Here is a 72,089-nt window from a genome sequence, read left to right as displayed (position 1 = left end):
TTACTTCTAACATTGAGTATCTTTGTGGATGATTCAGTATTTCCTAGGTCTTATTTATAAAATGGTATCAGCAATAGGCCCTTTCCTGCTTGCCAAGGTTATTAGAAAGGTCATTGGGAGGAGGCATTACACATTCTAACAATCATTGCATACTTAGGTTTGATGTCCACATACCTGAGGTTGATTCTTGCTTACTGGCAGCAGGCTTTGAACAGATTCCTGACTACTCTGGCCATCAGTTTTCACATCTTTAAAAATGAGGTGAAGACTTCTCTATCATAATTTTGTGGAGGAATAAAATGAAATAGACATTAAATTGAGTGTGTAACGCAGTGCCTGGCACATAGGAAACATTCAGAGGTGCAGCCTCCCACTCTTCACACATCACTGTCCTGGTGTATCTGGTTTTCCTTAACTAGACTTCGACTTCCCCACAGATTTGGTTTGTTGAAGTGAAAAATTGACTCATAGGAAATGAACTGAGTGTTCATTTATATGCTTCCAGTTCATTTCAAAAGCAGAAGAAAACATGATGCTGGCCCTTGAGGAGCTTTTACTATCCAGAGAAAAACAAGAAGGTGAGCTAACATGTCGAGCATGTAACATGTGCTAAGAACTTTGCGTGAATTCTTTCATTTAATCCTATGGCATCTCTATAACACACATGCTATCACGAAGCTCATTTTACACTTGCAGATACATAGGCGCCAAGATCACAAATCTGCTAAGTGACAGCTGACCTTCAGAACTCTTCCCACCTGGAGCTAGGTGCACATACTTGCCACCTTTTATGTCCTCATACTCTGATCCCACATCATTTCTTCCGGGGTCCACTCTAGCAAGGAACTGTGTTTCACAGTTTTCTTACGGAATTTTTTCTAACCATGTGTATTTGTTTGCCTGGGCCGCCATAACAAAGTACCACAGACTGGTGGCGTGAACAGCAGAAATTTATTCCCTCGTAGTCCTGGAGGCTGAAGTCCAAGATCAAAGTGTTGGCAGGTTTAGTTTCTCCTGAGGCCTCTCTCCTTGGCTTGTAGATGGCTGTCTTCTTGCTGTGTCCTCACATGGTCCTCCTTCAGTCTGAGTTCTCTGTGCCCTAATCTCCTCTTCTTACAAGGACACCAGTCATATGGGATTAGGGCCCACCCTAATGACCTCATTTTAATTTATTTATGTCTTTAAAGACCCTCAATACATTCTGAGATGCTGGGGGTTAGGACTTCAGTATACGAATTTTGGTTGGACACAAGTCAGCCTATAACACCATGATTAGCATCACAAATGTGTGTCTCCTCTTAGCTCCTGAAATCCATGGTGTAGAAATGATGGACAAAAGTGGGAGGTGGGGAAACAGGGGTTCTAGTCTCTGTTTAGAAAGATTTCTCTTGGAACACTTTTCTTTTTCTTTTTTTTTGGTGACATATTTCGGTATGTGGGATCTTAGTTCCCCGACCAGGGATCAAACCTGTGCCCCTGCATTGAAAGTGTGGAGTCCTAACCACTGGACTACCAGTGAAGTCCCTTGGAACACCTTTCTATAACACCTTCTGCCCCCTTGAATGACTTTACTACTTTGTCCTTCCCCACACCATCCATAGCACTTTATACTGTTTGTTTCTGCTCGGCACCACCAGGTACGCACTCCATAGGTTGTGCTCTGCCCAAAGATGCTTGGGTCAGGGGTGAATGATGGCTGAATCCAGCCCTGAGTCCACATGCCAAGGCAGGGGACACAGGACTACATCTTCCTAAGAATGGAATCTTTTTCTTGAAGCACAAAAAAAGCACACTTTTCATCTTTAACATTCATCATTTGTGGCTCAATGCTAGATTTTTTTCCCCATGTCTGTGGGTATGGAGAGAGACAGATAAAGGCAAGAAAGGGAACAAGTGGGATAAGAGGGAGAGCGAGAGATGGGGGGGTGGGGGGGGAGGGTGGCAATATTTGATCTCTTTAAATTCACCCTTGAGAGCAGATTCCTCTTCCTTTACATCTTTGGGTGTTTAATAACAGCTAAAACAGTTACTCATAGAGACAAATTTGCATCAATTTATTCAGGAGTGGCAGTGGAGGTTTCAACTTGAGTGTCTAGAATTTAGATTCCTATCTGTGTTTCCCCATACCTCTAAGAGTCTGCCTTTTCTCCTACTGACCCCTAATATGCCAAGTCAAATTTTTAAGTCAACTCTAAACTCTGTATGTTGTTAAATTCTTCCCATTCATCATCACTTTCTTCTGTTATTTAGAATCTCAATAAAGGAAAGGACTACAAGCATCTCCCACACATAAAGGAGCTTTAATCTCTGCCCCTGGCCAAAAAGAAGGGCTATCTTTCTCTAGAGTCTCTCTTCCTTAGCATCCTTGTCTCCAAGTCCCACCACCATCACTAGTATCTTTCTTCTTCCTTTGGTCTTACAGCACTAATAAAAGGTATTTCTCGCTCACATCATGGTGCTGAGAATCAAGTGCTTTCCTGGCCATTTTTGTTCCAAGTGGAGACTGGAATCTGGAGAGGAGCTACTGGGAGGAACTCATGTCATGGGTGAGGGGTCATTGCTGATGCTCTTCATTCCTAAGTGTAGACCCACCTTTCTATCTAGCATTATTTACCTTCTGCTTATAGGATTTCCTTTAATATTTCTAATAGTGCAGGTCTTTCAGTGATGAATTCTTTCAACTCTCATATGTCTAAAAGAGTCTCTATTTTACCTTTGTTTTTGAACATTAATTTTGCTGGGTATAGAATTCAGGTTGATAGTTGTTTGTTTTTTCTTTCAGCACTTTAAAATGTTGCTCCACTGTCTTTTAACTTGCATTGTTTCCAAAGAGAAGTCTTCTAAAATTCTCATCTTTGTTCGTTTGTGTATAGTGTGTATTTTTCCCCCTGGTTATTTTTAAGACTTTTCTCCTTATAAAGCTTTTTTTTTCAAATTTAAATCTAAATTTAAATTTTTTTCTCATGGACTTTATCCCCACCAGCATTTTTACCCCAGGTTGAATCTGATTATAATGTGCGTTGGAGTCACTTTCTTCACATTTCGTCTGCTTGATTTTTGTTGAGTTTCTTGGATCTGTGAGTTTATAGTTTTCTACAATTTTAGGGAATTTTCAGCTATTACATCTTCAAATATTTTTTCTGTCCCCACCTTTTACAACTCCATTTACACTCAAATAGAGCTTCTGGTGTTCACTGATACTCTGTTGATGTCTGTTACTCTTTTTCCCTCTGTCTGTTTCATTTTGAACATTTTCTGTTGTTAAAGTCCTAAAATTCACCAATATTTTCCTTCACAGTGTCTAATCTGCTGTCAGTGCCATCCAGTGTAATTTTATCTCAAATGTATTTTCATATCAAAATAGTTGACTCAGGTCTTTTTATTTTAAACCTAGATTTCATGTTTTTCCTCAATATGTTCATGATTTCTTCTGTCGTCTTAAATTTATAGATTGTATTTATATTAATATCTTCTATACCTCTTGCTTGGTGTGCCAATACTCCAAGGCTCTGTTACTCTTTACCCAGACAATCTCTCAGGGTTATTTTTGCAGCTGTTGACCTTGAGAAATACGTCAACAACGCTTTCTGAACAAGGGGCAGGTAAGCTTACTGCTTGCAGCAGATCCGCAAGTTCAGGGTTGCTTACAGTGCAAACCCACAGAGTGTGTGGCATCCATCTGGGCCACACTGTGTTTCTTTGGTGAAAGGTGGCATATACCGCTTGCTACACCATGAGTACTAGAGTCCTTTTTCTCTGACCCAAGGGTCTTGTGGCTTTTGCTCATAGACCTGAACTATACAAATCAATTATCAGGATTGAGCCAAACAACCATGTGAGTTGCTTCTGCAGACATTTGTATTTGTCATTAGCTACACATTTTGTGGGGCTCAAGACAAAATGAAAATTGTTTAAAAGCAGGGGGGAAAGTGTTGTTAAAGGTGCTATAATAGAAAGCATTTTCCTTTCTCCCAACTTGCTGTGGTATTTTTTTTCATTTTCTATTTAATATCATTCTAAGTAAAGAAAAATGAAATGTTTAATTATTAGCATGATTTTACCATTCATCATTACATTGTGCAACCCAGGTTTAAAATGCAAATATAAGAGCATGTAACTCTCATGCAGACTCACCAAAATTACATAATTCATGTTTTGTAGCCCATGGGTGTAATATATATATATTTTGTTCTTACCAAAAACTAACTCAACTGTTCTTATTTCATTTCTTGATATATACATATTCTACCAACAGTCTCTACCTTTGGTTACCAATGAGTGAGGAAGGACTGAAGGACTGAAAAAAAAAAAAAAAGACCTATAATTTGCTCTGTCTTTCTGTTACCGTCTATGTCATCATTTTCAGCATGAGTGTTTAGCTAATACAGGGAAGTAATGAGAGTGAGAAAGAACATGATAGAGTTCATTGGTCATTTGTGTTTCTTAGAAAACCAGTGCTTTCTTTCTGCGTTCCAAGCACATTCTGGTTCCAATGGAAAGTGTGCCCTCCTAGGAAGGAAGTGCCCCTCCCCCTCCCCTGCCCGCACCTTAGTCACAGACACGCTTGCCTTGTATTTGCTTGGAGTCTTCCCTGCACTCTGTCCCATCATGGATCCCGTGGAACTCTCTGCTTGTAGAGTGTCATGAATGCTATGCATGAACGTGCAGCAAGGACCAGTGGACACCCGTATTCCTCCTAACTGCTCAGATCGCATGCACGCTCTGCTGACCCATCGGACTTTGTTTACATAGCACGAGTTCAAAGATGACATTATTAAGGATTTCCTCTTGGTGACAGCAGCCTGTTAAGCCAGGTGTGGGTCCCTTCTTACAACTGCACGGCTCACCAGCTAGCACTCATCACCAGGCTACAGAGGGAGGGCAGGGTGTGCACGCTGAGTGCCGCAAGGTGGGAATCACAGTTCTGGGTCACAGCCATACTTTACCCAACGGGATGACTCTGAACTCTTTGGCCATCAGAGTCCTTAGGAAATGAGTGTCTTGTGTATATTTACAAAGGTCTTATTTCTAAAATGGTATCATCCTACCAGAGTGAGAGGGCTCCTTAAAGTGCTTTATCATGTTTGAGCAGGTCTTATTGAAGACCGAGAAAGAATTCAAAGGACATACCTGCCCCTTTCTTTGGAGTCCCTCTGCTCCCACTGGTACCACTTAGAAAAGTGAAAAAAGCCCCATAGCTTTGGAACATATTTGGCAAGAGCAAAATTCTTTCTAGACATTAAGATAAATTCCATGCTTATTTTTCTCTTAAATGCTAAAGGTTTTGCTGGCTTTCTGTAGAGTGGGTTTTAAGCCTGAGTGCAGCCATGGACACACACACCCTTGGCTTCATCTCAGCGCCCACGTCCGCATGGTGTGGTCACCAAGGCTGCTGTGCCCCTGGACATGCAGCCTGTCGTGTTCCCTGGTTTCCAGCTGTGTTCCCTGGGCCTGCCTTCACCTCTGTTCTGCACGTTGCTGGGATGTCTGCTGGTTTTTCCATATCGGGCCTGTGGAAGAACGTAAACATTTTGCCTTTTCTGAACGAGACTTCCAGTGAGTGTGTGTATGGGCGTATGTGTGTGTGTCTAACTTCCTAGAAACCAGGGCTGTTTTCTCTTGCCAGGCGCCACAGCGGGCCTTCCTGTGCAGGAGGTCATTTCAATAAGGACTCGGAGCTCAGTAAACGGAGAAAAGAAGGTCATTCTCAGACAGGATGTTGGGAAGACGCCCTGAATGAGCCTTGCTGGGCAAGAGACGCCAACGGGACCAAGAATGTGGGCCAGTCCCCCAGGAAGTTATTCATGAGCCTGCACTATATGATAAACAGGCAACCAAAGCCTTTTCTAAACAACGAAAATCACAATGCTCCAAATTCCAGAAAATCCTCAAACAATGACTGGACATTCCTTATCCCCCATTTGCTTATTTGTGCACCAGGTACTTTCAAATAAACCAGAAACTGGAGTCCTGACTTGGGTTTCGGAGCAGAAATGAAGTGTGCGAGAAATGTGCTGGCAGTGCCGTCCATCCCAGTGTCAGTCCTCCTTTCAGGAGGGCTGAGTCTTGCTCGCTGTGCCAGCCCTGTTGTCCGGAAACCCTTCTGCTCCCAATAGCCATCTTGGGCTGAAGGCCAGCATGAAGCAGCCTTAAGCCTGATCAGCAGGAAAGGGTCAAAAGACAAGGAGATGCTTCTGTGGTTCGCATTACCACAAGATGTCGGTCGGTCAGGTTAGAAAGTTCTTCCTGCAAATGTGAAAAGACTGTTTGGGGAAATAGAAATTTCCTGTGTATCTACCTGACTTGAAAGAGTTATCAAAGCTCCTTGAAGGTACATACTTTTCAATTAAATTGTAATGTACATATGATTATACATATGCATATATATGTATAATGTATATAGTTATAAAATAATATTTTGACTATTATTCCATAATTATTTTATATTATTCTGAATATTATAATCTGAATATTGTTTTATAAATAAAATATTTGCAGAAAATAAAATGTTATTCAGCAGAGAGCGATATACGTATCGCCATCCCAATACTTGTTTATTGGCAAGACCGTTTCTTCACAAAAAGGAAGAGAAACACTCATTTGTCATTTTTCTCACTCGTTCAGCAAAGCTGCACTTGAAAATTTCATTACAATCTTCCCTTCCCTGCTCTACCTGCACACCAGGTGTCCCTTTACCTGCTCTGTTTTTTCTACAGTATTTATAACTTCTAATGCACCACACAACTTATTGTTTATTGTTTACCATGTCTTCCACACTCCCCTCCCACCCTTATAATGTAAGCTTTCATGACAGCAATTGTTGTTGTTTCTTTATGTTTCCCAAGTACACAGAACAGTGATTGGCATACACGAGACACTCAAAATTAGTTTTTGAATGAATGAATGAATGACTACATCTGCCTCAGCTCTAAGATTCAAAAGCATCAGATATTTACACAGAACCAACAAACACTTCTGGTCAGTGTGAATCTAATTGGAAGACTGGGTAGGTATCGGGGTGGAGGGTACTTTCTGGAGGATGGATGACTCAAACTCACAGGCACATGGTTAAGATTTGACAAAAGAGGTGTGGGGTGGGTATAGAACAAACAGATTTTAATAGGATCAATGGAAGAACCTGAGACCACCTGGAACAAAACTCGGAAATGAGCCCCCAGAAAGCCAGTGTGATCCCCACTGTCAGATATCTTTGAAGCCAGTTATCTGGAGGGGTCAGTTTCCAGAGTGCCTGCTTGTAGGACACAGGCTGCATGGAAAGAATCTTTATAAGCTTCCCATGCTCTCTTTTTCTGAGATTCTGTGTATGTCTCAGTCCATCCCGGTGGCAGGAATTCACAGCACACCAAACCCCCTGACAATGCTGGCAACACGACTGTTGTGAAAGGGGCTCCAGACATGGATCAGGGGGAGATAGAAGAGGGTGAGGCTGAGGTCAGAAACCATGCAGACAGCCTGGGGAAACAGATGGGGGAGGGCTGGGTTTGCTCTGCTCACTTGCTCTGGTTTCTACCAGATGCGCATTAATTCTGCAGGGCTTTCAGCAAGCCTTTCCCTGACAGCATTCAGATTATCCCTGAAATCAGCACAATGCGTTTTGCAGCTCCTTCCATAGACAGCGATGCAGGGACAGAGGTCCTCGGGAGTCGCAGGGCTCGAGAGCCGGAGCCAGGTCATGAGATTGGGTCCGTGAGGAGTAAAACGGTGCCTTTTGGACCTTAATTCCATCCACTTTACTAAATCCCTGTCCCACTCGTTCACCTGCCTGGGCAATAACTGATGCAAGCTACATTAGCTAGTCTCTGTTCTCTGCATTCTGTAGGTGGTCTATTTTAACAAAGCCAGTGAGATCCTTAAACTACATTTAGGTTCTCTAAATAAGATGTACCTCTGTGGGCTTGTGGATGTGGATTTGTTTTGTGCCATGAAGACACATGTAAGGGCCTCTTTTGGCATCGCTGAGTGGAGCAGAACATGCTATATATTTCATGTCTTTAAGACAGTAATCTTGTTTAGAATGAGGACCATTCTTAATTAAATCATAAATCACCATCCCACCAACAGCAACAAAAGTCAATAGAAATCTATTTATAGGCAGAGATAGCTTGGAATTTAATTTGAGGAGGAGGGTCATTTCTGGTTTTCAAGGCGAACTCAGAATGAGGCAGTCCCACTTCCTGTTGGGGGCAATTTCTACCTTGAAAGTGAACATTAAGCAGGTAGATGACAGGTGTGTAAATTTTAAACCGTCTTGATCCTGTCATTCAGCCCCGGCAACCAATGATGAGGCACTGAGCTTGGGTCTCTAGCTGAGGGGGACTTTCATTTGGAAAAGTCAGCAGCAGCCCTAAGATCCTCCTACAGGCCTAATGGCTTAATTCTTACTCTAATCAGAAAGCTAAGGTTTCTTAAAAGACTGCTTCTTTTCCTTCATTTTTTTTACCTAACTGGCTGCACTCACAGCTGATTGTTCTCAGCACTGTTCCGTGGCTGCCTCTGTCCTGACAGGGCAAGTGGCCAACTGGAACTTACACCAGCCAGTAAACAAGATGTACTGGAATTGAAGGAGGGTTGGTGGAAGTGCCTGCCAGGGGGAGGAAGCTGACCACGGGTACAGAGTCGTTAACTCCAAGGTTAACTACCCATTGAAACGCAGTCTAAACCAAGCCCTTCCCCTTCTTCAGCAGGTTTTCATTAGCTGCTTGATCTGCAAAGGAATAGAGATACGGCACAAGATAAGGGCTGGAGACAGCCTGCCTTGGTTCACTGGGTTCTAGCAAGCTTGCCAAAAATCTGAAGGGAGAGCATCTGCTTTTTACAAAGAGTCTTAAATGTAAAGTTAAAGTGTGTTTCAGAAACACACATGCCGCCACAGCTCTGCCACCATCTTTCTATTTGAACTGTTAGCGTGGCTCATGTCGAAGGCCTCCTCCACCCTCCCACTGGCCCAGCTACACTGCATTCAACCAGGGCAGCTTCCCAATAAGCCCTTCGCCCAGGGCTGGGGTGCCTCACTCGGAGCAAAAACTCCAAAGCGGCGGCTTCTCTCCTCTCCATCCAATGGCATGACTCAGCATGGATTTTCGAATTTCACTTTCGCACCGATGCTGCCCACGGTTTGTTTTCCTGGGAGGCTAAGGATTTCTTTGCAGATGACTTCCCAGGAGGCCTCCACTGTTTCCCTAGTGTTGATTGCTTTATATTCTATTCTCAGCCTCTGCACATGATAACTCTTTTCTCTTCGGAGCAATCATGCTGACTCGGCGTCCTTCCTCCTTTATAATCTGTCTGTCTTTCTGTATATTTATCTCTGCAGGCATGTAGCTCCGAAGAAAGAAGAGTCAGCTACGCGTTGATTTCCTGCAGCCTACTTGGCTGTTTATGTCTACACAAAGCACTCGCCCCAGAAAGGAACGTGTACAGCGCTAGGCGTCCCAGAAAACAAACCATCCCGACATCAGGTAACTGAGTCAGACACACAGGGAACTCACAACAGATCTATTTTTTCCTTTGTGTGAGAACAAATGGTGCCCGGGAGTGCCCACACTTGAGTGGGGAAAGGCGGATGTCAGGAGAAACAAGACAAGTGGTGTTGCAATCAGGATTTCTTCCTTTCTCAGGGTTCCTGACCCACCCCCAGGACAGCCAGGCCAAGAACAGGAGTGGCTTCTTGAGTGCAAGGCCCCAAATGAGACTCCCGAAGGTTCTGCCCTGGGTTCCTGGAGGGGGTGGCTTGTGTGGATCTGGAAGTCCTATCTGGCTTCCGATGAGTCCCTTGTCGTTATGCTACCATTCCAAGTTCCTAAAATAAAGGTGATTAATTAATGATTCCAAAAGGAAACTTCTGGAAGCTGATAAAAATTGACTGCTTTAGGCTCTGAGGAAGAATGGGGTTTTGTGCTGTTGTATTCTTCCACGGAGCCTTCTACATAGACATGATGAAGTTTTAAAAAGGGAAGGCACGGTCTAGAGAGTGTGATGGGGAAGAATGCTGGGACTCTCCTGCCTTGAACCACTCTCTCCTCATGACAGAAATCAAATGAAGCACCAAAGCACGGATGCTCAGCCAGCCATCCTACCCCCCGACCCCCCCCCCCCCCACCTCCTTTCCCCTCTCTTTCCCACTTTCCCAGCCAACTTAAGCCATCCTGGTGTTATTGCTGTCTCACTGCAAATAAAAGGTTTCTCTCTCAGGGCTACAGTTCTGGGTTGGTCTCAGCCTCTCAGCAGGGATGCTATCAGCTAGGAATGCCTGGGGGCACTCACCTGGGCCCCTGATACTACTAGGAGCCCCCACAGACATTTCCCCACTGAAGTGACCTTGAGGCTGGACCAGCCCTTGTGGTTCTTGTTACGACTGCAGGACGGACCTCAGCCACAACCATCAGGGAACTTTGAAAAACCAAGGTATATGACTCACAAGTCTTGGGGGGCCAACAGTGAGGTCGTGGGGAGAGAGAGAGAGAACACAGACCTGGGGTTCTGCCTTTATTGGGGTCAAGGGTGGGGCGCCTCGACGTCCATGGGTTCACTCTTTAGTGGTGAATTTAAAACATAAGAGTGGGAATTAAAGCACTGGAAGGGGAAAACAGGTGACTCAGATGGTCAGCAGTCTAGGTGGCCCAGGGCTTTCTCCCCGGGGAACTTCGTGGGTGGGGCAGCCTGGCCCTGAACTAGTCGTGTAGCTGGCAGAGTGTTTATTCCAGATGCATGTCTTTAAAGTGGGGGCCTCAGCAAGTGAAAGGTTCGTGTCCTGCACTTGCAAAGCAATCAGGATGCTGCCTGCCACTCGCAACACAGCTACCGTGTGAGAAAGTAGCGCCTCAACCAGAAGGCCAGTCCCTACCCACCTGAGTGCCACCCTGAAGCTGAGCCACCACCTGTCTTGCGTAGATAGTCTGCCCACCTCTCGACAGCGTCCCACGCATTCAGTTCTGCCCCCATAAGCGGCAGGTCATTCATCTGGCCACTGCCTTCATCTAAGAGGGTGAATTCTTGATTCTTCCACTGCTTTTCCCTTCAGGCTCTGCAATCTTAATTAGCTAATATGTGCTCTGGCCCAGCTGTCCAGGGTAGGATCCAGGGGTGACCCTTATCTATATGTCTCTTAGACAGCTCCCAGCTTGGATGGGGCAGCCCAAGAGTTTGGGAAATCCACAGGCTGGCCACTAACAACCCGCATGTTACTGCGTGGTACTGTGGGTGAGTGGTCCTGGGCTGGAATCTCCTCAAGACTTTAAATTCCAGCCAGGTTTCTTGAGCCTCAGCCTGAGTGAGGCCTTTAGGATGGGGCTTGACGAGAATGGTTTCGCGAGGGGACCAGATTCCCCCATCACCATTGTCTCTCCTGGCATGCAAGCTTCTCCACCACCCGACTCCCCAAGCTCCCTCTGCAGAAAAGTTCAGTCCCAGGAAGCGATGTGGGTGGCAAAGAGACCCCGAGAAGCAGCTCTTGGTGTCATTTCTAAACTTCTGTCCAGACTCAGGATCCCATCTGCTTCTCTGGCACTGGCAAAGACATCATTGGTTGTCTGGCTGTTGCTACTGTAACTCACACAGGCATCCCCAGAGCAGCTCAGCACTGTAGGTGTGTTCAGATAAGTGCAGCAATGACATGGCCAAGGCTTCCCACAGCTACAGTCCTGATGCAGTTGGATGTGGCAGCATTTATCTAGTGCCTGTTATGTGCAAGATGGTTTGGCCATCACTAAAGGGAGTAAAAGATTCAGGGATGAAGATAGATACCATACACAAATAGCTATAATAGAGAGCAGAGTGTTTATGAATAACAATGTGTGATTACAGACCCAAATGAAGTGCTGTGGGAGCACAAAGCAGTGGCTTCCATTGGCAGGGGGAGGTAGGAAGAGGGAGGGGAGCGAGGCTTCACCTGGGCCTTGCGGGCAGCGTCTTAATAAAAGTGAGCCCAATAAAAATCCTTCAAGGTAACTGCTTCCCCTGGCTCGTGGGGACTGCTGCCCAGAACCCCGCCTCTCTTATCCTATCGTGAGTGTGAGGCATCCGGAGAAAGAACTCCCAGGCAGGACCAGTATTCTAAATATCAAATAACCAGTAGGGCCCAGGCAATACCTAGTGGGAACAGACAGACTGTAAACATCCAGGCTGGTACCTGACTTCATCCCCATGATCTGGGCGCAGCTGGTGGGGGAAGTGAGAGCAGACGGTAAAGAAGTTTGGGAGAGGGGAAAGGCCTGGGGGAGGGGCCATGGCAACATCACCGCCCCTCAGGAGTCTGGTTGTTTCCTTTTTTTCTTTTTTTATTTGGAGAGAAACTTTGAAGTCATTCTAATGGGTGTGTCTTGTTTTTATCATTTATCATAATAAAGATACAAAAATTATGCACTAATTTTACAAGAGCATGATGGTTTCAAAAGGAGACTGTGGAAACCTTATAGCCATTAGGATAGCTACCATTAAGACAAAAAAAAAAAAAAAGAAGAAGGAAGCGTTGGAGAGGATGTGGGGACATTGGAACCCTTGTGCATTCTTTCTGGTAACCTAAGGTGGACCTACTGCGGAAAAAATATGGCAGCTCCTTAAAAATTTAAAAGTAGAATTACCATACGATCCAGCAACTCACTTCTGGACATATACCAAAAAGAATAGAAAGCAGGGTTGGAACAGGTATTTCTACACTCATCTTCATAGCAACATTACTAATTCACAATAGCCAAAAGGTGGAAACAACCGTCTATCAACTGATGAATGAATAAACAATATGTGGTCTATACACACAATGGAATATTATTCAGCCTTAAAAAGGAAGGAAGTTCTGACACATGGCCCAACATGGATGAACCTGGAGGACATCACGCTAGGTGAGATGAGCCAGTCACAGAAGGACAGATACAATAATTTGACTTGTATGAGGTACCTAGAGTAGTCAAACTCATAGTCAGAAAGTAGAAGGGTGGTTGCCAGGGGCTGGGGAGGGAGGAATGGGGAGCTAGTGTGTCATGGGTGTGCGTTCCAGTGGCACAAGATGAGAAGAGTTCTGGGGATGGCTGGGGGTGATGGTTGGACAATAATGGGAATGGACCTCATGCTGCTAACTGTATATGTTTAAATGGCTAAGATAGTCCATTTCATATTGTATGTATTTTGCCACAATTTTTAAAAAGACCGCGGAAGAGAGGGGTACCCCAGGAGGGAGGGTTGTTTAGGCCAACCCTGGAGGTGGAGCCGCAGAGAACACGCGGGGTGTCATCATGGCAGCCACGCCGTACTGCCTGGACCGCACACTGGAGATAAGTTGTGGGGGGAAAAGTCGAAATATTTGGTTGAGTCACCTGGTAGAAGTTCATGACACACGAATTGCACATGTTATTTTACAGTGATTTGACAGTTTTTGAGGAAAAGAGTGGTATTCAAAATGTATTTCAGGAAAATAACTAAAAGCAGAAGTCTGTGGATTGATTGAATGAGGAAGAGACGAGTCTGGGTTAAGAAAGAAGGGCTATAAATAAGAGCAAGGGGTTTTCGAATGGGAATGACAGAAGGAGGAGGCACAGGTGGGGGGATCAATGTGAGGGCGGAGCACACTAGAGGAGTCAGGTGTGACTTTACGGAAACCTGGAGAAAGGATACTGACGTGGCTTTTGCTGAGACAGCAGCACGGGAAGACTGGGAAGCGATAATACGTTCAGTTTGAAGCCTGCCAATCTGAAGTGTGTGTCACCAGGGGATGCCTAGTAAGGTGGGGGTCTGATTGCAAGAAGGAATGAGAGGGGCAGGGGCGGCGGAAGTCACCAGACCCCTCCCCAACACTTGCCCCACCCTTCAGGCCCCTCCCCTCCCCCTGCCCCACACCTCCTCCTAAATGCCACTGCCTTAGGGAAAGCCTTTCCTCACCCTCCCTACTAGCATTCTGATTTGGATGTCTCTGCTAGGTGCTCCCATAATATCCTATACCTTGCACCTCACAGCACTTACCAGATATTATTGTGATGGCTATTTTAATTTTATGGTACAGTAGCTGGCCTACAGAAGATGCTCAATAAATATGTATTGAATAGATGAAAGAAGGGAGGGAGAGAAGGAAGAAATAGGAAGGGAGGGAGGAAAATCTGAAGTTCAGAAAAGACGTAAAGCCTGAGAATGCCAATTTACATGTTATTCACAGATAAAGTCAGAATAAAGGGGAAAAAAAGACAAAAAAAGAGTGTATGTAGAGAAAATGGACTCTAGGCCAGGACAGAACCTGGAGGAAAAGGAGGAGGAGGGGGAGAGGGGAAGAAGAGAGAAGAGACACGGTGAAGCAAACACAGTGATTTTCAGGGTTAGAGAAAAATCGCAACAGAGAAGGACCACTGCAAAGGGGAAATAGGAGGTTTCAGGATGGGGGTGTTGCAGTGAGCAGGAAGCATGAGCACAGTGACCACTGGGAAAGGGGGGTTTGGACCTGACATCCAGGAAGTCTGTGGTGGGAGTCGGGGAGCGAGTGAGGATGGACCCATGCAAAGAGGAACACTTGAGGGAGGAGGAGGATGTGACAGCAGCTCAGAGCAGAACAGGGCGCAGACTCAGTCTCCACTCAAAGAGACTAGAGAGATGTGAGACTCTTCATAACCTATGGGGCGAGAGTCACAGGACCGGAAAGAGAAGACACAGTGGTAGAAGGAAGCCAGGGGGTTTGCAGGAGGACTCCAAGTCAAGGTCAGAGACAAAGGGCATTGGCCTTGGAGAGGAAGAGGCGGCAGGAAAGAGGGAAGGACAGATGGGAATAGCAGGAGGCCCCCCTTGTACGAGCCAAGGACATTTGCTGAGTGAGGAGGTCGGGTAGGAGGGGCAGCGGAAGTGGGACTGGGTCTTGGTAGGAGTGCAAATGGTTTGGAAATCCCTCCCTGATTAAATAGAAAAGAATGTTGATGCATAGGAGGCCTGGACCCCAGAGAGCCCTTAAAATAACAGCACACAGGCCCTGGAGGCTCGCTCCTCTCCAGCAGCCCTCGAGTGTCCAGGGGAGAAGGAGCTCAGTGAGATTTTCCAATAAAAGGAAAAGACTTTGTATCCATTCCTAGAATGGTGCCAAGCAATGAAGTCCAGCTAGTAGAATAGTTAGGATGACCAGATCGCTGCCTGCAGGGATGGCCGGCCCGCTCTGCCACCTCTACCTGGTGACCTGTCCAGCTTTCAGCCCTGCAGCCTGCTCCCTCTCTCCAGCTGTGAGTATCCCGGGAGTCATGACCCTGGTCGTATGTGGGGCCAGCCTAACCGAAGAAAGAGCAGGGAACTCCCTACAGGAAGGTACAACTGGGGCTGTGCTGGAAATTCCTTACTACTTTGGAACTGCTGCCTATTTCACTATTGGACATGAGCCTTTGAAATCACAATGAGGAGACAAACACAGTAAAAAGGGAGGGCCTTCATCATGGTCCCCTGTGGACTGGCTTAGACTCATGGTGGCTCCTAATTAGCCGATATCAGCTATCCCAGGAGATGACAGTGGTGCAAGGTCACCGGGACAGGCTAGTTTGGAAAATAAGGAAAAGGGCTGTAGTGGACAGGTGCTGCAGTGAAGATAGCAAGGCCCCTGGGGATTTTAGGGTGACGGGAGGAAACGGCGGTGCAAAGCCTACAGGAAGAGGAGGAAGAGCGGAACAAAAGCAAAATGGTACCAGAGCAAAACCTTGTATGCTCCATAATTTTACTTGGAGTTGACTTTTTTGGGGGGGGGGAGGGGGGCAGTAGAGTGTTTTGAGAAAGAAAAAACTATTATCAGAGAATTTTGCAGAACACAGAGTGGGATTTGTTCAGCTTCTTTTGTCAAAACAATTGACCCAGATACGAGTAAAGTCAGGGAGTACTGGAGTGAAAACAGAAAACTATGCAAATCAAAGGAGGTGTGGGCTGGGCATCCTCACTGGCTGGCTTATCCTGCACTCATGCCCCTCGGGCACACAGTCAGCAGGTTTCTACAAGCGCCTCCCTTTCTCCTGAGAACTCAGTTTTATTGAGCACGTGACGTGCTCTGTCATTTAATCATTCCAACCACCCTGCGAAGCAGGTATTGTTGTTCCTCCCATCACACAGATGGGGAAACTGAGGCCCAGAGAAATCAAGTAACTTGTCCAAGGCTGCTCATAGAGCAAGTAGCAGAGTCCAGACTAAGATTCAGGCCCATATGACTGAAGTCTGTGCTCTGAACAGGCAGCTTCATCACCTCCTGGGTGCTGCCTTTTCCTGGATACGTGAGGAAAATGAAAGAAAGGAGTGAGGAAGGAAGGAAGAAAGGGAGGAAGGGGAAGGAGTGGGGCTGTATGGGAATATTTTAAGAACTGAGAAATGCTCTGCAGACACATTGCAACTGGCAAGGGATGCAGTTATGCCAGATGCAAGAGCAAAGCTCCAGGACAAACGAGTCCAGAAAGATGTGCCGCTGGGCACCCAAGCCCCCAAAGTGTGCACCACAAACTGGGATATTTTTACCTCTGGCTTATCCCCCCACCCTCCTGCCTCCCTTCCAAGTATTAGTAACATAACATTCTTTTGATAATTTTTCCTTTTAAAGGAGATACTACTCTTACTAAAAGGTCAACCAGCTAAAAATATTTTGCTCCGATTTTCCATGAGCTTTTCTGCATGATTTCTTTGCTTCACGTCTTGCCTGGGAGAAACAACTGGAACATTTTCCACCCACAGAGAGCCGTTTTCCAGGCACTGGTGCCAAAGTTTCTCTTCTCCTTGTTCTTTCCCTCCTTTACCCTCTTTGGTCTTATCAGTAACTTTCAGAAGAACCTAAAGAAATATTTTATTTTTAAAGAGAGAAACATCCTTTGACATTTAAAGACAAAGGCCCCATGTTCCTTTTTAGTAAATCACTTTGCAAAAGCAAAGGCAGGGTGCAGTTGCACGTGAGTTATTGAAATGAGAGTTTTCCTTGGGGCAGGGCCTCCAGGTTACACACTAACCTACCTGTAGACAGCTCAGCAGTTGTGCACCAGGTAGAGAGCTTTGAGAGGTGCAGGTTTCCCCCTCAATCTGCAAATAGAACGTTCTTATGAAACCTTTCATAAGCTGAAATGGCGTAAAGGAAAGAAGCAATGACCTTAAGACACATCTTGCAAATGCATGCACAAAATTAATCGAGATAAAGCATCAATGCTATTTTTGCTTTTTGCCTTTATTCTTAAGAGCAAAAATCCTCTTCAGATTTCTTTCAGTTTGTGAAAACAGGTACAGACATATCTTGGAGATATTGGAGGTTCAGTTCCAGACCATCACAATAAAGCAAGTCACACAGTATTTGGGGTTTCCCAGTGCAGGTAATGTTTACACTATACTGTAGTCTATTAAGTGTGCAATAGCATTATGTCTAAAAAACAATGTACATACCTTAATTTAAAAGTACTTTCTTGCTAAGAAATACTAACCATCATCTTATCCTTCAGTGATTCCTAGTAGTAACATCAAAAATCACTGATCACAGATCACCATGACAAATACAGTAATAATGACAAAGTTTGAAATAGGGTGAGAGTTATCAAAATGTGACACAAAGACATGAAGTGAGCAGATGCTGTTGGAAAAATGCTGCCAATAGACTTGCTTCCCCAGTGTAGTCATCCCTACACCCATCGTGATGGTTCCCTCCTGAATAGAGTCAGCCTAACGTTCTTTACCAGGAGTCAAGAATAATTTTTCATTAACACATTCTTTCACCAAACTTAGGGCATTGACAGGGGGCTCGGGGTAGGGGGACCTGGCTGGGGTGCTCTGGCCAGGCAACCTGAGGCCATGGGCCATGAAGGGAGGTTGGGGTCCCTAAAGACCAGGCTCACCTCTCTCCCAGGGCCTGCCCCTAACCCTCGCCCTCAAGATGCCAAATTCTCCTCATAGCCAATTAAACTTTCAACCTGTTACTAATTCCCAGTCAAGGAGGGGTTTTGGTTTGGGTGGGTTTTTTTTTTTTTTTTAATTTTTCAATTTAAATATTGAAAATAGTCTGCCTCTTTTTGTTTCAAGGTTTTTGATGTTTTGAGAGTATCTTTCAGGCCAAAAGCAGTCCTCGTGGGAAATTCTTGTAAGACTCAGAAACCTAGGAGACCAGGAGCTAACAGTAGAAAGTAGTGGTGCCCAGGGGAGGGTGAAAGTAAAGATGAGTTCTGTTTGTTTTCAGCCTATTTCCCTGAGGATCCTCTCCTCCCGTAAGGAGCTTCCTCTTAGCACAGTACTCTCTTTGGAGTTTTTAGAACCGGGTAAAGATCATTTGATCCATCCTGGACATGCCAGTGCTTTACAAGCAAGAAGAAAAAAGGCCACAGAGGCTGAGATAGAGGTGAAGGTATTTGCTGAAAGCCCCAACCCTTTCCAGGAACAGGATCAGGACAGGAATCGCCAGGTCTTAACTCTCAGCTCCCAACAGAGCTCAGCAGAGCCGGGCAGAGCACTCTGACTTAAAAGATGCTGTTAACTTGTCCAAGGACTTCTTTTTTGGAGTTCTTTCTTTATTTTATTTTATTTTATCTTATTTTATTTCTTGCTTTTTTAAATAATTTTTAAAAATTTTTTTATTGGGGTATGGTTGATTTAAAATGTTGTGTTAGTTTCAGGTATACAGCAGAGTGAATCAGTTATATGTATACATGTATCCCCTCTTTTTTAGATTCTTTTCCCATATAGGTTATTATAGAAAATTTTTTTATAAATTTATTTATTTATTTATTGGCTGTATTGGGGCTTTGTTGCTGCGCACGGGCTTTCTCTAGTTGCGGCAAGTGGGGGCTACTCTTTGTTGCAGTGCAGGGGTTTCTCATTGAGGTGGCTTCTCTCGTTGCAGAGCATAGGCTCTAGGTGAGCGGGTGTCAACTGTTGTGGCTCTCGGGCTCTGGAGCACAGGCTCAGTAGCTGTGTCTCACGGGCTTAGTTGCTCCGCGGCATGTGGGAGCTTTCCAGCCCAGGGATCAAACCCATGTCCCCTGCACTGGCAGGTGGATTCTTAACCACTGCGCCACTAAGGAAGTCCCTACTATAGAATACTGAGTACAGTTCCCTGTGCTATACAGCAGGTCCTTATTATCTGTTTTATATATAGTAGTGTGTATATGTCAGTCCCACTCTCCCAATTTATCCCTCCTCTCCCCTTTCCCCTCTGGTAACCATGCTTGTTTTCTACTTCTGTGACTCTATTTCTGGTTTGTAAATAAGTTTATTTGCATCATTTTTTTTTTAGATTCCACATATAAGTGATATCATATGATATTTGTCTTTGTCTGACTTGCTTCACTTAGTATGACAATCTCTAGGTCCATCCATGTCACTGCAAATGGCATTATTTCATTCTTTTTTTTTCTTTTTGACTGAGAAATTTTCATTGTATATATGTACCACATCTTCTTTATCCGTTCCTCTGTCAATGGACATTTAGGTTGCTTCCATGTCTTGGCTATTGTAAATGAACACTGGGGTGCATGTGTGTTTTTGAATTATGGTTTTCTCCAGATATATGACCAGGAGTGGAATTGCTGGATCGTATGGTACATATTTTTAGTTTTTTAAGGAACCTCCATACTGTTCTCCACAGTGATTATACAAATTTACATTCCCACCAACAGTGTAGGAGGGTTCCCTTTCCTCCACACCTCTCCAGCATTTATTGTTTGTAGACTTTTTTTAAAATAAATCTATTTATTTATTGGATTTATTTTTTTATTGGCTGTGTTGGGTCTTCGTTGCTGCACACGGGCTTTCTCTAATTGTGCAAGAGAGGGCTACTCTTCATTGTGGTGCATGGGCTCCTCATTGCGGTGGCTTCTTTTGTTGCAGAGCATGGGCTCTAGGTGCATGGGCTTCACTAGTTACGGCATATGGGCTCAATAGTTGTGGCTCACGGGCTCTAGAGCACAGGCTCAATAGTTGTGGCACAGGGGCTTAGTTGCTCCACGGCATGTGATATCTTCCTGGGGCAGGGATCGAACCTGTGTCCCCTGCATTGCCAGGTGGATTCTTAACCACTGCACCACCTAGGAAGTCCCTGTTTGTAGACTTTTTGATGATGGCCATTCTGACTGGTGTGAGATGATACCTCATTTTAGTTTTGATTTGCATTTCTCTAATAATTAGTGATGCTGAGCATCTTTTCATGTGCTTTTTGGCCATCTGGATGCCAAGAACTTTTTTTTTTAATTGAAATAGAGTTGATTTACAATATCATGTTAATTTCAGATGTACAGCATAGGGATTCAGTTATTTTTTCAGATAATATTCCATTATAGGTTATTATAAGATACTGAATACAGTTCCCTGTGCTGTACTGTAAATCTTTGCTTATCTTTTTTATGTACAGTAGGTTTATCTGTCAATCCCAGGACTTTTTCATTAGTTCACCTCATTTGAATCCTGAGGTTCTGAAGATTTGTTTACACAGAAGTTTTTGTGTAGGAATAACCTAGTGGTTGTATTTGGCAATTTGGAAATAAGCCACTTAGCTGGCATTTTATAGCTTCTGGGAAAGGAGCTCCTGCTACTTCTCTCTCTGTGATAATCAGGGAACACAGTGAGCTGGGGAAACCGAACGTCAGCTCACAACGGGAAACTCAGGGAACTCACTCCCAGGGCTCTTGCACTTTACTGGCACCACCCAGTACAGAGTGCAGATTGCAAATACACCCTAAACCAGAATCTCCCGGTCTGCTTATTTCATGAAAACATCAGCTGGAGCCATCTCAGTCTAAAGGTTAAGTTCAAAACGTGGATATATTATATATGTGTGTTATAAATATATTCATATAGATACAGTTGTCCCTCTGCATCCTCGGGCTCTGCGTCCTGGAATTCAATCAACAGTGGATCAAAAATATTTAGGAAAAAAATTCCAGAAAGTTCCATAATGCAAAACTTGACATACTAAAATTTCCAAACTATATACATACCACTTACACGGTATTTACAGCTATTTACACAACACTGACATTTTATTAGGTATTGCAAGTAATCTGTAGATGATTTAAAGTATATGGGAGGATGTGCATAGGATGTGCGTAGGTTATATGCAGATACTCTGCCATTTCCTGTAAGGGAATTGAGCATTCTCAGATTTTGGTTCCCATGGGAGTCCTGGAGCCAGACCCCACGGATCGAGGGACAATTGTACATAATATATGGCCATACTATATATGTGTATTATAAATATAAGTATATATATACACGCCCACACATAATTTTTATTTGAAATAATTTCAGAGTTATAGAAAAGTTGCTGAAATAATTTGTTCTTTGTAGAACCCTTATACTCTCTTCACCCAGTTAAACCAGATTTTAACATCGATCCACACCCACTCCCTCTCCCTCTCCCCCTCCCCCTCTCCCTCTCTCACCTTTCCTGCCCTCTCCATCGGCTTTTTCCCTGCTGACCTGGAGCTTACTCAAGTCTTTCCCCGGGAGCCAAGTTCAGGTACACCTCACCTGGAGGAGGCTGCAACAGTGGTTGTCATGCCTGGGGGGAGGTGGAACTGGAACGTGCAGGGTCGGAGACAAGGGGCCGAATGGGCACATGAGAAAGGAGCTGCCACAAGAGGAGAAAGTGAGGCCTTCAGTCCAGAAGGAGAGAGCCTGGGTTGGTGGGAAGAAGTTAAAATTCACTTTGTAAAATCCCAGCCTGTAGAGATGGGGTAAGGAGAGAAACAAGACATTAAAGGACATAAATACATTTCTGGCTAGTTATGGTCTAAAATATACTCTCAGGCGTAGCAGTTTATGTTAACTTACTTGCAGTGCCTTAAGCCCAGGTAGTGTCTTGATAAGAGACATTACAGAGAATTTCCATCAGGCATTCCTTCCCCCAGTTAACTAGCTTTAAAAAGAAGAAAGGGAGAGGCTACAAAGGGAATTTTAGTTTTCCAGCTCTAGGCAAAAACTACTGCGTTGGGGTCAATTAGTTTCACCTCCCTCTGAAGGTCTTTTTGCATGGGAGGTAGCTGGGCATATTGGGTTTCAAGAAGTCATACTCCCAGAGCCAGTCCAGGTGGCTGCTTCTGTCTGTTGACAACAGCAGACGCCAATGCTAATGAGGAGAACGGAGAGAGAAAGCTGCTGTTCTCAACAGCAACCAGAATAACGCAACAACTCAAGTCAAGAAGGGAAAATAGGGTAGTGGCACGGTTCCCTCTGTGGTGGGCAATTAGGGCCGCTTGGACCCAGAGATCCTGCAAGGCGCCAGCAGCTGACCAGACAGCATGCCTGTCACGTTGCTGGAAAACTACAGATCAGAATGATCCCCAAGTGCATGGCTTCTGGCTTTATTGAGCCTGTCTGCAGCCATGTTTTATTCCAACAGCACCGTCACTTTACAGGTCCTGCACCGTTTAAGCCTCACAACAACCTGAGGTAGCTTTGAAAATCATTTCATACGTGAGGAAACTGAGGTTCCGAGAGATTAAGTAACTTTCTCAAGCTCATAAGTGGCAATAATGGGTGGGAACAGGTCGAGGATTCTGACTCAAAAGCCCTTGTTCTTTCCCACTAATACCTAGGAAGCTGACACAATGATGGAGGTGCACTTTTCCTTCTCAAAAAGTTTCAGTGGTTTGCCTCTGCCTGTAGGATAAAATTCAGAGTCATGTGTATGGTATCTTGTGAGTGGTTACCTTTCCGTCTTACTTTCTTCTGTCTCCCACTTTGGCCTCACCTGTCTGTAACTCACCTCACATGTCCTGATCCCTCACCTGGGTTTCTGTTGTTCTCCCACCTGAACCATCCATGTCCACCCTTTTCCTCTTCACCGTGAGCCATCATTCTGCCTTTAGAAACATCATTCAAGGCCTGTGCTATTGCCAAGTCATCTGTGAAGCTGCCCCGACCCTCCCAGCTCCCAGGGGTCTCTTCCTTTCCTAAAAATGCTGTGACGTTTAGCCTGCACCTCTCACTGGACACTTGGCAGGTGCAACCTTGGATTTTACATGAGGATCCCATTTAATATAACTAACTTGACCCTGGGCCATACATAGCAAATGCCATCCAAGGAGCTCGGGCCCAGTAAGCCCCCAAAGGGGGCTTTAGGAAGCGCCTGACACAGACCTGCCAAACATGACACCACAGGGCTGGGAAGGTACCAGAGTCCCAGGACCAAGCAAATGATGAGGAACCAGAGGTCAGCAGACACCAGAGGCCAGAGGGGAGCAGCCCTAGGCAGTGAGGAACTTGGGTTAAAACTTAGGTATTAAAACACTGCTTCAGATTTAGTGTGATTGAGCCAGGGATCTACCTGGGGATGCCAGGTAGAACTTTTAAAATATGCTTGGAAACGCTTTCTTGATGTCCACGGAATCAGCTAGCGAGATTTCTCTCATTACGATAGACATTTTTCAGAGAATTCACGGCAGTGAAACAAAGCCAAATAGGGCTCCTAACTCAAAGCTTTTTAAAGTCTTCAGTATGCTTGTGTGAGGTGTGAATCTCTAAGATGGGGATATAGAAGACAAGTTTTATCAAACTCACTTGTCCAGCTAATACTTTTTCTCGAGAGCCTCTCCCAATGAGGGCTCTTCAGTGCACACTTAATACATGCTTTCACTTTTAGTCTGACCCATGAAGTTTTAAAGAGATTGGGCCTTATTTTACCAAATTTATCACAGTATAAAAAGCCAGAGCTTTTGGTAGCTTTGGACAAAAGGATGAGCCCAGACTGGATTAGTAATAGCCACGATAATCATAGAATTCTTTGAGGTATACATCATAGAATTGGAGCCTCACCAAATGATTTGATACCTTTCTCAAGTTGATAGTTGATATTTTCCAATATTAAAGACACTGAATGGATATTTAAGAAAAACAAGTTTAGTTATTTTCAGGTTGATTGTCCTCATTTTAGCTTATGGAAGAAGCCCTGCTTTTAGTGACAGAACCTATTTGAAGGGCTTATTTTGTTAACTTTTGGGACCGTTCTTTTGAAAAACATCTTGCCTACTTGATCGCTCTCAATTCTCCATCTACTCTGCGTGTAAAGAAACCCTCTGACTTTTGACCATCTCTGCCCCCTTCTGGAAATGGTGAGGGAAGACAAGATTTATATCCTTTCGAGAAAGAAACGCTTTAAAATGTAAAGAGATACTGCAAAGTGGTACAAATTTCGATGTCAGGCAAAAATTCTTTGGGGGTTACTTGTCAGTTTATTATCTCTGCCTCTTGTGCTTCCGTTGTAGAGGGGTTGACATGACGTTGAGCTGGTCTTTGTTTATGGGCGCTGTTGTAATCTAAATTTCTGTTCAAGCTTTTAATAGTTTCCCCAATACAGTTTCAAATACCACGAACAGATTCCTGATGTCATGCGTGGATGTGTTTTCACTTGATGCTGATTCTGAGGTTAATGAGCACGCTGTTCGTTTTTCCATCACAGCCAACAAATCCGCTGCTGACAGTGCAGGCCCCAGCCTCCAGATGTAAAACACGGCCTCCCGTTACTGTGATACCAAAATTACATTTTTTTTTTCTTTTGGTCTGTTTTGGATTCAAAATGTCCAGGAAGACTTAAGTGTTTTGCTTTGCCTTGGCAACCTTTCCTGTCCAGATAATTGGTGGTGTGGATAAACCAGTTAAGGTGACACAAGAGTTTCTGAAAATCATGCTGTTTTATTTATGAAAGAAATAATCTGCTTAGTTAAGTGGAATCCTGGAAAACAGTTAAATATGGTGGCACCTCTACTGATAATGAGAATTCTGTCAACACCGTCGTGTAACTCTCACATCTGAAGATGCCCATCACAAGCACGATAGTTCTGATAGAACTTGTGTGAACACATTTGGGCCTTTCTGCATTCTTAAGAGTTAAAAACTCTTAAGCCAAAGCATTGTGGCAGGAGAATGAGCTAGTCATGGATTACCCGGGAGTGATCAGTTTCCACGGGGATCTCTTCAGGCCTGTAGTCTGCTGCGGCCACTTCAAGTCTGCTCTTATTATTGGCATTTGTCCAAACAGCTGCCCAGTTCTCATGAAAGACCTGTGTTTAACCAGGCAAATTACTTTTTTTTTTTAAAGCGTTTTTTCTTTTCCTCCAAGTAAGAAGAAATTGTGAGGGTAAAATGATATTATAGATGTGAAAATGGTTTGAGAGTGAAAGCTGAATACCAGCATTATTACAAGGACTACCTTAATAGTAAGATAGGCCTTACATAGTTCCTCCAGGTACTTGTTAAAAAAATTCAACAGAAGTTATACTTTAGATTTGAAATGTTCATCCCTTCTCATCCACCTTGCAAAACGTCTCCAAGTTCAACAAGCTTCATATATATCTAAAGATGGGACTAAAGCTTAAAACTATAGTAGGTATGACAGATCTCAAGTTCAAGGTGTCAAACTGGTCCAGGTCTAAAAATGTCCAAGAGTAATGTACCAATGTTGTCCCATTGAAAGTTTCAACCTGCATTTAAGAGAAGACAAAAGAAGCTAATCTATTTTGATGTTTATTGTGGAAGAAATTGTCATAGAGAGATTAAGTCTAACATGAGGTCTCCTTTGCACAAGGAGTTAGAACTAGGGAGAGGACCCAGGTCTGATACCCTCCCTCCCACTCAGTCAGCATGCACAGGGCCTTCAAAAGTCTGAAGTCTCTCAAAATTGTTGTTCCCTCAGCCTTACAATGTCTCCCACCCATCTCTGTACCTTCTCTTATTTTCCACATCAAAGACAACACAAGTGCTTTCCTCTAGCACATCCTGTAGTCACCCACCGATACCAATTCCCACAAAAAAATAAGCAAAAGGGACAGGAGAGGTGTCATTTTATGAAAATCGGTTTGGTCCTGTCTCTGGTCTCTTAAGTTCCATCCTGATTGCTTTAAGACCTGGCATGCACGTTTGTCTCCAGGGCTATTACAGACCACTCTGTGTACTGAGACTTGTGCTTTTAAGGTTAGACACTCTGGAGCTGAAGAGACCAACACTTCTCTGTGTTTGAACCATTGGCCGTCGCTGCAGAACAGTAAACAAAGCCAAAGCTCACTTGCAACAGGATCTGAGGTGGTCGATGACTATGTGCACAGCTGACAGGCGAGTCACAACCATCTTTCGGGGGATTTATGTTGGCTGCATTGGCTTCCTCATCTTGTACATATTTGGTTTAGAGAATGCAAGGAATTTGCAAGCTGAGCAAGTTTATCCACTCTGTTTTCTAACCTGGCTCTTTTCCACTGAGGTCTGTTTCTGAAAAATTCCCTCAGCCAACTCTGCTGCCAAAGCAGCACACGGTTCAGCGGGACAGTTTAAACCTGAAACAAATCCTCTCTAAAATCCCACTGTGCAATGTATGGAGACAGCCTTTGAAATAGAGGTACCTGAACTTGTCAAAACTCATGGCAAAGTCTAGAACAGCATCATCTTCCTGTGTGCACATGATACACTAGAGGAGGAAGCCAACGGGATGGAGTGTTTGCTGAGCCGCACTGCAACAGGAGATGTCATCCTCAATTACTGATGAGAAAACTGAAGATTGCAGAAGTAAGATAACTTAGCCCAAGTTAAAATCCTAAGCGGCAGAGCAGGAATTCAGAACCAAGCAAGTCTCACGGTACAAGACCAGCTGCAATACGTTGGTGCATTCCTTTTATCCCAACAAGCTCACCAACTATGCAATTAAAAATCACTAAAGTATAGACTATTGAAGACCATTCTGCATTGAGCTGGAACACAGATTTATGAAAAATACATAAATCAAGGTCCAGATTAATGACTTGCCAAAATCATAAAATTAATGGTTTTCTCATTTGTAAATAACCCCTGAATACTGTATCTTAACCTTCTTTGGAAAACTAGTGATAGCATGGAAACTCTTGGTTCTTCTTGTATCTAATTTCCTCATGTGTATTTTTATCAGGGGGAGGGGGGATAACATGAATGCATCATATGGAAATGAGTCCAGAAATACAGATTGATTTAATTAGGGTTTGCTCATAGTAAAGAATGGCCAAGACAAGAGCAAAGAAAAAATAAAGTAGAACTACTACACCATCTAGTGACGAAACTCTTTCTTTGCAAGAAAACCGCCTGGTGCAATGCCATTTTGCAAATCAATCCCCAGAACTCTGAGCCTGAAGAATATTCATAAAACTGGCCAAAAATATCTGGTAACGATGAATAATGGGAAATTAAAAGCAGATAAACAGGAATAGTGAAATGGGACAAACTCAAGATTCTGTTAGAAGCTGGAGGTCAACCCCAATTCTACTCCTCAAAGATTGGCCATAGGTCCTGTTGACTTTTTGCTTTGTACCCCAAAACTTTAGGTACTATTTTATGAATTAACAGGATTTCAACTTCAAACCATAGATGATGTAAGTATCCACTTGATAAGTCTGAGATATTCTTCCTCCACAAGAACTCATTCTCCATCAGAAAGCAAGCTCAGTGTAAGGACTGAGCATCTTTCTTCTAGATTACCTTTCCCTCCTTATTCTAAATAGGTGGCAATAAACCTGAAATTCAATGCTTTTTTTCCAATGCGCAGTGAATATCAAAATATGCAAAGATAGCTTTCCCATTTCAAAAATATTACAAAAATATTACTTAAAGAGCCAAAAAGAATAAAAATGAGAAAATTTCTTTTTAATCTCAAGATGTATATTTTGTTCAAGAAATTTTTAAGACTCGTGGTCAGGAAGGAAATGTATTTAATAACTTTATAATTCTTATGGTTGAATAAAGAAGTTATCTAGAAAAAAGAAAATAATTTCAATGTAGTAATTACATGAAATATATCAGTATATGTGAAAAAAAAAGTTTACTTCCACTTTCCTTGCACAATTGAAAGCAAAGTTTCTGTTCCAACAGGGTTTGTAACAATTACAATGACTGGTTGTGTTGGCCCCATCTCTTCTCAGGCCGGAGAATTAGTGGAACCTAGTTGGGCACCTAGTACCTTCCCTTAGGAATCCCTAACAAAAAGTCAAAATATGCATAGATTTGGCAATACAAATCCTGAGTTGATTATTTTTCAAATCCCATAATGCCCTCTGGTCTTTGTCAATAATGAGATCTTAACTCATTACAAATAAAAGCTCCCAGAATACTTTAGAGAAGCCAACATAGCAGTGTGGAAAAAACATAGGTAATAGAGAAAGAAAACCCCAGTTGAGCATTATTAGCTGTGTGACCTTGAGAAGTTCATCACCTTCTCTGAACCTCAAATGCTTCATTTATAAAGTAAGGGATTACCTTCATAATTCTTAGTAATCTCTTTAACCTGAAGGTTACCGTAAATGTTAAAGAATGCCTATGAGGTGTCTAACAGATACTAGGCACTCAATAAAGGGTAGTCACTTATTAATAAAAGTGACAGTAGGCTCTTTAAAACAGTAATTCTTAGAAGTAGATGCTTATGTAGCCTAGTACTGATCCTTGGTAAAACTATGTACTAGGCCAAGTTTGTCTTTTACACTTCTTGCTTACCTCTTCAATGCTACCTTCCAAATCCAGTGTAAAACTGGCCCAGAAAACCTGACAAAAAGGTAAGAGGAAACACTTCAGCCTACAGTGAATGAGCTGAAAAGATACGTCATAAAGAATCAAACACCCCATAAGGCTTTTAAAGACAGGTTTATTTATATACAAGTGCATGAAATTGAATACAGAAACTTTATTAAAATACTGTATATTACAAATTTTTAATCCAATAAATTCTGTGTAATGACATTTAAGTGCTGGATTCACTTTTAACAGTTGTTTTGTTTGTATCAGTAAAGAGTTCACCCTGTACATTACAAAGAGGAGAGACACATATGGACCTCAGAAATGGTCCTGAGATTAGACAGTGGATGATGTTAATTGTGCATCTTTTCTTTGAAGCAATGAATTGGAACCTAGATCTTGTCTTTGCAGACCAACTTTGTATAATCAAAAATAACTTGCATATATTTATTGCTGCCCTTTGAAGAAAATGAGTGGTGAAAAATAATTTAAAATAAAGATCAACATTTCTATGCTTACCATGATTAAACCTGATGCTCACCACAATTAAAATAATTAAAATTCACTGCAAAATTTGTGTTCTCCAGGAAATTATGTTATATACAATGAGATTTGTACATGAATTGGAAATAAAAAATTGCCTATATAAAATTAAAAATCAATAGTATACAATATTTACAGCTTGTTAGGTATTATAAATAAACATACTTTTTAAATAACCCTTCAAAATTAAACTGTATTATGTAAACATGCAGTACACATACTCATACAGTGTAGTTTACAGTCTTAACAGAAGGGGGAAAATTGTGTTCACATAATGTAGGATACTTCATCACATACGTCTTTGTTTTTGTGCGTTGCCCCTCCAAGGTTTCTTCTTCCTGTCTTTAAGCTTCACAGTACATTAAGTATTTCTATAGTTTAAAAAAAAAAAATCCCTGATGGTAAACATATTCCTAAAAGTTACATGAAGTATCTGCCATTGTACTACAATATAAAGCTCACACTGTTCACGCTAGAATCTCTAGTTTACAACAAAACCAAATTTTAAAACTCCACATTTACCTGTCTTGACTACATTTTCTCCCATTTCAGACTTGGAAAAAAGAAAAAACGGACAAATACCACATCGTGAAAATGCAATGAAAGCAGTTGTCATCTGTCATAGTCAATGGCGAAATAACTGATTTTTACTAAACCACAAGGAGCTAATTCAATGACAACATTCCACAGCTCTGAATCCCCAGTAATAGGTGTACTAATCCTGAATCTTGCTAAATTCACTTTGCAAAAGTTATCTCTACTTCCAAGGCACTAAGGCATCATTTAACTTTTAAAAAACTGCACTGTGGTTTACTAAATGATTCGTCAGCAGTCTGAGAGGTCACACAATTTGAAAGTGAGTTTTTAACACCTATCAGGTGAACTATATTTTTGCTACGTAAATAAAAAATTTTCATTGATTAACTTTAAAAGAAAGTTGATAACCTCATTCTAGAATGACTAGAGTCAGGAGTTAATACTTTATGGCAGGATCCTATGAATTTTAACTAGTTTTATGACTAAAATGAAAAATACTGTGGAATTTTACATTGTTACCTAAATGTCTGGAGCTCGTGTGTGCGCGTGTGTTGGAGAGACGGACAGAACTTTTAAAATCCCTCCATTGTAAATGCATCTGATACCACAAATGCCAAGAAAGCGTCAACAATCAGACTATCAACTCATCCAGTATTGAAAGTAAATCATTTTTGATTACTATTCAGACCAGTGCCTCTCTTTTGCCTCTTATGGAGAAAACTTTAAAATGTTCCTTCCCAAAGATACTTGGTGATGATGTATAAATACTTCAATTTAAAAACAAAGGAAACTTTTTACCACCAATAGTACTACCAAGTTATCATTCATTTATACAGGGCTATAAAAAGCAATTTTCAGAAATTACCAATGTGTAGTATGTTTAGGAGAAAAAGTGTTACAGTTATGGTGAGTATGCATTATAGTTCCTCTTCCTATATATTTATATAACACAGCTTTCCAATTTTAGTTACATACCTAAATACAGTTCCCAAAAGGGGACAGCCATGTCACCACTGAGGGGACATATATATGGGTATGGGATATAATCTAAAAAACATGTAGGCGGTCCATGCTCTCTTGACTTGTTTATAGTATTTGATTTTCAGCAAGATTATAGCTGCATAACCATAAGGTGTTAAGAACATTCTCTTCTAAACCAGCACTTCTGATTCTATCAACAAACTGTACATGTTTAAACTATACCATATGACATCTGTATGGAAGCAGGAGGAATATTTTTAAGAAACTGCTGAATTAGTTCTCAAAATCAAGAAAGGGTTATTATGTAAGTTCAACGTATGTGCAATGACTGTAAAGAATGTGAAAACCACTCCCCTGAGCTCAGGGTTGATGGTTACAGTTCATAGTTTAGTGCACTCAGAAATCTGGGTGTTTCTACTAATCCAATAATGTATCAACTGGTATATCTCCACATTTACTGAAAACACTGTATATATTAAGCATTACTTCCTCTAAATAAATTCATAGATATATTTTTAGATAACAACTTCAGCAACCTCCTCAAAAACATTGCATGGCCTACACTGAACAGAGATCCTTAAGTTAGCAGGCAAACCTACCACCACAAGCACAAAAGTATAGTATGATTTCAAAATGCCCTGTGGTAAGTTTAGTCTCATATACAAAGAAACACTGCGTTTTGCAAACATGCACTAAATATACTCACACAGTGTAGTTTATAGTCTTCACAGAAGGGGAAATTGTGTTCACATAATGCAGGGTGCTTCATCAAGTGTGTCTGTGTTTCTGTGCATTAGTCCTCCAACGTTTCTTCCTGTCTTTAAACTTCCCTCTGCTATAAATGCTACGTTTGAAAAGTTTTATCATTTTTTAATCAAATAATGTCCTTTTTATGCTGTAGAGTCTTCTTCCATGATATTATAAAAAGGACAGGAAGATAAGGGAAATTACTAGTCAATTTTAACCACTGAGATTCTCATCCCTGATTATTAAAAGAAACAACCATTTACCCAGTTACCCAAGTGTTGCCAAACTTCTCTGCAATCTAGGTCACTAGAATTTCTTCAGTAACTCTGCGCATTCTTCACATCTTAAAAACAAACAGCAACTCTTTGAAGAATTCTGATTAAGACTTTCTGAGAGAAACACCTGTAATAGTGAGAGTGAAGTAGTTTGAGAATATTTCAGAAAGTCTTCTTAATATCTTGTTACTTCTTGAATTATAAAATGGACATAAATTAAAAATACAAGTATTTCCTTAACTTTAAGTTAAAAACGAATAAACAACAAGTAGGGCTCAAGCACCTTTGGTCCACGGCATAAGGGACGTGGTAGGCACTGCAGCCCAGTTCAGTTCTCCCACAGAACTGGCCCCGCCCCGTGAAGCCAAAGGCTGGGGTGGCAGGAGGTGGACGGGAGAGGGGCAGCTCTACACCCCCCTAAGGCAAGGAGAGCAAGTTGCATGTGGTGGCGATTCAGTGAGTGTTGGCCGAGTAAATCCAAAAGCAGCAAGCAGGATAAGGTAAAGGGTAAACCTGGCTACTTTTCCCTTTCCCTGTTCTAACTAGTAATGAACACAGCCTGCTATGAATTCCGCTTGCCCTGGCCATTTCCCTCGCCACCAATCCCCAAAAGTGATCTTAGAAAAATATCTGCTGATTTAAAACATAAAGAGGTGGAGAGGAGGTAAAGGATGCAACATTATAAGAGAAAGTTTTTAGTTTCCTTCTTAAAATATATGTAGGGAAAATGTGGAAAGGGAAGAAACTAGATGAATCTTATGAAACAATATATTCAATTGGTATTGCAAAGCATAATTTTAAAAAAAAATTAGAAGGACCATCCATTGATCATTTCCTGTTCAACACTGAGTTGTCTCTTAGGATCCATAGCAGATTGATTCCAGGACCCCCGTGGATGCCAAACTAAGAGGATGCTTGAGATCCTTGTAGGAAATGATGTAGTATTTGCATATAGCCTATGCATATTCTCCCAAATACTTTACATCATCTCTTGATTACTTATAATACCTTATACAATGTAAATGCTATTAAAAGGTGTAAATGCGGGCTTCCTAGGTGGCGCAGTGGTTAAGAATCCGCCTGGCAATGCAGAGGTCACGGGTTCGATCCCAGCTCCAGGAAGATCCCACATGCCGCGGAGCAACTAAGCCCGTGTGCCAAAAAAAAAAAAAAAAAAAAAAAAAAAAAGGTGTAAATGCAATGTAAGTGCTGTGTGAATAGTTGCCTGTGTGGGACAAATTTATGTGTTGCTTTTTGGAACCTCCTGGAATTTTTTTCTGAATATTTCAGTCCAAGGTTGGCTGAATCCTTGAATGCGGAACCACAGATATGGAGGGCTGACTGCACTGCTTCGCCATCATAAACAAAAAGACAACGAGTGGGAGGGCCTGGATTCGAATCTCTGTTGCCGGCTTGGATTCCAGTATTCTCTTCACTATGTCACAGCAATGAAATCTCAGTTACTAAAATTCCATTTGATGAATAAACTGAAAAAATCAGAATTGGGGGAGAAAAAAGGACTTAAACTCTCAACTAGAAGCAAGATGTTCTCCCAACTGTTTTAGGATTTAAATCATCTTGGTAGCTCTTGGCAGACTCAAGGGCAGGAACCCCATCTTGGTCATCCTTGTACTTACTACAGAAAATACTAGGTTCAGCACATTGTACACAGTAGATCCACCAAAAGTATTTACAAAATTGAGTTAGTTGGCGTGTAAGTGCCAGCTTGGGCACACTGACATGGCAGTCCTCATCTTAATGAGAGGTTCTCTAAAGATGTTTTCCAAGAACATTTTAAAAATTATTCCTGTTCCTTACATCACAAATATATGATACACAGGGCAGCTCATTTCTTTATTTCTCACTTAAAGTACAAACAAAACCCTCATTTTGGTGGGGGGGGGGGCAGTGGAAATGTATACTGCAAATACTAAGAAAGTACATTGGGTTACAAGCTATAACACTGTTCAGTAACCACTAAGATCTAAAGTAAGAATAATTAACCTGCAAACACTGGTTATGGCCACCATTTAGGACTCTTCTTATTCTAGGCAACCAATGTTATTGTCCATGGGGCAGATTACTTGTACCTTCTTCATTTAAAGGTTATAGCTTTCATGAGGCCCCCTGACTGATCTATGGACGTTTCTAACCAGTGTGTTAACTAATTAAGAATTAGCTTGGGCATAGAGGAGTCTCTTCTTTGAGGAACTGATTTCATTGTCAGCAATATCTTATTAAGCATTTTTAAAAATAACTAAGTGTAAACTGCAGAAGATTTCCCCCTTCCCTCCTGCATTTTTCACAAAGAAAATTTACTGCTAAATCACATATCACTTTTAAGAAGGTTTAACCCGAATACATCAATAAGGGCTTTTGTCATATCACAAACAAGGATCTCTAGCACTATTAAACCAAGAAAACTCCCCAATTTCAAAAATCTCAAAGTTCCTCAAACCTATCTGAATGACCATTCAACTGAGCAAATATATCAAATTCTCCACAACATCAAAGTGTTCATTGAACAAAAGCTTTCCAATTAGACTGTATTCATATATAGCAGCTTTATATATATGTATATATAATGACATATATGGGTGTGTAGATATATATCATTAAATGTTTCTTATCTCTATAGGAAAACAACTAATGTTTTAAAAATCTCATCACAGAAATAGCTATTAAGACATTTCATTAACTCACACTATCAACTGCATTTCAAAACATCAAAAGAGTAACGGCTGCACAAAATCCCAATGGAAGTAACTAAAAATGAGAAAGAAACCAAAAATTCCCCCAAAAGTTAAACACACACACACACACACACACACACACACTCCCCTCATACCGTAAAGCAACTTGATAATGAGATAACTGCGGGATACTCTACAAACTGCTCCACCTTCTTATATTTCCATTCTAGAGCCAAAACAGGAGTTTAAATCTCTTTGGTCCATGCAGCCATTCACTTAATGTGTCCAAATTATTTTCTGGCAAATTTCAGATTCTGAGCCATGTGCTCCTTACCTTACCATGATAGCTTTCTGAAATTGTAAAATAACCATGTGTTAAAATAAATATTCATTTCTGTAGACGTCAAACAATTTCAACATGTTACTGGTAATTCCTCCCAAAGAATATGAACACTTTGAATTATTGACAGAATTACCAAAGTAAAGGAAGAACACCATTCAAGTCTAACAGAAAAGGAAAAATTAAATTGATTTGGAAGATTTATACCTAAATTTAATTTAGGAGAACATCAGGAATATAAAGAACACATGAAAATAATTTCAGGCTTGAACATAATAAAAAGAATCAATTTTAAGATTTACTTTAAAGATCTCTAAGAATGCATAGTTGCTTCTTGGATTTTTTAAAAACAAATTTCCAAGCCACAGTGTTATTAAACACCCCCCCCTCCGCCCCAAACAGGCTTCCATCCTGGTAAAATACCCCCAACTCCTCATTGGTGAGTTGTTGTATAGTCTGCTTTTTGGTGGAGAAAAGATGCCGTAGGTAATAGAGGTCTTAAATTTAAATGAGACCAAATATAACTTACTTTTTACCAAATTAGATTACAAAACAGGCGAGAGTATGCAGGTTACTTTTTGGACTGTCCTTAGCTTCTTATTTTCTACAGGTGGCTCTTCCTTTGAGTTGGAAGATATATAATTGTATCTGGTATTTAAAAAAATCTCAGTAGGAGACAAATTCAACGAAGTTTTGTGTTGCCCTTATCTCTTGTACTCTTAAATACAATTACATATTGTCAAAACCTCTTAAAATGTTTTATACTAAGGACTTTTTCATTCTAATAAGTGTCATCACAGATTCTAGTAAACTTAAATAACAGCATAAAACAAGAGCTGAACAACTGAAATGAATCACTGAAATGTATGTTCAATACTGGATTTATATGCTGAGATTCACTGCCAAATTTTAAAATTATTTACTCTATTCCCCAATTTTTACTTAGAGAAATTGTTACCACATACCCAAAGTAAGATAGTTTATTACTCTTCCTATATGACTTGCTTCTAATCTACAAACGAGGCTTCTTGTTTTCATAGCCTAATTTAGGCCACTCTCTAAATTTAATACTCCAGAATGAAAGACTGCTTGTGTTTTGTCAAAAAATCAAGATATATTCAACAAGTAATATAATCCCACTGAGATACAAGCGGTAAAGATGTTTTCTCCATGAGATACATGGCAAAAACTTTCTTTAGAAGGGTCAAGAATGCAACGTGCATTTCAGACTTCTTTTCTTACAAAATGTATAAGAAAATTTTCAAATTATATTTCTGTGACACACAAACTACAATGTGTGTGACTCATAAAATTTTTAAATTCATATCAATAGAATGTTTACGTATGAGGGAAACTCTTCAAAGGGTGTTATTTAAGTGAGTGAAAAGGATGCACCCTATAGATCTACTTTGAGTCCTTAAAAGAGTTTAGCAGTTTTCCATTAAGTATTATTTTTCACGTAAATAACAATAATGCCTAATTTATATGAAAGCCCTAAATCCCAGAAACGTTCAACATTAAAAATCAAATAATTTGTCTCATAGTAGGTGACTCGGTATTCAGCACTCATACGGGATTTAGCAGTACAAAACAGAAATCTCACTACACCACCTGAATTCAGGTCAAATTTGTTCACAGCACTCATCTACATCTACACTTGCAAATTTCACATGATCAATGTTAAAAAAAAGAAGAGTTTGGCACATATATCAATTCTTCAAAACGTCCCTGTAACTTAACACAACACTTTTAAGAACGATGATTCAACACCAATGTTAACCTGATTGGCAGCTAAACAAGGTGCTTTTTCTTGTAGCTTCACATAGCGTAATGCGCCTTGCCTGGGATGGAGGCACGTAAGGTGCAGTGCGGTAGTGCAATCACTTGAACACCAGAGGGCAATCTTCCCACACAGCTCAAGGCCTTGTGTTCTGACCTGCTCCTTCCACATTGTTGTACAATTTCATTCCCACGTGTTAAAATGCCATTTTCAGAGAATCTGTACGTCTGTTTCCTTATGTGAAGTAAGACATTCCCATAGAAACCTCAGAGTGTGGCGAGGATCCTTGAAAAGGAGATGATTAATGTCAGTACGGTCTGTCCAACGCCCCACACCAGCGCTTCCAAGGGGGCCATGTTCTTCCCTGCCACTCTGTAAATGCCGGCCACTGCTGCACCTAGACGTGAAAGAGGGAGAGACAAATAATACCTTTATTCATTCTGAGGCACGGTGCATGGCTGTAGCTTAAGATCTCTCTTCACCTGGGCCAAACAGTAAGTCATGGATCATTCTCATTTTATAGTTTTCTATGAAAGAGTTTCCAATGTGACTGGTAAAAGTTACACTCTACCATACCACATTTACCCACAAAACTGATAACAGGCTTTTTTATTCAACTGAAAAATACGTATTTATAGTATATGTTGCTTACCTGACACAAAGTATGTTCATAAAAAATATGTAATTCATCATTGGAAACTCTCAGCCGGGGGCTGGATTGGCCAGACCTCATCAACACTTTTATAAACATATGACATGATATATTGATAATTATAAATAATAATACAGAAAACCACACAATTTAATATAATTTCTAAAGTATTCAAGAAAAAGTTAATATTAAAGGAATTTTAATTTCTTTCAGTAAAATGAATTAATTCTTAAATGTCACATAAAATATCAGAATTTTAACTAATGTACTTCCCAATCTACCATATAAAATGGCTTAAGTGTTTTAATAAAGCATACAACTGTAAAGTTATTTGGAGACTAGTATCTTGACATCCAATAAAAGTGGAAGATGAACCTGACATCTGTTCCAGGAAAATTTTTTAGATAACATGCACTTCTGAGAACAAGAGAATCTCAGGAGCTTCAGAGCCCCAAGGCTCTGGCTCAACACTTCATGTTATTGCTATAGTATATATAATGATGTGGTATCTAAGAGGCTGATTTTAAAAGTACATTCAGAAATCATAAAAGGAGGAAACATTTAAACCACGGTTATACCATCTCACAGGTAGAGATGGCCTTAAAACTTTTCTCTAGAAAAAACTGTCTATGGATCCTAAAATGGTCAAACAAAAAGAACAGAAATAAATTATCTGAGGACACTGAATTATAATTATTTGAGATAGAAATCTACTCATAAAAATTAGCTAAGAATTAACTCCATAGTTCGCTTAAATTTTCCAAATAAAAATTATTATATTCCTCTATAGAAGATACAAATAGGAAAAGCAAATTATTAATTTAAGCCAAGGGCTTTCATATACATATTTTAAAGATGGAAATTAAAATGTATAGTATATTTACAGCATAATATGTATCTTGCCAGGAACTTTATCATCTTAGATATCATATCACTTCTGAGTATTATTACTTAATTTAAAGAGGAAAAAAACTAAAGTTCAGAGAGTTTCAATTACTAGCTCAAGGAAATACAGTTTCAATTGCTAGCTCAAGGAAATACAGAGCTGGAATTTCAATCCAGGTTAGTCTGGCTATAAATTTCCAAATCATTCTATCATTTCACATTTATACCAACTGAAAAAGAGAATAAGGAATTCAGAAAATAATAAAGTAAATGATAACTGGTTATCTCAATGTTAAATAAAACTACTAGTAGCACCAATAGTTACTTAAGTAATAAACTTTTCTAGTATAAGTGGTCATATCCTCAAATTTTAGAATTAGATAATATTCTGAAAAAATTTTAAAGATCTTAGCCTTCTTTGTTATCAGAAATTATGTTAAACCTGAGAAATATTGTTTTTACTTTGGATTTACCCTAGATTCCCATGATTATCTTCAATTTGAAAAACCACAATTTGGCCTCCATTTCTCCGGCACTAAATTTTCAAAAATGATCTAAGAGGTGAAAACATAAGCAATTACTAGCTCAGGTTGCCTAGGAAGTGCCAAATTTGTTAACTCAAACATCTCATGCTTATATAAGGTTAAGAGCATGGATTCTGGAGCTAGATTTGTGGATTAAAATCCAAGCTCCACTAATTAGTAGCTGTGTTACAATGAGCTATCACTTAATCTCTCTGTGCCTTATTTCCTCAACTGTAAAATGGGTGGGTTTGAAGATCACACTTGGAAAGTGCTTAGAATAGTGTCTGGTCCTAGTATGTACTCCAAATTTTGGTTAGTAGTTGTCGTGTTAGTAGATGATAAAGGAATTTCCAATCAGTGGTTCATCATTCAATAAATGGTGTGGAGCAATTGACAGCCACTTGGAAGAAATATATTTAAGTCCCTACTTCATACCACTCCCCAAAGTAAATTCACATGGGTTAAAAAACTAGATGTTAAAAACAAATAAATAAATAAATAAAATGAGTTTCACTTTGGAAGGCTGTACTCTTTGAGAATAACGTACAAAACCACAAATAACCCACTTTTCTTTATACTCTTTCAAGAAACAGAGGATACGATTTTCAAGCCTATAATATCAGGGAAGAAAAACCACCGTAAAACTCCAGAGTTGCCAAAATCAAGAGAGATGTTTACAGTGTTATACAAAAAAATAAAACGAACTACCATTTTCCTCCCAGCGGATAATCAGGAACCAATTTGTAAGTTACAACTTCCCTCCAAAAGAAGCAGATTTACACTAGTTCCCACTGCACTATATCATTTCACAACCCAGAAGAACGAGTCAGAAAAGACTGCTCCAATGGAACTCTTAATCCAAAAGATCTGAAAGAAGACAATTTTGTGTGCCTATTAAATGATTTTGGAAACACTGCTATTAAATATTGAGCAGATATGAGGGAGTCTTTATAAAATACGAGTATATGCAAATTACAAAAAAAAAAAAAAAAAAAACACCAACAAATTCTCAAGTACCACCATCCGCATGAAGAAAAGCACATTACTACTTCATTTGAGGGTCCTGTGGACTCCCTTCAATCACATCCCATTCTCTCCCAAATTTGGTTTTTGTCATTCCTTTGCTTTTCTTCAGCTTTACTGCCTGCCTATATCCTAAGATATCTATTATTTAGTTTTGTAAATAATTTTTATATAAATTGATATGGTATTTTTGAATTTTTGGCCAAATGTTATATTCAGAAAATTATCCAGGCTGTTGTATATAGCTATAGTTCACACATTTCTACTGCTGCATAGAATTCCAAGTATGAGTGTACCACAACTTATCATTCTACTGTGGATGGCATTGTTCTTAATCCTTCACAGCAACAAACCCTGCTCCTGTGAACATCCCTGTAACGTGATCCCTGGCACACATATGCAATCAAGAGTTTCTCTACAACATGTGGGTAAAAGGAGAATTGCTCAGTCCTATGTGCTGAGCATTTTCAACTTTACTAGGTAATGCCAACTTATTTTCCAAAGTAATTGTACGAATTTATACTCCAGTTACTCCACATCCTCAGAAGCAGTTGATATCTTTTTAAAAAAATTTTTTGTCAGTCTGGTGGGTAAGAGATGTTATCTCTGCAATTAATCTGCGTTTCCCTGATTTTTAATGTCATTGAGCTTTTCCTCATATATTCTTCACATTTGGCCATTACAATTTCTACTTCTATGAAACGCTTGTCAAATCTTTTATTTTTCTATTGTCATTTTCTTATTTGATTCATAGGGTTTTTTAAAATATAGTTTGGATATTAATCTTTTTACATGTATATAAGCTAACAAATGTCTTCCCCCCAATTTGTACTTTAGTTTTCACTCTTGTTAAGGTCTATTTTGCTAAACAACAGCCAGTTGAAAGAGTACAAATATTGTGATCCTTATTTTCTTGGTGAAATATATGTAAGAATGAAGAGGGCAGAAGTGTAATAGGATGCTTGAAATAAATGAAACACATTTGGAACTGCCACTGTGAACAATGGCAGAAGGTACTGATTAGAAATAAGTAAAGATCCCCAAAGTATTAAGGGGCTAAAGAAGACTGGCATAGTAAAGAGGAAGTGGAAAAAGCAATTCTGCTGAGCTGATCTGAAGGTAAATAACAGATGTAAGCCTGCAAGGACAAGGGTGACTAGCAGAAAAGTCACCAGTGGACAGAAGATATCAATATTCAGCAACATAAAGTGTCTGCAGAGAGGTGGGCCATCGAAGAGTGATTTGCTCTGCCCTCCACATTCCCGAGAGAATGCAAATATAAAGGTTAAGACAGATTTGGTTCTAATAGTGTTGATTCTCGGTTTGTGCAGTTAGATCAGGGGTCAGCAAACTATGATCCAAAGTCTACTCTGCCTCACCGCCTGTTTTGTACACCATGCGAGCTAAGAATGGCTTTCACATTTTTAAATTGTTTAAAAAAATCAAAAGAATAATATTTCATAATACATGAAAATTATATGAAATTCAAATTTTAGTGTCCATAAATAATGTTTTATTGGCATACAACCATAGTCATTTCCGATACTGAACTACCTTTGCATTCCCAGGCTATCATTCTTAAAGTAAATGCACCTATACTTTTCCATTCTTCTGTGGTCTTCATCTTGTTTAGCAATAAGATTACTTTGACCCAGCAAATAATCTTTCCATTTTCTGCAGTAATTTGGATAAAATAGGAACTGTTCCCTGAAAATTTGGTAGAACTCATCTGTAAACCTCATTTGAGCCTGGACTTCTTTTGGGAGGAGGGTCTTCAACATTTCAACTGTTTAAAAATACTTACTATATTATTCATATTTTCTATTTCTTCTTATGCCAGTTTTGACAATTTATATTTGGGACTATATAGCTATTTACAAAACTGTTATTTTTATAATTCTTTATTCTACCTTTATTATTGAGTCTGTAGTTATTTCTTCTATGTTGTTCCATATTTTACTTTTCTGTCTTCACTATTTTAGAGTTAAGGCAGTAATCTATTCACCTTATTATCTTGCCAGAAAACCAGTTTTTTGCTTTGTTATTAATCTTTCATAAACTCAACTTAGAAAACTTAACTGCATTTCCCTATACCAATAAAACTAAACAACGTAATTAAAAAAGATATCATGCACAACAACCATGATGAAAGTTTAGGAATTAACTTAATCAAAATACACAACCCTGCCATGGAAAAAAACACTTTTAAACTCTAACAAAAGACGTAGAAAATGATCCAAATAAATGGAGATATATTACGTGTTCTTGGGTGGGATTTAATATGTCAATTCTTCCCAAATTAACCTCTACATTCAACTAAATCCTCATAAAAATCATAGTTATACTTTTTGAGGAACTCAGTAGACATATTCTAAAATTTATATGAAAGTATAAAGGTACACAAATAGTTATGTTAACTCTGAGAAAGAAAAGAAATGAGAGGGACCAGCGCAACCAGATATTAAGAAATACTACAAGACAACAGAGAAAAAAAAATGAGGCCTTGCTGCAAGAACAGACGAAAAGACGAACACACCAGAACAGAGTTTGGAAACAGGTCCATGTACCCTGAGAACACAGTACACAAAAAAAGATGAATCAATGGATGGATTTTTTTAGCAGTGTGGTAAAAACTGACTTACTACATGGGAGGAAAAAAAATACACCCGGAATCCTATCTGATTCCAAATATAAAGATAGACTCTAGAGCAGAAGGCAAATTATGACCTGAATGTCAGACATCTGTTTTTGTAAATAAAGTTTTATTGGAAAATGCCATGCCTATTCATTTACAATGTCTATGGCTGCTTTTATGCCCTGCAGAGCTGAATAGTTGTGACAGAGACCATCTGGCCCACAACATTTAAGATAGTTACTATCTGACCTTTTAAGAAAATGTTTGCTCAGTCCTGTTCTAGATAAATTAAAGACTTTAATACAAAGGTAAAACTATAAAATTAACAAAAGAAAACATATCAGAATATCTTTTGACCTTGATGTGGGGGAGAACTTCTTAAATAAAACTCTAAATTATAAACCATAGGCAAAAAAACTCTTTAAGCTGATTGCATAGAATAAGGATTTCTGCTCAATAAACAACATCGTGGATGAAGGTACTGATAAAAGAGAATTTATTTGCAAAGTTCAAAACCAATAAGACACCGATATATCTAAGAAACACCTATCATTTAATAAGGAACAAGAATCCCAAAAGAAAAGCACAGAATTTAAAGAAGCAATTTGCAGAAAAAGAAATCTAAATATATAATAAGAATAGAAAGAATGTTCAAATTCGTTAGTAATCAAAGACATGCAAATTCAACCAACAAAGAGATGTCACTTTAGCCCTCAGACTTGCTAAAATTAGACAGCAATACAATGCCAAGCAGTGGCATTATATAGAAACCCATTTCCTCCCAATTCTGGTACTAATTATCAGTACTGACTAAAATGAAAAGTCACTCTAATCTGGAAATAAAAATCTAAGTGGTAGTAAAATATAATAGATCTGTATCTATATTCAGCCAACCATCATTTGCTGAACTGAATATACAGCTATGACTGTGCTAGCACTCACAAAACGCATTAAGACAATAAATGCAGTTAAATATTCACACTGGCTAGTTTTCTTAACTCAAGTGTTTGCTGGTCAGAAAATTAGCCAGAAGAAATTTATATGTTTTATTGTTAACCTGGATACAAATTTTTACTTGTAATTGTGTCAGACATATTTGTAAGAATTTTTAAATATAACACCGCAATCTCCAAAATCATTAGCTTATTTTATTCTTGACTGAATTGAAAGTAGGTAATATATACATACACATCATTAGAGACAAATGGAAACAGAATCATGTTCTCTTTAAAATTTCACAATAATGTATACAATAAGCACACATGTAATACAGATACTACTCTCGACTTCTGAACAAGCGGTTCCTTCCTCCCTCCTCCTCTGTTCAGGGTTCCACAATCACACCAGTGGCCCACGTCAGAAACATCAGCAGTCCCTTTCATGTCTCTCTGTATGCCACCAAAGTGAATAACAACTAATTTGGATTTTACACTTTGCCATAGTCCTTACACCAAGTCCTTTTCCAACCCTCTGCCACTTGTCTAGTTCAGATCTAGACTCAAATTCAGATCCCAGTTAATGCCTCAACTCCTCTACCTTCCCCTTTTCCCTCCCTTCTTCCCTCCCCTCTTCCCTCCCCCACTTGCTTCTTTCCTTTCCTCTGAGCTTCCTCCCTCACTACATCCATCCATCCAAGCAGTATTTTCCGAGTATCTGTTACATTCCAGGGACTGTTTTACTGTTTTATTCAGCAGTGATGAAGACAGACAAGGTCCCTGCTCTTTCAGAGTTTCCTCTTGGTTCTTTCTTCACATATATTCTACATTCAGCCATAAAACAAATTTTCCTATTGAATTGTTTTGCCCCTTGCCAACGCCATTCTAAAATACCTAATTGTTTTCCATGGCTCGCAGAATGAAGTCCAAGCTCTGGCTGGCCTTCCAGATCCTGAGGATCTGGCTCTTTCCAGCTGAATTTCCTACTGCTACACTCTGCACATTCAGTGCTTCAGCTAAATCTGACTGCTTGTTTTAAACCCTACCTATGGCAAAATGAAGGAAGTACCATCTGAGAAAGTTACAGCTTGAATGCAGCAACAACAAAAACCTAATGCAAGATAACACACAAAAACCAAACAGTAAATGAAGAAAGGATGAGAAAATAGACAACTCACTATTTCCCACAACTATTTTATGATTGTCTTATTCGTGCACAGGACAAACCCAGAGACATGGGGACAGAGCTTTCCCCTCAAGGCACACAGATCACTCTGGGAAAAGGTGACTGTGCGACACAAAAGCTGGGAGGCCTTGGAGCTACAGGAGAAACAGACTTCCTCTCAACTCTGGGGCTAAGAACCTGCTTAGAAAGGAAGCAGCCCTGGCTGCAGGGTCCTGAAGCAGATCCAGCAGCAGCAGCAGCTGCCCTAACCCCTGGAAGCAGGCCAGAATGAAGGGCCACAGCAGCTCTCCTGTTCACCGGCAGTGACGAGATCACGGCAGCAGAGAAGAAGCACCAGTGTCGAACAGAACTACATGAAGGAAGTGGCTGAGGCCCCTCCAGGCTCAACAGGATGCATCTAAGTTCTGGCTCAACTAGCACAGCAGAACCCAAGGCTGGAGTTGGGGCCTAAGTACAGTGGTAAGAGGAGAAGGTCAGAGGGAGTGAACCTGAGGACTGCAGGACACGCACATGAGGCAGGACAGTAGAAAACTTGCAAACAGATAGAGGACACTGTAAAGTGGCTCATTTCTAGTAGGCCAGGGGGGATTTACGTCATAACAATTTGTGTTAAAGAAGAAAGTGCACTATTATGGTCAATTAATCTACGTATGACAAAGGAGGCAAGAATATAAAATGGAGAAAAGACATTCTCTTCAGTAAGTGGTATTGGGAAAACTGGACAGCTACATGTAAAAGAATGAAATCAGAAGCTTCTCTAACACCATATACAAAAATAAACTCAAAATGGATTAAAGACCTAAATGTAAGACTGGATACTATAAAACTCCTGGAGGAAAACAAAGGCAGAACACTCTGACATAAATCGCAGCAGTATTTTTTTGGATCCATCTCCTAGAGTAATGGAAGCAAAAGCAAAAATAATCAAGTGAGACCTAATTAAACTTAAAAGCTTTTGCAAAACAAAGGAAACCATAAACAAAATGAAATGACAACCTACAGAATGGGAGAAAATATTTGCAAATGATGTGACTGACAAGGATTGATTTCCAAAATATTACAAACAGCTCATACAGCTCAATATCAAAAAAAACAAACAACCCAATCAAAAAATACGCAGAAGATCTAAATATTTTTCCAAAGAAGACATACAGATGGCCAATAGGCACATGAAAAGATGTTTAGCGTTGCTAATTATTAGAGAAATGCAAATCGAAACTATAATATCACCTCAGCCAGTCAGAATGGCCATCATCAAAAATTCTACAAATAATAAATACTGGAGAGGGTGTGGAGAAAAGGAAACTCTCCTACACTGTTGGTGGGAATGTACATTGGTGCAGCCATTATGGAGAACTGTATGGAGGATCCTTAAAAAAACTAAAAATAGAGCTACCATATGATCCAGCAATTCCATTTCTGGGCATATATCTGGAGAAAACTCTAATTTAAAAAGATACATGCACCCCAATGTGCACTGCACCACTATTTATGAGAGCCAAGACATGGAAGCAACTTAAATGTCCATCAACAGATGAATGGACAAAGATGTGGTATATACACAATGGAATATTACTCAGCAATAAAAAAAAAAATGAAATAATGCCATTTGCAGCAACATGGATGAACCTAGAGATCATCATGCTAAGTGAAGTAGGTCAGCCACAAAAAGACAAATATCATATGATATCACTTATATGTGAAATCTAAAAAAAAAAAAAAAGATACAAATACTCTTATTTACAAAACAAAAACACACTCAGATGTAGAAAGCAAAGTTATGCTTACCAAAGGGGAAAGTGGAGGAGGGATAAATTTGAAATTTGGGATTAACAGATACACACCACGATACATAAAATAGATAAACAATAAGGACCTACTGTATGGCACAGGGAACTATAGTCAATACCCTGTAATAATCTATAATGGGCAAGAATCTGAAAAAGAATATGTGTGTATGTATAAATGAATCACTTAGCTGTACACCTGAAACAATGTAGATCAGTAAAAAAATAAAAATTTTTTTAAAACCCAAGAATTTAAAAGGAAAAAACATGTAATTGCTATTTTTAAACCTCCAATTGTTCTTAAAATATAAATAAACCAATTTGTCCTAAAATTTATTTAAATAATTAAAAATTAAGATTATGTGAAATAATAACAACTAAAGCTTAAAAAGTATTTCAAGTATGTCAAAATTAGAATTTATTCCAGTTTTACTTTCCTGGCTTTAAAGAAGGCAAATTATCTATAATATATTTAGATTATACTTTAAAAATAAAGAAAGAAGTACACTGTTATTTTGTACTCACAGGCAGATGACATCAAGGACCTAAGGGCTAAATCTTCACTTTTTAAAAAAATGACAATTATCACTGTCATATTTGTGTGCCTACCTCTCTCTCCCTTACCATACAATGAACTCCTTTAAAGCAGAAACTATATCCACTACAAGATAAATTTTCCCACGAACTGCTTTACCTCTTGCCAATTTCTACAAGTTTTTCTATTTCCCCCAAACCTTGCATACTGAGTATTCATACAGCAGAAGTACAAAAACTATCTGTTCCATAAATAAATGAACTGATCTTTACCTTCTAGATGAAGTGTGGTTAGTGCTGAAAAATATTCTACATGAAAAGATTACACTGTTACATTTATAATAAGAATAAAGTTACCAACACTGTAAGTGCATAAAAAAATTATGTCCTTAAAACAAAATCAACTTACTAGTAATCATTGCTCCAGTCACGGAAGCCAGAAATCCGATGCTGACTGCAATGACAGAGATTACTCTTCCCTGCCGATGCCTCTGTAGCATCACAAACATCAACACTCCTGCAGCACCATGGACAAACAGAGAGGAGAAGAGAGCCCAGAGGAAGATCCAGTACCACATCTCTGAAAGGAAAAGCAAAGTGTTAATTCTGTTGAAAAACATCTTGAAAAATCCAGTTTAACAAATAGTGAGCACCCATGGTCTGGAGGAAAGTTGTCATGTTATCTCCATGTCTCCAGAAGGTCAAAACCACACTCTAATTTCCTCTAAATGTCCCCATCATATAGCTATAATCTATTAAATAATTTCTCTAATAAATGCTCATGTCTGCAAATCTCTTGGAATAATTTATATAAGTTAATTGCGCTTTGATATATAATTTTCTGTTTTCTATACTGTGTCCACACATTTTTAAAAACTACTGCTTAATTCAAATAATTCCAAAAATAAGTCAATGATTTTTATCTTTCATGGTTTTAAGAATTTCAGGCCATTTCTCTCTTGGCTCTCAACTTTATATACTAAAGAATCAGTCAGAATTTTTTTAATTCTTTGTCTCAGGTCATACACTAGTCCTTACCCTGAACTCTTCAAGCTCTATCACTCTTTCTTCAATGCAGTCTCTCAGTATTGTTCACTGAAGCCTGGGTTACAGACAATTGATGAGCATGCCTTTCATGCTCTCTCCAGCATCTACTCCCTTTCTTTCTGGCCGCCTGCCCCTCCATCAGTGCACACAGTTCCTGCAGATACTGCCTGTCCTCGCGTTGACTCTAGCTCTCTGACCATGCCTATGGTGAGGTACATCTGGGCAGGCTACTGATCCAAACTGGGCCAATCATTCCCTCCCCCTGGGGATTCTCAATTGGGACCAGAATTGAGCACCTCAGTCTTTGGGTGGCTTAAGCTGAAAGGCTCAGGATTTGTGAACAGCCATTTCACCGTCCCGTGATGAAAGCCATGATACGGGGAAAAAGGGAAATAGATCCACCAAAGGCAAGAGACAACCAAGTCCCGCATTCCAGTGATACCTAAGGCCTTGCCACGTTCATACCCATAGACTCAAGGTAATAAATTTCCTTGTAATAAAACCCTTCCTTTTAATCAGCCCAGGTAAGGTTTCTGTTCCTTATAGCTGAAAGAGCTGACTCCAAAATGAGGATCATCCTTGGTATGCAAACATTCTATAACATAAAATATCTCATCTGCTATTTGTGCTAGTATTCACTCTATTGAGTGGGAAAGAAGGGTCAAAAAATAGTCACGAATAAAGAGAAAAAAATGGGTTAATTAAAATTTACTTATCCAAACATCACTGAAGTACAGATATATACTGTTGATAGGTATAGCAGCTATGGTATAGCTGCTATGGAAATGGTATAGCAGCTATGGAAAACAGTGTGGTAATCCCTCAAAAATTAAAAAATTACCATATGATGCAGCAATTCCACTTCTGGGTATATATCCAAAAGAAGGAAAAGCAAGATCATGAAGAGATAATTGCACAACCATGTTCAAAGCAGCATTATTCGCAATAGCCAAGAGGTGGAAGCAACTCAAGTGTTCATTGCTGGATGAACTAATAAACAATGTGGTTTATACATACAATGGAATAGTATTCATTGGAAGAAAATTCTGTCACATGCTACATGCATGAATGTTCTAAACATTATGCTAAGTAAAATAAACCAGTCACACACACACACACACACACACAATACTGACAAATTCCACTTATATGAGGTATCTAAAATAGTCAAATGAATAGAAGGAGAAAACAGAATGGTGGTGGCCAGGAACTTGAGGGAGAGGGAAATGGGAGACTTCTGGTTTTCAAATGGGTACAAACACCTTTGTGACAATGGAGCTGTTCTGTACTTTGACTATGGTGGTGGATACATATCCAAGTGATAAAACTGTACAGAACTAAACACACACACACACAAATGAGTACAGGTACACGAGTAACACGTGTGAAATCTGAAAAAGTTTGATGGATTATATCAATGTCAATATCCTGGTTTTCCAAGATGTTCCCGTTGGGTAAATGGGGTAAAGAGCAGATGGGCTCTCTGTATTATTTCTTACAATTGCATGTGAATCTACAATTATCTCAAAATTAAAGGTTTAATTTTTAAAAAGGGAGGATATAGAGAAAGATTTTTTTAAAAAAACAGTTTCACCCTGCCAAATTCTTAAGAACTGACACTTAGAATGGACTTGTAATTTGAAATCATTTCAAGGAAGAGACATCTGATGTATTTTCCAGCGTTGAAGTACCATGCACGCTTCTCTGTGGCGTAAGAGAGAAATGCTGGTGATTAAGGGAAAATAGACAAAGCTTGCCTTTTAGAGGTTTTTCTCTTCAGCTTTCAGAGAATAATGCTTTCATGCTGTCACTCCCAAACAAACAGCTTCAATTTATAATAAATGCACTGAAGACAAAAATGCTTAACTTTCCCAGAAGATATTTATATTTTAAAACATATAATTTTCCAGAGTGAATCTAACAAAGTGAGAATATAAGAGAATAATAACGGGGGAAGGGGGAGGATTTTCATCAAGGAAGCTCTGAGATGGGAAAAGGCTCTGTAACAAGCACCTGCGCGTAATAAGAGGAGTCAGTCACTTGCCTTGATGCCCAAGCCTACTTCTTACCAGAGCTATCCCCAAAAGCACTCTTCTTTGTTGCCCTTGTGATACAGGTAGAGTGAAAAATTTCTTGACTATATGTAACACTATGAATGGGGATTATTTGACTATAAATAATGTTGTTTGCCTGCTGACTATATAGCTATTGACCTCAATAACACATTTACCTAATAACTAGGAAAAGTAAATTTTAAGTCTAATGCCTTATAAATCCCCAAGATACCTAAGAATTATACAATTAAGACAGAATCTCAAATGGTCCCCTAATGACCAGTCCAGAATTATCCCCCAAGCAGACCGAGCACAAACTACCCAAACTAAAATTTATTTTTATGTTTCTTTTTTTTTTTAATCACTATTTATCATGGAAAGAAACTGAATGCTGCTGAGAATATCTACAATTAATTTAGGTTTCATGTTGTTACTAGTATTTAAATTACCTGATAGATCAATACAATCCTGTCAGTGAACAGGGCCTCTGAAGACCTGGATCTACTCTGGATAAACACGTCTAAGGTCCGACTCAGTACTGGCAAACGCAGGACACCTGGAGAACTAGAGGACCCTAAGTGTAGAGCAAAGACAGAAGCCCCAGAGCCATAGGAAAGAAAAGGTGCCAAGAACAGGAGAGGAGGAGTGAATACATACATACATACATACATACATACAAACAAGAGAGGAGTATGACCACCTTTTATGAACCTATGCAGCCTGCAGGGCTAACGTGAGCACCCAGAGGCCCAGTCTTCTCTTTCCACCCACATCCCACCTAATCCAAGCTTCTAGCAACTGGGCAACAATAAAAGGAGGGAGCCAGAGGGAGACTTTGCTGGTGCAAAACAAAATACAAAACGAAAAATTAAAAATACACTCTACAGAACAAACTTTGAAGCATGCCATCCATAGAGTCACTGTAAGTCACTGAAAGGAGATATTCCGTCTTCCTGAGCACATCTCAGAAAGCCTTTCCATCATTCTTCGCTATTCAAGGCTGTCCACAATCTTCATCTTAAACTCATTCTGCCTGAACTGTTGCAGTGTGTTTGTTTACTTTTAGTGGGGTAAGAGGCAGGGGAGTTGTGATTTGTTCCAGCCTCCAAACAATACTAGAAATAGCCCTGCTCCCAATCTGTATCTCTCATCAGCCCTGGTTGCCAAGTCACTAAAAATTATCTTCTGTGCTTTTGTTTTTAATCCTTGGACAAAATTATTTATGTGAAATGAATTTCTCTAGATATCTAGAATATATTAACTACGTAAAAACAAGTCAAAGAATGGTACATACTGTATGTTTCTATTTGTTTAAAAATTATAGGTACAGAGAAACATAAATAGAAAACTGGCTATTTTTTAAAGATAAGAGGAGATGGGTGATATTATTTTATTCTTTACAGATTATCTTTTAGCAAACTGCCTGAAGGCTTTTTTTTTTAAAATTTTACTGCAGATACACTGTCTTTAATTAATTAATTAATTTCTTTTTGGCTGTCTTGGGTCTGTTGCTGCACTCGGGCTTTCTCTAGTCGCAGCGTGCAGGGGCTACTCTTTGTTGCAGTGGCTTCTCTTGTGACAGAGCAGGGGCTCTAGGCGGGCAGGCTCAGTAGTTGTGGCGCATGGGCTTAGTTGCTCTAAGGCATGTGGGATCTTCCCAGACCAGGGATCAAACCCTGGTCCCCTGCACTGGCAGGCGGATTCTTAACCACTGTGCCACCAGGGAAGCCCCAGATATACTGTCTTTAAAAAATAGGTTTTCATTATAGAATTCATCAAGAGAACATGCTCTATGAGGCCAATGCTTCTTAACCCAGGCTGCTCACAAGAATTACCCACAGAACAACTAAAACCATCTCTAGAGGGGGGACCTAAACAATTATATTTTCATCAAGGCTACCAGAATAATCATGACATGCAATAAAGACAGAAGTCATGACTCTAGGCTAAGGTTACATAAGAGGTACTTACTAAAAAAACCCAAAGTCATAAAAACAACAAAACCTATCTCATTAAACAAACACTAAACATAAATTTTAATCCTCTATAGCGTATCTAAACCTTCTAACAAAGTCATTACCAAGTAGATACTGAACACATGTATGTACTCACACACTCTAAGGCTCAAGATGAACATAATACCTGGAAGACTAAATTTGGAGGCTGTTCATGATTTCTATCTTCTTTATAGAAATGGTCATTTTATTTTTTAAAAATTTTATTTATTTATTTATTGGCTGTGTTGGGTCTTCATTCCTGCACACGGGCTTTCTCTAGTTGCAGCGAGCGGGGGCTACTCTTTGTTGCAGTGTATGGGCTTCTCGTTGCAGTGGCTTCTCTTGTTGCAGAGCACAGACTCTAGGCCCGTGGGCTTCAGTAGTTGTGGCACGTGTGCTCAGTAGTTGTCACACACAGGCTTAGTTGTTCTGTGGCATGTGGGATCTTCCCGGACCAGGGATCAAACCCTGGTCCCCTGCACTGTCAGGCGGATTCTTAACCACTGTGCCACCAGGGAAGTCCCTGGTCCTCATTTTATATTGAAGTAATCAGTGTTCAAATTTGGTTATCTCAAGCTTTTTTAATTCCAGCAAATCTAAGGTGTGGTAATCGCTCCCCTTAGTTTCTGACACCAGTGACTTCTCAGTTTGGGGGTGTGTCCCACACAGGTGGCTTATTAAACTCTCAGGGAGAGATGCATTTATAATTTGAAGAAATCCCCAACATCAGAGATTTGAAAAGTATGTCCATGAGTGCTATCTGGCCACCACCTGTTTCTGTACAGTCTGCAAGCTAAGAATGGTTTTTATATTTTGAAATGGTTGGGAAAAAAAACCAGAACAATATTTCACGACACACAGAAAGTACACAGAATTCAAATTTCAGTGTCTATAAAGTTTTCCTGGAACATGGTCATACTCACTCATATTGTCAAGGGCTACTCTCGTGCTATGATGGCAGAGTTGAGTAGTTATGACAGAGGCCACACGGCCCACAAAGCTGAAAATATTTACTGCAGTTACTATATGCTGAGTATACTGAATACTGGTCCTTTATAGAAAAAGCTTGCTGACTCCTGGTCTAGGTGACTTTGACATAGGCTCCAGGCAGGCTGGGTTGTTGCTCCACACCCCACTGAAAATTATAGTCACGGTACTTTTATATATTATCAAGACCTGACACTTTGGGTGTTTAACTGATGGTACATCAATGGCGTGTATTCTAATACCACAGGCTCTTCAGGGCACAGAATGCAGCTGATACTATGGGGCACGTACACCCATAGGAACATAGAACAGGAGGGAGAAATGTCAAGAAAGATCCCAAGAGAATTTGCTGCCACCTGAATTTTTAAAAATAAACAGTAACCCGAATGATAAACATACTGGAGATGGAATGAGGGTGAGGAATGGGGAGTAGGGCACTTGAAGCTAATGGTTCTCAGCCTTGGCTAGACGTTGGAGTTACTTGGGAGAACCAAAAAGAAATATCACCCTCAGAAATTCTGATTTAACTAGGCATCAGAATTTCTTAAAATCTTCCAGGTGATTCTTATTCACAGCCAACAATGAAAAACTGCGCTAAGACAAAATGATCTACTCATGGAATTATGTACAATTGAGAAAATGCAATTGCAAAACCTCTGGTATGGCTAGATCCAAGAGATGTGGAGAGAAGAGGCTGCAGATTACAGAGGTGCACTGGAGTGAGAGCAGCTTTTTTTGGCGGGGAGGTGCTTACAGACCCTAAAGATGTGGATTTTATTCTGCAGGTTGAAGGTTATGAGGATTCACTGAAAGACTTCAAATAAGGAAGTGATATAATCACATTTACCTTTTAAAAAAATTAATTATCCTGGCAGCTATGGGAAAGGGGGACTAGAAGGAGATGAGAGCCTATCAGAATATTTCAAGAGTCCAAAGAGAAACTGAGGCCTAGACTTAGGCACTGGCCTTAAGATTGAAAAGAATTTGCAATATTTAGGATTTGCTGATGGCCTGGATGATGGAGATGAGATGTGACGTCTGGCCTCCCAGATTTCTACTATGGACAGCTGAATAGATGACGATGCCATCAGGTTTGGAAACATGGGAAAACATGTTTAGTACATCAGCAATACTATTCAAATGTTGGTGAGAACCAAGGAGTAAAGAAGCTAAGGGCAAGAAAATGTCAAGTAGAGAAATATGACGATTACCTATACATTTATATTATGGGCCACGTCTTAAAAGGCAGTAAATCTCAAGTTTATAGTGTCTCCAATCTTCCTAAATGCGTGATTTTTCCAATTTAAAATCTATGATTACTAAAACAATTGTTACTAGATATAAATTTGAATCAAATTTAGGATATGGAAAACTATAAAGAATGTCACTCTCACCCTGAAAATGAGAAAAAGAAAAACTAAAAATCATAACTCTTCTTTAGCCCATCAGTCAGGTGACACTGCAAGATAACAAAGCAACCTGAATTCCAAAAAGGGATGAGAGAGACAGCTGATATACTAAGTCTCCTGTGGCAAAGCACAGAGCAAGAAGTGGGCACCATAACCGTGGGTAAGAAGAAATCAGCTACAATTTTAACCGACAAAGTCCAAGGGTGTGGTTAATCTGTCAGCCTGGAGTAAGTGACACAAGGAAAGTGCACAGTCACCTGCAAGCTCTTTTTCACGGGTCTCTACCGAGCACTTCCTAGAAAGACAAGAGACTGGAGAGAGCACCTATGTCCACCTATAGGAGGTGATCAGTGCTGCTTAGGGAAACACAGACAACCTTGCCTTAGCCATTGCGGGAAAGCAGCAAATCCTGTCACCCTCAGGGGACAGGCACAGACCCACTGCAGCTCCTATACCTTGGGGGAGGGTTGGAAAACCATCCAGGACCCAGGATCCTGTTCTAAGCAGAGTCGGTGACTGCAGAGGGAAGGATAGAAGACTCCTGCCTGAGACCAATACCAGATACTAGGGAGCGTGTGGCTACCATAGTTCAGAAAGGCAAGCATGCAGACAGCCCCACCCAGACACCCCACCACACAGAGCTTGCCAAAGACTAAAACTGAACCAGACAATAGAGAAATTCCTCTGCCCCAAGTAATGAGCAACAGAAGGCTGTGGCTGGGGGAAGGCGAGTGTGTGGAGAGAGCCCTCTTCCGTGGTACAGGCTTGCAGAGAGGGCTAAAAGCTGACAATACAGCACTAACACTAATAACACCCCTGCAGCACCCAGCCCCCGCCCGACGTACAAGGCAACAACAGCACCTTCTAGAGAATCTGAAGCCTGGGGTGTGCTGAAGGAAACCATAACAAGAAAGCTCAAACCTGGCTCACTCCTGAGTAAATTAAATCAACCGTCACCCTACTGGTCTAGCAGAAGCAGCCCATTTCCGGGCATAAATGTTATGTACCTCAGTCACTACTGCTATACATAGAAAGTCCTGAATTCAATAAAAAATATAAGACACTCTCAAAAACAGGATAAACAATTCATTGTCAAGAAATAAAGTGATCAGACTCAGAGATGACCCAGATTTTAAAACAACCAGAGAAGGACTTTAACTATAATTAACATATTAAAGATTCTCATGGAAAAGGTGGATAACTCACATGAACAGATGGGGAATTTCAGCAGAGAGATGGAAAGTCCGAGAAAAAGCCAAATGAAAATGCTTTAAAAAAACAAGAAAAAACAAAAACAAAAAACCCCCACGATATCAGAGATGAAGACTTCCTTTAATGGGCTCATTAGCAGACCTGACATAGTTAAGCAAAGAATCAGTTAACTTTATCACTGAAGCACTATTGACAATAGCCAAGACATGGAAGCAACCTAAGTGCCCATGGACAGATGAGTGGATAAAGAAGATGTGGTATACATACACAATGGAATATACTCAGCCATAAAAAGAATGAAATAATGCCATCTGCAGCAACATGGATGGACTTAGAGAGCATCATACTAAGTGAAATTAAGTCAGACAAAGACAAATAGCATATGATATTGCTAATATGTGGAATCTAAAAAATGATACAAATGTGATTACTTACAAAACAGAAACAGACTCACAGACATAGAAAACAAACTTACGGTTACCAAAGGGGAAAGGGGGGGAAGGATAAATTAGGAGTTTGGGATTAAAATGTATATAAAATTGATAACCAACAAGGACCTACTGTATAGCACAGGGAACTATACTCAATATCTTGTAATGACTTATAATGGAAAAGAATCTAAAAAAGTATCTATCTATCTAACTGAATCACTTTGCTGTACACCTGAAACTAATACAACACTGTAAATCAACTATATTTCAATAAAAAAATTAAAAAACAAGACTCGGTGAACATAAAGGTGGACCAATAGAAATTATTTGAACTGAAATATAAGAGAAAAAAAAGTGAGGATAAAAAGGAGTAGTAGAAGGGAAAAGAGGAACCATCCAAGAGCTATGGAACAATTTCAAATGGTTTAGCACACACGTAATTGGAGTCCCAGATGGAGAAGAAAAAAATAATGGAGAAAAATATTCAAAGAAATAGTGGCTGAAAATTTCTAAAAATAATGAAAGATATTAAACCACAAATCTAAGACTTCCAGAGAACCCTCAGCAAGATAAAGACCTTGCAACCCTGCAAAAGAACTAAAAAAACACAAAACAAAAATAAACCACATACATACCTAGATACACACAGTGAAATGATTAAAAACCAAAGATAAAGGGGAAATACTGAAGAAGAAATAAGGAAAAAAGAAAAAGAGGAAAAAAGACATATTACATACAGAGGGACAAAGATAAAAAGCACAGCAAACTTCTCATCAGAAACAAACAAACCAGAAGACAAAATAGAGTAACACTTTAAAAGACTAAAAGGGAAAAAAACTGCAAGGCCAGAACCTATATTCAGGAGAATTATTTTTCAAAACTGAAGGTGAAATGAAGATTTTTTTCCAGAAAAAAAAACCTGGGAGAATTAACTGCCAGCAGCCTGTGCTACATGGCTTATTAGAGGAAGAGGCTCTTTAGGCAGGAATGTAAAACTGGATGGAAACTTAACTCTCCACAAAGAAATGAGCAACAAAGAAAGTTAAAATGAAGGTAAACATAAAAGATATTTTTTCTTATTTTTAATCACACTAATATTTTAACCAGATTTAAAAATAAGTTGCTGTATTTGTTCACTTGAAGCCTCATTTTAACATAAGAGAAGTTAAAGCTATTGTAGATATTTAATAGCTGTCTGCTTCCACTTCTTAAAAGAGAGCAAAACCATTAGTTTTTAAATTTAATTGTGACACCTTCAAGAGCTGCTTGAACATACTGCCTCTCTCAAAGCTTACGGCAATACTGTTTATTACCCAGTATTAAACTAAATTACCCTTTAACCAGCTAATTATGTAATTTCAAACTGTAAATTACAGTACTCATCATTGAATAGAAAAAATTCTTAGAAAAGCAAGTTTTTAATTTAAAACAATCAGAATATCATTTGCTGTAAAAAAATCAGGTTAAGGCTATTTAAAATAGTTCAAAAATTGCTCTATATTTAAGCTATAGCACTATCTTCCTAAAAGATGGCATTCAATTTGTTCTTTCTCATAACTGATTAGTTATTCAGTTATAAAAGTACAAGGATTAAATGTCAAAATCTTGAATCTCTTATGAAATTATAACAGATCAGTATACAATAGTTCAATTATTATTTATATGCCCTTAAGCATCTTAAATTATACATCCTACCAAAAAAATGTAAGTAACAATATATTTGTTTGAATAAGTCACTGACCTAAAAAAAATCTTTTCAGTGATTGATAAAATGTTTTACAGTCTCATGATACAGTATTTCCTAGAGGTATGTATACTGAATACTGGAAAATGAACTTTTCACATCAACGAGCATAACTTATAATGAAACTCCCAATGTAACCAACTCCTAAAATTAAATCTAAATAAGAGACCAAATGAATGACAGATCAGAAAATAACGGCACAACCAGGAAAACAAGTAATGCACAAGCATGATCAGAACAGTTGCACCTTTGACATGATGACAGTGACAGTACTTCGGAGGAAGCAATTATGCTACACTGGGGTTGAAAAACAAAAACACAGATAATTTCAGAACTGGAAGGACTCTTCAGATATTGAATCCAGAGTTTCCTAAACCAAGTTTCAAGAAGGCTTAATTCTAAGAACTATTAAATGGTGTTCAGAGAACAAAGACTTTCTAGATCTTACACCTCACTCCACAAATTATTACAAGAGTGAATCAAAAAAATTATCCACACTCTGGTTGTAGAATTTATTTTAATTAACTTTTAGAAAAGACAGATACATCATTTTTCAACATAATCTCCTTGCTTTTCAATATGCTTTGTCCATCTGTCAACAAGTTTTTGTATTCCCTCATTAAAAAATGTTTTAGGCTGAGCTGCCAGCCACAAATGCACCACTGTCTTCACTTCTTCATCAGAAGTGAATCTTTGTCCTCATAGGGCTGCTTTCAGGGGATCAAACAGGTGAAAGTCCAATGGAGCAAGATCAGGATTATAGGGAGGATGCTTCAACACCTCAAAACAAAGTTTTGGCAGAGTGTCAACACTGTGGGCAGAAGTGTGTGAACGTGCACACCCTCAGACCACAGAAAACAAATCCCTGCACGCTGCTCTTCTTTCATGCAAATCACAAGTGAGGCATCCGTTTTTGCTCTCACCCACACAGCAATGACTGGGAAGACAGTAGCCCTGAAGAAAAAGCACTGATAAGACAGTGAGGCCAGCAGAAGTTTTAATATAACTAGAGTGAGGAAAATTTTTGGCTAACCCTCGTATATTAAAGGTCTGCAGCCCCACTTAGAAAGCTTCTTAATTTTAAAGAGTAAAACAAAAACAAATCTATATGCAAAATCTTAACTCATAGTAAAACCTCTCAACTTTTTTCTTAACTCATTAAAAATTTTAGATCATCTTTCCTTTAACATCAATGTGAAAACTGTTGTCATTTTATTGTCTTACAGATGAGAAAACCAAGGCCTGGTTAAATATGTAGCTTTTCTAAACTACAAGAGCCAGTTAATAGCATTCAAGGATAAAACTCAGCTTATTGACTCATAAACTCAAGGATTCTATGGCTTCTTTAGACTCTTTATTTGCATACAAAAATCTAACAGAACCCAATTTATCCTAGTGGGGGTAAGTTCCAATAACTGCATATTATGTAAGTATTATGTATTTACATAAACACTGTTAATGTTTAGTTCTCCCATATACTTTGGATTAAATATAACTAAACTATTTAGAATTTTTAAAATACTACCATTTAATAGGAATTTTTCTCTATAGCTAATAGCTCATATAAATAAACATTTTTAAAAGATAAATTCTAATATTCTCTAATGTTAAAAGACGGTCACTTAAAAAAAACTGGGTTATAGCATCCTCTTGGAAATAAATGAGTTATTTATACTGAAATTTTAATGTCTTTAGCTACACTAAACACTCCATATTAACTTGCATTATATATCACAACATAGTTACAAATTCATCATAAAAAAACTTAATTTTTAAAAATCCGGTGTTTCCAATCCTTGAGCTCTCAATAATAAAATCACCTTAAGAGCTAGTTAAAAATGTAACTTCTTAGACCCTGTTCTCAAGGATCCTAATTCCACACCTCTGGACTGGGGCTGTGGACTGTACCCTTAACCAGCCCCAGGTAATCCTGACATGCAGCAAGATTTAGAAACCATGTTGGATTAAAGTAATTCATGGTAGGGGACTGGAGAGGGGGAGAATTTTATAATGAAAACATATTAGCTACACACACATATCCAAGAGTAATATAATACTTTTAAATTTAATCAAGTCCTGGTAGTATTCCTGAACCATCCTAAAAGCAGATCACCTCTCCTCTCTCTCCTTCATCCCTTAAACAGGTTCCTTCTTTACTCTTTTGTTGTCTTCAAACTCCCATTGCCTGGTTCTCTCTGAACTCAACAAGCCACTGAAGTACTTGACCTGAAGGTTAGTTAGCATCTCTACACTATGAACTCCTTATGGACAAGGACTGACAGTTTCATTTTTATTTATCAGTGTTCACCACAGAGACTAGCAAATGACCCATGATCAAGAAATACCCAACAAGACTGACCCTTGAAAATGCTATATGCTGCCTTTTAGTATAATTCTTCTATATACATTTAAAAAAACAATACATTCTATGGCCACTTCAATTATAGGAAGTGAAATGTATACAAAATTCTTTGCATAGTAACTGACATGTAGTAGGTATTCAATAAATATAGCCATTATTAAAATTATTCATCTGATTCTAAGGTAAGTTCAAGGTACTACACTCTCTAGGCTCTCCTCTTACATTTGACTCTTCTTAACTCCAATTTGCTTCCCTGGTTCCAATTCCTGCTTGCCATCTCTGCCTCATCCTTCCTCTCCTGCTTAGGATTCCTTTCTACAGGAGAACTATCCCTAGTTATTCTAACTCCTCTTCATGAATTATCTTACTTTTCTGGTCCTTCCTTCCAATCACTAAACAAAGATAAATACATTTATATTCTGATAGTTAACTATTTAAGAATCAAAATCACAGCTTACACAGCCCCAAGGCTTATCTGGAAATTGCTTTAGGTTTAAGAAATATCATCTGGACCTTAGATGTGGTACTGCCAGAGGATGTGGATGTATGATTCAAAGATAATGAGATGGGAATTGGGAAAGTAAAAGCCTGAAGATGGCAATTTTAATTTTTGAAAAATTACAGGGGCTTCACTCTCCATAAGATATACAGGTAAGTCTTCCATATGGCAAAATCCTATGAAGTACAAATCATACCAGCACTTATTAACTGGCTCAGTACCACAAAAGAGTAAGGGATTTATTTCTCACATGTATTTCAGAAAAAGTAAATTTTGGGGTCTGGCACAAATATTGAAAAGTAGCACATTGTCTTTAGGGCTACATTTACAAAACATATCTGTAAGTGGACATCTGAAATAATTTTACCTACATAAACTCACCTCCTACTAGAGCATTTAAGAAGAGGAACTTAACCTAATGGGACACTAGAATACGTACAGGGTAACACTAGGAGAAGCATACCTGTTTGGGAGTACCACCAAAGGAAGGTGCTGGCTGTACTAGTGTGAGGTGTGAACAATTACAAATATATACAGTAGGTACCCAAGTTTTTTTCCTCCTTTCTCTCTTTTTCTGATAATCACTATTAACACTAAAGTGGCTTAGCAGTAATAAAATCTAAAGGGAATTATAATAGTGTGTATGTATATAGTAAAAATAAATAAGCACATATATATTTGATACACACACACACACACACACACTTGACCTTCATTCCAGTTTGAATTCCCAGCTTCCCAATGTTTATATCAATAGAGAGAGAGGAGCACCTGCCCCCACATTTGCTGCTGACACTGAGAGAGGGGACGAGCCTAAAGCCAGTCTTTGCCTTTCTTCCCAGGGACCAATTATTCCTCTCCCAACACCAGCCCAGCTCTATGTCTATCCTGGGGTCTGGGGATTCTGCTTCCTTCTATGTAAAAAAATCTTCTCTAAACTCTTAGCAACCAAATTTGAGTGCGAACACAAAGTTGGGAGCCAAAGTAGTTGAAGAAAATAAAGGTAAAGCAAAAGAACACATTTCATTGTAGATCATTTTTTTAAAGTCACGTTACCCATAAAACTGAAAGAGTATATACATACTGACTCTAATTTTAAGTTTTGGCGGGGAAGAGGGATTTAGGACATATTCAGAGAAAGAAAAATGATTTTAGGAGGAAGGGAGCCACTTCCCTCTCTCTTTGAGTGAGAGCACATAACCTATACACAGTTAACAAACAATTTAGGAATCCTGAGAATCACACACTTTGGGAAGTGACAGATACAGAAGAGAACTTTGGCAAGTCATTAAGTGACAAAGATGGGGTCTCCAGGTGTACTATGGGGTCTCTATATGGAATCCCCATAGTACTACCGTCTTCCAGGAAGGAGAAAAACAGATTGAACTTGGTAGGATTTCTAAAACCAGATGTATAATAAATATGCATCACTAACTTTTACATAGGCTATGGCAACTTAAGATTCTAGAAAGATTATTACTATTGTTATCACTATTCAACAGTATCTTACATTGTCCAGTATCTTTTATTGCTGGACCAATATTAGTTCCATTCACCTATTCTTGGGCTTGTCTGGGGCAAATACTTACAAAGCTATTCTTAAGTGCCTTAAGATTTATCATCTATCAGACCTGCCTGAGTTAAGAACAGATGTGGAACAAAAGCAAAAGGCACAGAACTGAGAGTCAGTGAACATCAATCAGTTCTAGTCCCGTCTCTGTCATTAATGACTGCCTGATGCCAGCCATGCATATTTCAATATTTCTAAAAGGAAGTTATCAAACCATATAACTTCTAGCTCTGAGATGTTAAGCTAGTTCTAGTTTCTAGCCCTCATCACTTTTTAAAAATGTATTTCTATCAAAGTATTACATATATATCAAAGTATTACATATACAAGACTACTTTCTAAAGGTTGCTCCCTGAGATAAAAAGGTCAATATAAAAATTCTGCTTCACCTATGGGATAAGACACAGACAGGAGAATAAATCATACCTGTTAATTGAAAAAATAAGAGATAAGAGTACACTACCCTTTTATTTATTTTTTAATTAACCCAAGTTCCTATTAACCAGAGTTCTACAAATCCTTCACACAGTCATTTCTCAACTCTAAGTCAGCCTGCTTCTGCACTGTGTTCCTACCTGTTTTCATTTCAAAGTTTACAATGAGGACGAAAATGCCTTCTGACTTCGTATCTATTATCACAGTCTGAGAACAGGTAATAATTTTTCACTTATTAGCTACCAGATCTAAGCAAGTTATTCTCTGCTTCAATATCTGAATATGTAAAATAAAGATAAATACTAATCTCTCTCAAGATGGTTGAAAAGATGAAATAAAATACATGAAAGTGGTAACCAGCACACACACACAAAAAACATCTGTGTGTTTTAAAGGTATGACAATTATCTATATAAATTGCTTAAACACCTTATGTCCTAGTTAAAAGCATATTCACTCCAACAGATGCAGCTGAAAAATAAGGCAACTAGAATGTTTTAATCATGCAACTGTTAAATATTGTTTTAAAAGCTCAGGTCAATAAACATGCATTGAGCATACACTATGTGTCAGATACAATTCGCTAGGCATACACTATGTGTCAGATACAATTCGCTAGGGTTCTAGAAATCCATGATTACAATGACCACACCCTCAAAAAAAGCTCACAATCTAAAAGAGAGAAATAAAAATTATAATGTAACTGGAAAACATAACAGCAAAAGCTTATATAAGGAGCAGAAGTAGCAGGATGAAGCAAGTAACTCATTCTGTTTATACAGGATAGAGAAGAAGTAGCTAAAGGGGGGGGAGGGGGGAAAGAGTAGTTCTTCAGGTAGAAACTAGGGTTTCAAGCTACCTCTCTGAGCTTTGTAAATCTACTTTGGAGCATTTTTCTGAAGATTAGAAACAATATATGTAAATTGCCTGATACATAGCAGGCCTTCAATATATAGGAGTTATCTTGTTTTAGAAGCTGTGTGTCTGTGTTTTTAACACACTAAGTTCTAAATGTCACTGTAGGAAGCATCTCAACTAGCGATCAAGCTGCATATAGGATCACAAAGGTCACCATCCTGAACCACATTGGAATGTTACCACTTACAGAGTCCATGTTTTAGAAGTGATGTGGTTCCTCATACGTGGTACACTCATCTGCTGGTGAAGCCTATTTCTAACCTATTTTCTCCACTTTTACCGAATTTTGCATATGCAGACTGTTTATTTCCTAGAAGAGGTTTCCATGCTCCTCAGTCCCACTCCATCCTGGTCCCACTCATATCCCATATCCTTTATAAAATGGCCAAGTCCAACGAGTAACGGGTGATAATTAAGATTACATTAGAAGATACTAAGAGCTAACCCTGAGTTGAAACTACTGTTAACCCAATGGTTGGCCTATTGGGAACTGGAAGCCACTACAATGATTCTGAATCTTAAATATTTTAAAATATTGTTAAATCTGGGCAAGAGGTAAGTTACATTTACATTTACTCTATGGTTCCCAAAGCTAATTTTCTCTAAATATCCACTGATGAGCTATGCCAGTCATTAACAGATACAAATACATATTCTCAAGTCCTTATTTTTCATTTGACTCCAATAAACATAATTGATACAACACTTGAAATAACAGTGGATAAATGTAAGGAAAGCCGTAAGATAAAGTAGTCTATCTCAAAATCCAATTGAATTATGAAATGGTTTTTATGTCCATGCAGGTTTTCAGAACTAAAAACATGTTCCTGATCTGCAACCATCATGTAAGGTCTGTGTGCTCCAAGTTAAACAACCACAGATTAAAAGCGAATCAACCCAGAATCTATGTTCATTTCTACATTCAAGGCACCCAGCGTCTTTAAAGTCAACCTGGTGGCGCATAATCCCCCCCCGTTTTTCTCTATGAATATCTCAATTCCATACAATGTCAGATTTTATAATATCTTGTATCCTATCAAGACGGATTATATTTGTAAAATACTCTTCTTACTCTTAACCAGTTTAACATAATGCATTCTGAAATACTAATGCTCTATCAAAATTAGCTGTCTTACACATTTCCAAGAATCAAATCCTGAGTATGTTTTTAAGATTTTTCCCTGAGAAGCAGGCACTGAGGAGTCATCAAATTGCAACTGAGATCACTTCTTTGTAAACACTAATCTTTAGCGAGTATTTTTTTAAATTCAGGGTATAATACAAGCATTTCCGCATTAACGAAGCCAGAAGTTTCTTCGCAAAGCAGACCTACACATTTGGTTTTAAAAGTTTATGAGTATCATTGCTCACTTTTACAACTACAAATTGATGTTAATTATTATAACATATTAAGTCCAATTCCCTCTTGATGGCCTTGACATATGAAGGGAAATACACAAAATTATCAAATGTCACAGAAGCAGCAGCTTGAGGCCACAGGGAGACAGAGAGACAAGAGGAAACAGAAGAGGGGACAGATACACGATTAAAGCAAGAAGTGCTTAGAATTCCCTAGACCTTGGTCCAGCCCGTGACCGAATATAATCTACTTAATGAGACATTTACATAGCCAAAAAAGAAAAAGAAAAAAACTTAACAGTTGAAGCAAACCGATCATTCTGAGCAGGGAATTTAAGTCCTGCATTCGATGTGAGATTTGCCAGAAAGAAAACGAGCTAAACCAGCAAGATATCTAAAAAGCAAGAAGCGGGCGCGCGTGTGCGTGGAGGTGAGGGATAAATAAAGGCTAACTGTACTCCAGTCTCGGCGCTGAGGCGATCCCGCGCGTACTACACGCAGCGAGGGAGGCCAGGCGGGGGTCGGGGACTCCACCCCGGCGATTCTGGAAGCCGGGGGGCTCCGGGCACCGGCGGCGGCGCCCCCAGAGCAGGCGCGGAGCGGACCCACTTAGCACCTTCCTCGCCGGGACCGGGGGCCGCGAGCTGCCGAGCGGGGCGCGTGCGGGGCTGGGGCGGCGAGGAGCGCTTCCCCTCCGCGCGAGGGAGCAGGCAGGCGAGGGGTGGCACCGCGTCCCGGTCCCCACCCCGGGCGCATCAATTACCCGTAAGGTTCCTCAGCACCGTCCCGTGGGCCCAGAGGCTCAGGACCTGCTGCACCGACAGGTTGATCATGGAGTGGTCGCCCCCCTCCGCCTTCATCTTCCCCGGGGAGCGCCCGCCGCCCTCTCCTCGGGCGCCGGGCGGCGGCGGCGGCGGCTGCGAAGCTCCGGGGGCGGCGGCGAGTGCGCGGCTCCTCCAGGCCGCCGCCGCCGCCGCCGCCGGGGACGGCTTCGGGGCGCCGGGCCGCTCGCTGCTGCTGCTGCTGCTGCCGCCGCCGCCGCCGCCGCCGCCGGGCCTCCGGGCAGGGGGGCCGCTCAGCGCGTCTCCCAGGCAGCCCCCTCCCCGCCGGGGAGACATCGAGGACGGCGGACCGGGGAGGGGAGGGGGCCGGGCGCTCTCCCCGCGCGGCCCGCGAGCGAGGACTCGGGGCGGAGGAGGCCGCTGCCGCTCCCCTCAGGGGCAGCGCGGTGCCGCGGGGGCCGGGCGCGCGAGGAGGCCGAGGTCACGCCGGGAGGTCCAGGGTGATGGGCAGCCGGCAGGTGCAGCCCCCGACTGGGCCCAGCTCATCACCGCGAGAGGACGAGAGGACCCGGGACCCGGGACCCGGAGGAGGCTGCTGCGGCGGCGGCGGCGGCGGCCGCGGCAGCCCCTGCCGCCAGCCTGCCCACCCTCCTGCCGCCGACACTCGAGGAACCGCCCCCTCCACCCGCGGCCGCCTGCCGGCCGCTCGTGCGCGCGCGCACGGGTCCCCACCTCCCCCGCCCGCCCCGGAGCCGCTGCGCATGCTCACTCTCCCCCTTCCCGCGACCCGTCGCCCTCCGACAGCCGGCCGGCCCCAAAGCCCTCCTCCTCCCCCTGCTCGCGGGCGCGAGCTCGCGTGGCGGACGGGCTGAGCGCCGGCCCGCAGTGGGGCGGAGCGAAACGCGGCCTACGTCACTAGCGCCACCGCCAGGCCTCGCTGCTGATTGGACACTGCAGGGGAACCGCCTCCACGCCCCACCCCCGCCCCGCCCCGGCCCCGGGCGCGCGCCCTGGGAGAGCCCGGGAGGTGCTGGAGCTCCAGGCTGAGTGGGAGGCAGCCCTGAGCAGACGTGGCGGGGAGCGAGGTACCAGGGTCCGTCAGGGGGATGCTGTGACAGGTCACATCTTTGGCTTCGAATGAAATACTTTGGATAAAAAGGTTTGAGTACAACTTTTTAAGAAAGTGTAAATATCTCAACATTTTATATTTGTCAGTTTGTGGGTTTGGGGTTTTTGTTTGTTTTTTGAGCGAGTCAGATGACCTGGGTAGGTCGCTACGTGCCGAATATATTTGAAAGCCATTAAAGCAGAAAGAGACCCACTTTATGATTCATCCAAGCCTTCGCACAGCAAGAACCTGGGCCTCCGGTGGTCCCAGCATCTGAAATCACTTAGGGTCCCCGGGCCGAGCAGGTGTCCTACACCTCAAGGCCTAATTGTAAAAGTCTCCGTTATTACCTCCTTCCCCTCCAGGACTAAAACTACATCTCTCTTCCCGTGGTTTGCTGCCTTTCTTCGTGTCCAGCAGTAGCCCCTAGGAGCTGTCTAAAATTGAGCTGCAACAAACTAAACTCCTCCTTGAAGTCTGAAACCTTTTATCTTGAAAATTAAGAATTAAGTTTTGGCAATAACAACATATGCACTAGTCAGCCACCGCTCCACATCCTTTTTCAGCCTCTTTACTATCTGAAAAGAAAATCTGCAGTGGACACCGAAGTTCATGCTGTAGCTAAACCATCAAGTCCATTGGGCAAAACGCAGGAGGGTTGAATCACCTGTAAAGGGCATTCTTGGTGACCACTTTAATAAATACGCATATTTATATACATATGTATACGTATGTATGTGTCAACTGAAAAAAATGTACAGTGTGAGAGTTGTGAGTTAAGTTTTATTTGGGGCAAAATGAGGGCTGTAGCCCAGGCTCCAGCCTCTCAGGTGGCTCTGAGGAACTGCTCTGAAGAGGTGCAGGGGAGGGGGGGGGGTAGGTCAGTATCTATGTGATTTTGGTGAAGGGGGTGGGTACTGCACTTAAGCACACATTTTGGCAGAAGCTTGCTGCTACTCACAAGAAGGTTGGTGCTAGTCACGAGGAGCAGGTGTGTCCATTAATGATTTTAGTACTTTTGTAGATATAGAAGATGCAAAAAATTGGGCTCTTAAATCTTCTGAAAATACCTAACTATCTGAAGACCTGTTCTGCCAGTTTTTCCTGGAGCACAGAGCACCTCATTCCTGATCTCCACCCTGACCTCCTTTCAGGGTGTGTTGAAGGTCAGCGACTGCAGTGACTAGTGACTTCATTCTTATAGAACCAGAAGGCAAAAGACAATTTTTAGTTGGCATATGTATTGTCTGTTTGACGTCACAGCACAGGAGAAAAGGGAAGAGTTTGCATCACTAATAGGAACTGAGCCAAAACTCATAATGTGGCGTTATCTTCTTCTGAGGATTTAGAATTAATTAGATCTTAATTTGACTATAAAATATCAGATTTTAAAGAGGCTTTACCGTTTTTTTTTTTTATTTTTTTAAAAAATTTACTTTATTTATTTATTGGCTGTGTTGGGTCTTTGTTGCTGCGTGCAGGCTTTCTTTCGCTGCGGTGAGCGAGGGCTACTCTTCGTTGTGGTCCGTGGGCTCCTCATTACCATGGCTTCTCTTGTTGCAGAGCATGGGCTCTAGGCGTGTGGGCTTCAGTAGTTGCAGCACATGGGCTCAATAGTTGTGGCTCATGGGCTCTAGAGCACAGGCTCAATAGTTGTGACGCGAGGGCTTAGTTGCTCTGCAGCATGTGGGATCTTCCTGGAGCAGGGATCGAACCCGTGTCCCCTGCATTGGCGGGCAGATTCTAAACCACTGCGCCACCTAGGAAGCCCACTATTTTTCTAATTCACTTTATTTGCAGATAGGGGAAACATTCTGCAGAATTAAGTGACTTGACAGAGGTGCCACCACTTCACAGCCCAGTTTCTGAATTCCTAGTCTATTAATTCTTTCTAGCAATGACACCGTCTTCCTTAACTCACTCTCAACTCCATACCTTTAAGGCTCTGGATGGGAAGATGCAGATTACCTAATGATTACCAGTAAGAGATCTGACGTCAAATAGTTAGTGGTATTAGAGAATGTGACTACATTCGATGAAGGATTCATAGTAAACTCTCTGAGCAGCAGCTAATTAAACTCGCACATCAAGAACTTTTAGTTAGTTTACATAGAATCATTGGGGTTCTTATTATCACACAGTATTGTTTAAAGCATGGTAGCATGCATTTAAAATATTCAGAACCTGGGACAGTGCCTAGCACATGATGTTCATCAGATATTTGTTGAATGAATAATTGAATAAACATCATAGAAAAGTCAGCATTTTTGTTTCGTATAATTTTTTTTAATGGAATCTAAGTGTTGATTCTGGAAATGAGAAAGACACAGCAAGGAAGCCCCAAATCAATAATGCACTTTGATAACCAGACAGCTTTTCCCCTGCTATTCACCTCAATTCAATAAGCATTTATTTGGCATCTGTTATTTGGAATAATGTCCTATGCTAGGCATTAGCTATAGGATTCATAAGGTCTCAACTCTCTAGGCTAATACCGTGCATTTAACTTGCATTTGCCTTAATAAAGCTGATGATACCCACTATGTTGGAAGCCAGTATTCTTAAGTGAATTGAACGTTTCCCAATGGCCAACATTATGAAACCCAAAACTGAATTAAGGTGGAAGTTGTGTAATTTCTTTCCTTGCAGATTTTTGATATTGAGCTATTACACCAATCAAGGAATGGTTTAGTCACTTTCCTGCCAGAAATCAGGAAACACCCCCAAATGAATCCTAGAGGTCTCTTTTAGCCCTGTGCCCTTGAGTGTGAAATAAATAGCAATTCGCAAAGAGTTCCTGGTTTATTTGTTACACGCAAGTAAGGGAACACCCTTAACTCTTATGTATCCTATTAATTGTCCAGAGAGGGCCCAGAAGAAAGCTTTTAAAATCCATTAGAATATAAAATGGTATTGATCCTTTGAGAAAAACATTCACTATTGAGGACATCTTTTTCTCCCCTTTATCATCTTCCTTTCTCACTGTACAGTACTATATCATAGAGTCATGTTATATAGGCAAGCTAATTTCATTTTGCTACACATTTCAGCAGTTCCAAACCCTGAGTAGGTTTAATTGATTCATTATCTGGAAAATATGGTTTGAACACTGGTTGAATCACTTACTAGCTTTAAAATGGGAATAGTAATGGTACCTTTTCAGATTTTTGGTGTCCTTTAAATAATAGTAATAACATATAGCTCCTTCCTCCTGCCAGACTTTGTGCCAAGTACAGTATATTAGCTCATTTAATTTTCACAAGGATGGGCTGAAATTTCACAATACTGTCAGACTATTTTTTTTTTCAAAATCATACACAAAACCACACTTCTGCCCTACTCTTGTTCATACACACACCCACATGCAACGAAAGTGCTGTTGGTTTTTTGAAGAAGAAAATAAAATTCAGTTGAAAGAAATGACAGAAATAGGAGGAAGAAACAGTCATGCATATTATTTTAAAATATGTACTGCACTGAAATTTACATGTTGAAATGTTTCTCAGAACACCTATTAGAGTTAGGAGACAGTTCTATCACAGTAAATCAGAAAAACAAGGTATGTCCTATTTTGTCTCCCCAGTAAGGTATAAGATACTGCAGCATACCTAGGGTGCCAGGCCACCATTATGGGGCTGCTGAGGGGTCCAGCCCTGCCCAGAAAAAGGCGGAGAACTGCTCTATATTGGCAGTGGGAAAGGACCTCCACGCATAGTTGTGGAGGGTTAGAGATGGAAGGACAGACAGGTAACTGCCACTGCCTCTAGCTCCATTTTCCATTTCGTTCTTGTTGTTTTCCCTCCATCTATGCGTACAAATCACCTACCTTCCAATTTCTGCTAGCTACTGCCCTCCCCCCCCACCCCTGCCATGTAGCTCCTTGTTTATTTTCCCAAGTATTAAAAAGAGAGAATGCATGACATTTGAACTCTAAGAATTCATACTCTGAGGCCTGAATGTGAGCATAAAGAAAAAGACTGCTGAAATCACACACACACAAAATCCTGCATTTGGCAACAGGAGACGCGGTTTTCCCCCTAAAAACCAGTGTCTAAAATGACTCTGCATCCAATCTGGTCATATTATGGGTGGAAGGCCAAATATAAAACACATAAAATAATGTGTTGATTAAATGCCACTTTTAAATTCATGATACATAACCCACACTAAAAGTTCTTAAAGTATTTAATTGTTGAGCTAAACATCATAAAACATTGCATGCCAAGTACAAAATGGTGAAAATGGTATTTCACTGTATTTTATTAGCAATTTTCTGATTTTAAGTGAAGTTACACATTTTTTTTCATGTCTGAAGGAACATTTGGATTACTTTTTCTAGGCACTTTTGCCCATTTTTCTTTTAGGTAATTAATCTTTTAAAAACATATGTAGGAGCTCTTAAATATTTAACAGTTAACCATTTGTGATATGTACTGTATAAATCATTTTCAGTTTGTCACTAGCCTTTTAGCTTTAACAAAACTCTATGGTCATGCAGAAATCCCTGATATTTATGTTGTCAGCCTTTTCTTTTATGGGATCTAAGCCTACCACCATGCTTTAAAATGTCTTCCCCCTGTCTCGGATTTGACTTAAGTCGCATATCTTTTCTAAACATTTTATGAGTGTCTTTGTTTATACCTGTGGTCCACTTGGAATTTTTTTAATGTAAGATATTTAGTAGAGATCCAGTTTTGTTTTTCCAGATGGCAACTGAGTTGTCCTAAAACATTTATTGAAAAATCCATAATTTTCCCACTGACCTAAAACACCAGCTCTATCATGTACAAAATTTCTATATATACTTGGATTTATTTCTGGACTTTCATTTCTGTTCCATCTATCTGTTCATGTGTCAGCACCATACTATTTTTACTTTCTTTAACTGTATAATATGCTTCAGACCTGCTAAGATAGGTCTCTTTTATTCATTTTCAATTTTTTTCCTGATTAATCTTGGATATGTATTATTCCAGAGGAACTTTAAAATCAGCTTCCTAATTCTAAGAATATTACTGGTTATATTTTCATTGAAGTCATGTTACATTTATAAATAAATTTAGAGGATATTGGGATATTTTAATATTTTATTTTATTAAGATATTTGATTTTGAAATATTGTTGAATATGTCGTTTTAGCATCTACGGATATGACCGTGTGATTCCTCCTTTGGGTCTAAATATATGGGGATTATGTTAAAATATTTCTTAATACATTTTCTTTGAGTTTCTGGAGTTAATGCCACTTAGTTATGATCTCTCATTCTTTTAATATGCTACTTAATTCCATGTCTTGATGTTTTATTAGAATTACATCATCAATATTGTGAGTGAGATTGATCTGTACTTTTTAGAGTAATGTTTAATTTAGTTTTGTGGGGGGTTTTTGTTTGTTTTTGCTAATTAGTGTTGTGTTGCCTTTATACAAAATATTTAGAAGCTGTCCTTATTTGGATATTTCTTCCATTCAACTTTGGTGAAAGTTGGTGAAATTCAACTGTAAAACTGCTGTCAATGCTTTAGGGAAGCAGCTCTTTGTCAATTTTTTCTATGTAGTGTTTTTTTCTGATAGCAATGTATCCATTTAGATATTTTTTTCTCTTCCTGGTTTCTTTTTGTAATTTTTTCATTTGACCTATTTTTATCTTTCCGATACAATTTCTAAAAATAACTTGCAGTGTTAATAC

General features: G+C 40.1%; 1 protein-coding gene across 7 annotated transcripts; it reads right to left on the bottom strand.

Moving 5' to 3' along the window:
• Positions 1 to 28,549: 28,549 nt before the first annotated feature.
• TMEM170B (transmembrane protein 170B) lies at positions 28,550 to 65,966 on the bottom strand. Of its 7 annotated transcripts, XR_009047945.1 has the most exons (6): positions 65,276 to 65,966; positions 46,898 to 47,068; positions 36,484 to 36,724; positions 34,542 to 34,558; positions 34,363 to 34,433; positions 28,550 to 31,641 (listed from the first exon to the last, which is right to left on the bottom strand). XR_009047945.1 is itself a non-coding variant. In XM_057698517.1 (3 exons), exons 1-3 carry the CDS (start codon positions 65,628 to 65,630, stop codon positions 36,594 to 36,596), a joined length of 657 nt encoding a protein of 218 aa, XP_057554500.1. In that variant the 5' UTR covers positions 65,631 to 65,965; the 3' UTR covers positions 32,705 to 36,593. The 7 variants fall into 7 exon arrangements, 1 of the variants encoding a protein (XP_057554500.1); XR_009047943.1 differs by having other exon boundaries at positions 34,363 to 34,558; XR_009047940.1 differs by having other exon boundaries at positions 28,550 to 29,345; positions 31,199 to 31,641; positions 34,363 to 36,724; positions 65,276 to 65,965.
• Positions 65,967 to 72,089: the final 6,123 nt, after the last annotated feature.

Source organism: Hippopotamus amphibius, chromosome 11, assembly GCF_030028045.1.
Source record: "Hippopotamus amphibius kiboko isolate mHipAmp2 chromosome 11, mHipAmp2.hap2, whole genome shotgun sequence".
Classification (NCBI taxonomy): Eukaryota; Metazoa; Chordata; class Mammalia; order Artiodactyla; family Hippopotamidae; genus Hippopotamus; species Hippopotamus amphibius.
This window is presented reverse-complemented; position numbering and strand designations above follow the sequence as displayed.

What these genes read in the sequence shown, in the direction of transcription:
- TMEM170B (XM_057698517.1), bottom strand. Translation starts at nt 65,630, where the DNA reads ATGTCTCCCCGGCGGGGAGGGGGCTGCCTGGGAGACGCGCTGAGCGGC. An exon ending in GGTGCTGAGGAACCTTACGG is followed by an intron (nt 47,069 to 65,275) that starts GTAATTGATGCG and finishes TTTTCCTTTCAG; the next exon opens with AGATGTGGTACTGGATCTTC. An exon ending in GACTGGAGCAATGATTACTA is followed by an intron (nt 36,725 to 46,897) that starts GTAAGTTGATTT and finishes TTTCACGTCTAG; the next exon opens with GTGCAGCAGTGGCCGGCATT.